Source organism: Amphiura filiformis, chromosome 1 (genome assembly GCF_039555335.1).
Source record: "Amphiura filiformis chromosome 1, Afil_fr2py, whole genome shotgun sequence".
Classification (NCBI taxonomy): Eukaryota; Metazoa; Echinodermata; class Ophiuroidea; order Amphilepidida; family Amphiuridae; genus Amphiura; species Amphiura filiformis.
This window is the reverse complement of record NC_092628.1, coordinates 39,226,735-39,283,892: the sequence shown is the minus strand read 5'-3', so window position 1 is coordinate 39,283,892 and position 57,158 is coordinate 39,226,735. Positions and strand designations below refer to the sequence as shown.

Here is a 57,158-nt window from a genome sequence, read left to right as displayed (position 1 = left end):
CAAAAAAAAAGTACAACTAAATACTTTATAGAATCAATACCATAATGGAATTAAAAATAATTGACATACAAGTGACACATTAATGTACAATTTTCAGCAATGTAACATAACGGCTGTTCTTGGGAACAAGGATTTGTTCACATGCTTTTTAAAAAACTATGGACTGTATGTGACCTTTTTGCAACTCTCTCTCTGTATTAAATCTGCCATCAGATTTCATCAGGCATCTGATTTGTCATAGTGTGCAAGGTGACAATGAAGTAATATCTTTTTATGCTAGGGCCCTTACAAACGAAAGTTAGAAACGGAGTACCCCTTTTGCTTTGTATACATAATCAGCTGTTCCACTCTCCCTCAGATGGTTTCCATAACTCCTCTCTCAAACACCTCTCTCCTTGCCCAGGATAATCACCTCACTTGTTAGGTGTTCAGTGTTCTTGCTTGTGTACACTTATACACAAGTTTCACCTTTGCTGGAGATTGGGCATTGATGTAGATGACATGTTTGAAGGACTGGTCAGTCCCACCAATACATGATTCACTAGTTGGAGGCATCGCAGGTGACACCACATAATATATTGCATCTTGAAGGTTAAAATGTTCGCAAAAAATAGGTTATTAATAAACACACAGTTTTCCGTATCTGATCACATTTGGGGAAGGGTGGGTCTGAGTATTCAAGCAGCCCGGCACCAAAATAATGAGGGGGGTGTTGATCCCCCATTAGCCTTCTGGTTCATAAGCCTATGTATATCCAACCTATATGTCACAGTGTTTTAGCTTGCAAATCTCGGAATCACAGAATAACAGACGAGCACGTGCAAAATCAAAATGCTGTTTCTCATATAGACATGTTTGGACTTCATTGCCGAATTTGAGGTGGGATCAAAGATATTTTACACCGACTACTGACTCAAAATGTCACTGTGTGTGCAACCCTATGGCAAATTCGCCATCACAAATTATGTGAAAGGAGACTGCACTCTCAGAAATGCATTAATTAAAAGTGCTGTAACTTCTTATTTATTCATGCATGATATGTAAAAGTATACATTATGGAAAGGAAATTGGTCTTAAGAATCTTAATATAAAAACAGAGTTGGTGTAAAAACAACATTCATTTTTTTGTAAACACAACATAGAAAAGTAAAAAGCTAAAATTGGACTCTTTTTTGTTTGTTTGTAATCAAGACGCCACATTCCAGGGATGTTTTATTTTCACTTTGGGGATATTGCTTCATTTCTCTTTTTTTTGTGATCTTCTCCAAAACATATTTTTACCCCAAAATATGTGTTTTTATTTAGATTCCTTGACCAATTTCTATTTTAAAAAGATATTCTTTTGTATATCAAGCACAAATTTACAGCTTTTTTAGTTAATGTCCTTCTGATTTTCAGCGCAACTGTGAGAGTAACAATAACACAGTTGTGTTGCATTCGCTTTGTTCCAATCTAAGCAAGATTGGTGTAAATAAAAGCAGTTTGACAGTCAAAATGACACTCAATTTTTTATTTATTTTTATCATTTTGACACACTAAAAGCAAACGGTTTTTATTCATTCATGCAGTGATGCTTTTCCAAAAGTTATAGTCTTACAGTTTTGAAGTTTTGAAACCCCAAAATATTTTGTACTCTTTTACAAAAGATTTTTTTTCAGTGTTCATTTCCCCCAACTTTGCATGATTTTTGTGACACAATTACTCAAGATATGCAAGCAAAAGATCTGATATTTTCACTAATGTTTAGAGCACACAAAGTCCAGTGACAATTTTCCTCACTTTTTCAAAATACCTTTATGAAAATATTTTGGCCAAATCAGTGACAAATTTGATTTTTTTGACATGTTTTGTCAATCCAAAAAAAAAAAAAAAAAGAGAAAAAATGTCCATAATTCTACACCTCTACTTTTATATGAAAGTAAAACTGTTCCAAAAAAATGTTCCAAAAGTTTATTTCTTCTTTGAGTAATAGTTTCTTCACCAAATTAATATTTTCAGTCCAAATGTTGTTTTTGTTTTGCTGTCACAAACCTACACCAGCCTGTCCAGTGCCAATTGTGACATCGCCATCTCAGTTTATGCTGCACAAGACTGTTATAAGAACTCATTTGTGCCGCCAAAACATCCATACCTGGAACTCATTACCTGGAAACTTAATCAGTGTGATAAGAGAACCAGCAACATTCAAAGCATCAGTAAACAGAATACATAAGCTGTCCTCCGATTATTTTGAGTACGCTATATCGACCAACACAAGAGTAAAACAAATATTATTTTGAGCAAGTCATGGATGCATACAAATTATTTTCAGTATGCTATACCGACCAACACCAAAGTAATCAAGTATTATTTTTGGATCCAATATGGATGCATACAAATTACCTTAAGTATGCTATATCGACCAACACCACAGTAATTAAGTATTTTTTTGTAAAGTAGGTAATGGGGATACACATCCTGCGCATGGGCAAGTCAATATATGGATGCATACAAATAATTTTGAGTACATTGTACACGTATGCTGTACTGATCAACACCAGAGTAATCAAGTATTATTTTTGGGCAAGTCAATAATGATGCATACAATTTGAGTATGCTTTCTTGACCAACACCAGAGTAAACAACTATTATAACAATGATCTCATAGTTCTAGTCTAATAAAACAGTACTCACTGTGGACGTTTCGAAGTCTAGAAGACTTCTTTATCAACACTGTTGATGTTGTGACGATCTTCTGTTTACCGCAAAGGATGCTGGTTGTTTAGCAACACGGTTGCCAGATGTATCTTTCTTGAGAAGATCATCAAACATGACTGAGATTGTATTGCCCCTCGTCTCTGTTCATGGTGGTCCCTTGCTTTCTGATTGCTACAGCCTCTTTGCAGTAAACAGAAGATTGTTGAAAAAGAAGTCTGCTAGACTTCGAAACATCCACAGTGAGTACTGTTTTATTGGACTAGAACTATGAAATCTTGTTATAATTTTCGATAACAGTCCTCATGTTCAGTAAACAAGTACTATTTTGGGCAAGTAAATATGGATGCGTGGAGGAGGGCAAGAAAAGTATTGGGGGGGGGGGGGCAAATGCCCCATCGTGTGCCTGTTTTCAAAAAAGGGGACAGAAACAAAGCAGGCATGGGAATACACATTCATGAAAAAGTCTGGAAAAGCGTGTAAAATTGGACAAAAACACCTGAAAATGGGCTGAAAATAAATAAAATTGTGGAAATTTTGACATAAAGACTGGTTCCAGAGTTTTGACTGGAAATTCTCATGCATGCAAAGGTGAAAACTACTCAATGTAAAGCATAATACACTCAACGATGCCCAAGCTCAAAGTCACAAGCAATACTACCAGTGTATCAGCCATGCATCACCAACTGCAATGGCCAACCTTACAGGTACAGCATGCCCAGGCTTAAGTGGAAATGATGTACTACATCGTTTACAGACTTGATGATATTCCTTAGTCCTATGTTGTGCCAACAGTGATGCTACATAGGCACTTAATGAAATATTATGTGTCATTTGCAAGGACAACTGTTTACAAACATTGGTTTTTCCCAGATGAATTCAGGCTCTGGAGTGCACTTCCCTCGCCTCTCTGGAATGTTTCAGAGGGCAGGTGCAGTCTGTCCAGCCAGTGAGTAGCGTAAACCAATCCATAGTTTGCCAAAGCTCGAATAATCTTCAGCGACTTGGAACCCCCATCAACAAGATCAGGTGAACAGGACTGAATCTATCCACAGACAAGCGGTGAGATTTGTCAATAACAACTATGAGAGAACAGCCAGCATCACTGATATGCTAAAAATCTTGAAGTGGGAATCCCTCGCCACATAGAGGCTGCTCAACCAATGCTTGATATTTTATAAGATTCATTTTAGCCTGGTGAACATACCATTTCCATCTTGTCTTACCAGCCACCCGCGAACGCCTACAGGTATTCGGTCTTTGTCTGAACCATACCCATCTGGAACCAACTACCAACCATAATGGTTCAACCATAATTGTCGGGTAGTTTCAAATGCTGGCCCTTCAAGTGCTGAGGAGGTGCTTTAGGCAGCCGTGTGTTTTTTTTACTTGCACCAATGTAATTTTTGAGCACCCGAGGCACTGTTGTACAGCACACACTCAGCTTATTTATGGAGTATCCATCTCAAGACTCAATTAGACATGTGGGAGGGGTGGGATTTGGATTTTTTTTTTACTGAAGTAGAGTGAATCCAGCATCTTTTGGTGACAAAATAAATTTATGGTACACATGCTTGTGAAGCATGCAAAAATTGTTGCCATATTGAAGCTGAACTGGTGAAATACACTACAAAAGTGGAATAAATTTGGTGAAGCATGCAATAATAGGCAATATTTAGGATAAAATGGCCAAATATGATGTTCATTTGGTCAGAAACCCACAGGCATCAACATAGGGGAGGGTGTATGACTGTCCAAGCCAGCAGGTGTTTTTGTGAATGGTTCATTTTGTCCACCCATCCACCTATCATTTTGGATGAGCAGGTTGCTCCTGTGACAGGCAAATTGATGCCTGTGGCATCATATGCTAAATTCTAATAATAAAGCTTGATTAAGCTCTGTGGACTCAAAACATGACCAGACTGATAAATCAAAGCTGCAGCAATAGATCGATGTGAACTGAGGGAACCCCCAGAAAGTGCAGAGGTCTGGTTTATCGTCACTGTTCTGGCAAACCTTGTAAACCGTATTGTACATATTTAACTCTTAGCAGCTATTGGAGTTACAAGGTTTTGCCAGAACAGCGACGATATGTTTTCAGGGTTCAATTTGGGACTATATGTATGTAATTTTGGTATAAACGACAGGCACTTGTCAAATCCTAGTTAAGATCCTGTCTCACATATCTTTAATGTGATGCCCCAGGAGCAATGTCCTAATTTGTCTTATGAACTAAGCACAGGAATGGTATTAACTAAGTTTTTCAGTACTATTATTAAAATTGCTCATTTAAGGGGGTACACCCATGTGGTAAATTTGTGACTATTTTTGCATTTTTCTCAAAAAAAATAACACACTGGTAAAAGGTTATGAGATATTAGTAAGGAATCCAATTATTATACTGAAATTTCAGTGACTCAAGACAAGTTGTTCAGTATATATGATTGGAAATGAGGTACAATCTAGCGGTACCTCTTTTCTTATCATAAATACCGAACCGTTTGTTATGGGTCACTGAAATTCCAGCGTAGTAATTGGATTCCTTGCCCCTATAATATACGGAACTTTTGTTACCACTGTAGTATTAGTTTTTGAGAAAATGCAAAAATAGAGAAAAAATTATCAAAGGGTGTAGTACCCCCTTAACTACATACAGTGCATCTGTTGAAACCTTTTGCCCATTCAATTGTCTGTATTACATTACAAAAACTAATGTGTATCTTGAGACATTTTGCTGTGTCCACAGAATGTTCACAACATTGAGGCCTCTATAACATACTAATGTAACTATGTGTAATACATCTAACTATCACATAATATTTTAACTATATAAGTGTATCTACATCTAGAGAAACTTTTGGCCAAATCAACTACTCAATCTTATATTATATTACAAGTGTACACATGTGTCTTGAAACATTGTGCTGTGTCCACATAATGTACACCACATTAAAGCCTCTATCACATAAATTTTTTACTACGTGTATAGTACATCTGATAACATTTTGGCCAATCAACTACCTGCATTATATTACAAGTGTACATGTGTGTCTTGAGACATTTGGCTGCGTCCACATAATGTACACCACATTAAAGCCTCTATCACATAAATTTTTTACTACGTGTATAGTACATCTGATAACATTTTGGCCAATCAACTACCTGCATTATATTACAAGTGTACATGTGTGTCTTGAGACATTTGGCTGCGTCCACATAATGTACACCACATTAAAGCCTCTATCACATAAATTTTTTACTACATGTATAGTACATCTGATAACATTTTGGCCAATCAACTACCTGCATTATATTACAAGTGTACATGTGTATCTTGAGACATTTTGCTGTGTCCACATAATGTACACCACATTAAAGCCTCAATCACATAGAATTTTAATTGCATGTAGTACATATTATTTTGCAGATAATGTCAATACACCTGCTGTGAAATATGAACTAATTGACATACAAAATGATGAGAAATGGATATTTGTGCACCTGGTTATGTGAATATTTGATGGATCCAATCTCTTCTTGATACACTTTCTTATTATTATCTGATTAGAATATGATAAGAAAATGCTGATAAATCATGCTACAAGGTGAAAGAAAATACTGTGAAACAAATAATTCTCACCACTTTCTATTAAATCGACCAAAGATAACAACTCAGAATTCTCACAATTTCATTTATCCAGATTATTTACTTAATATCCGGCAAATGCTCAATGTTGGTCCATCGTGGCGGTATATTCTAGGTTTGCAGTTGGCTGTACATGTATATGACAGTATTATATTCAAGCTCTAACCTACATACAGTGGCCAAATGTGATGATTTGAAGATGAAAATAATCAAAAAGGCATGATGTTTGGATTCTTATTAAAATATGTTATCTAGAACAATGTTCAAAACAATTTATTTTACAGGTAATGGCTCAAGATAGCCTATTTTGAATTTTAATCTCTACACTTAAAAGGAGTATTTTGTGATCATACCATCCTCTTTTTATGACATTTTTCAGTAGAATAAATTATGAGTTCTCACCAATGTTTAAAAAAAAAATATTATTAGATAGTTTTGGATTGAAATTTGAACTTCATGTAGCCAATATCCCTCCCTACATCAAGTTTGAATTTCAGTCCAAAAATGTCTAATAATAAAAAGGTTTTTTTCACACAATTTTGATGGACGTGTTGGCATTTTATGTCAAGTTGTAGCCTGTGCTAGTCCGATGGCAAACATTTCACAACAATAATTTTTCATGCTAGAGTCTTAAATTAATTTTCATTCATTTTAGCCACCAAATGTAAGTAGTCAGCTTGGACTGTCATAATGATGAAACTTTTGGCCAAATCTAATGCTTGAAGTTTTAAGACATTTTGCTGTGTCCACAGAATGTACATGTACACAGCATTTAAAAACTCTCTCACATAATATTTTAATTACATGAAGTATTTCCATGATGTGTGATCTGATAAAATTTTTGGTCAATCAACTACAGTTTATCTGAATTATATTACTAGTGTGCAGTGAGACATTTAGCTGTGTCAACAGAATATATACATACATGTATACAACATTTAAAGCCTCTCACATTATAACTATGTGATACATTTGATCATCACATAATATTTTTACTACGTGTATTGTAATCTAATAACATTTTGGCCATTATATTACAAGCGTACATGTGTATCTTGAGACATTTTGCTGTGTCCACATGTACACCACGTTAAAGCCTCCATCACATAAAATTTTTACTACGTGTACATCTGATAACATTTTGGCCAATCAACTACCTGCATTATATTACAAGTGTACATGTGTGTCTTGAGACATTTGGCTGCGTCCACATAATGTACACCACATTAAAGCCTCTATCACATAAAATTTTTACTACATGTATAGTACATCTGATAACATTTTACTACATGTATAGTACATCTGATAACATTTTGGCCAATCAACTACCTGCATTATAATACAAGTGTACATGTGTGTCTTGAGACATTTTGCTGTGTCGTGCACATAATGTACACCACATTAAAGCCTCTATCACATAAATTTTTTACTACGTGTATGGTACATCTGATAACATTTTGGCCAATCAACTACCTGAATTATATTACAAGTGTACATATGTGTCTTGAGACATTTTGTTGTGTCCACATAATGTACACCACATTAAAGCCTCTATCACATAAAATTTTTACTACATGTATAGTACATCTGATAACATTTTGGCCAATCAACTACCTGCATTATATTACAAGTGTACATGTGTGTCTTGAGACATTTTGCTGTGTCCACATAATGTACACCACATTAAAGCCTCTATCACATAAAATTTTTACTATGTGTATAGTACATCTGATAACATTTTGGCCAATCAACTACCTGCATTATATTACAAGTGTACATGTGTGTCTTGGGACATTTTGCTGTGTCCACATAATGTACACCACATTAAAGCCTCTATCACATAAAATATTTACTACGTGTATAGTACATCTGATAACATTTTGGCCAATCAACTACCTGCATTATATTACAAGTGTACATATGTGTCTTGAGACATTTTGTTGTGTCCACATAATGTACACCACATTAAAGCCTCTATCACATAAAATTTTTACTACATGTATAGTACATCTGATAACATTTTGGCCAATCAACTAGCTGCATTATATTACAAGTGTACATGTGTGTCTTGGGACATTTTGCTGTGTCCACATAATGTACACCACATTAAAGCCTCTATCACATAAAATATTTACTACGTGTATAGTACATCTGATAACATTTTGGCCAATCAACTACCTGCATTATATTACAAGTGTACATGTGTATCTTAAGACATTTTGCTGTGTCCACATAATGTACACCACATTAAAGCCTCAATCATAAGTATAACAATGGTCATTGTCATACTAATCATATACTCTTCTGTATTGTATACACATACATGTAAATGTAGGCTATAATTCTTCATGATCGTTTACTTCTTGCACACGTTACACAATACCCAATATAGATTCACCGGATAGTGCTAAATTTTCTGTCTGAAATTTGAAATGCATGAAACAAAACTTTACGCAAAAACAAAACAAAGTAACAGTAACAACTGTAGACATTTTCTTATTTCAGATTCCAAAATAAAACAACACTAAATTAAACAAAGGTGAAAAGCACATACAACTGAAATGTTAGTCCAACATAAAACATTATGTCCAACATTAAAAGACACCATGTGTTTCCCAAAGAAATTTTGCAGTACAGCCAATTTTTATATAACATGGATTTATATGTGGATTTCCTACAAAGCCTCACACTATGCGAACCATCAATCTTTTCTTCACAATTGTGATGCGATCAAGCAAAATCAGTTGGAACTCGAAATATTGATTTTGAGATATAGCCAAACAAAGCAAATATTTCCTTTTGTTTCCTCTTGTTTCGGAAACTATTTAATTACTCATATCTTTGGAAATAGTTGTTTAATTTTAATGCGGCTTTGTAAATGTTTTTTACTATCCTATCAAGTCAAGCAGTCAAGTTAGCTCAATCGATAAGGCGTTCGACTATGGTGCAACCTCTTGCGGGTTCGAACCTTGGTGGTGCCTAGTACGTTCTCGTGGAAAAATTGGGCTAGCTTGAAATTCCCCTGGACAAGGAACTTACTGCTAATTTGTCTCGTTCTAACCCATAGGAAACTCGGGGAGCTGATCCTGGTTGCGACGGTTGTTTGTGGAATGTTTAGGGTGTGCGCTCTTGAAGCAGCAAAGTCCCTGAATTGCTGTTTAATGGTTTGTGGAATGATGTGGGGCCGTAGTGGTCAGCGACAACCTGTAACGTGTGCTGAGGCTTGTGGATCAACGTCTAGGCATTGTGCCTGTGTGTAGCGCACTATAAATCATACCAGTCAGCTCAAAACCATTACAAAATCACTATGGTCATATTTTGGAAACAAAGCTAGGCAAGAATTTTAAGTTGTATTACAAGTTAGATCTAAAGGATTTATGAAAACTACACACCTCCTAATGTATTTTAGAATTCATAAATTAAACATATCACTGTATTCTAGTAGCATATGGTGTCATTCAAAAACATGAAAAGAAATACTATTTCTACTAACAATAACAAAAACTATAATTTGTTCTTTGTGGAAAATGGCACTGTCTTTGATATTTGCATTATCTATAGGTCTATGCACATGGTGGGTGTTGGTTTGTCTTTAAGATTACAATGCACTTCCAGAAATGTGTTTATTATAAATCTAAACTTCTTAATTCATTCATACAAGATACTTTTCAGTATATAAAATATACAATATTGGAAAGGAAATTAATCCAGAAATCTAAATATAAACACAGGTTTGGTGCAAAAATACACATTTTGGAGAAAGTCACAGAAAACACTGTTTTTGGCCTCAAATTTTTGTAAATACACAATTGAAAAAAGGAAAATCCAAAATTTGACTTTTTTTTTTTTTTTTTGCATGCTGGCTTTATTTGTTGAATTATTGACCAAATAAGGCCAATTTTGTTAGAAGTCAAAAACAGTAAAGAAGTGTTTTAATTTATGTATTTATGAGAATGCACAGTCCCCTTAAGGTGTCGGTCACCCACCTTTGCACAGTATTTTTGAGGGTCCTGAGAGGACAGCAGACACAGTAAATTACATTCTGCATATGAGGAATATCCTGAAATTAAATAATTTTGATTTTTTGAAATTCGCAATATCATGCAATTTTTATGGCAAATTTAAGGGCTGGGGTATGAGCGTTTGGACAGTATTTATTTTGGGACATTAGAGCACATCAGACATATCGATTGCATTCTGAATACGAAGAATGTCATTCTGATATCAAATAATTTTGATTTTTGAAATTCACAATTTAATACACATTTTATGGCAAATCATTAAAATTGATATTTTTGATATTTAACAGTACTTGAAGTAAACTTTATAAATCTGATGATTTATACTTAAAGTGTATGTAGGTGGGATGAAAAGCCGACGATCAATTGAAAATTGTGACCTTTCGTATTGAAGATATGGATTTTTGTTCCCAAAACACAAAAAAAAATTAGGTCTTTTTGGGAAAAAATCCATATCTTCAATATGAAAGGTCAAAATTTTCAATTGACCGTCGGCTTTTCCTCCCTGCTACATACACTTTAAGAATATATCATTAGATTTATATAATTTACTTCGAGGACTGTTATATATCAAAAATTTGAAAAATATCAAATTTTCATAATTTGTCATAAAATTTGTATTATATTGTGATTTTCAAAAATGAAAATTATTTGATATCAGAAAGACATGCTTCAGATTCAGAATGCAATTCGATAGGTCTGAGGTGCTCTCATGTCCCACAAAAAATACTGTCTAAATAATAAACGCTCATTTTAGATCCCTTAATGACCTAAAATTTTTAAGTGGTTTTGGGAAAAAATATTTCAAATGACGGACAGCTTTTCCTGTTAAATGTCAAAAATATCAAGTTTTAATACTTTGCCATAAAATTTGTATTACATTTTGTGCATTAAAAAAATTGAATATGAGAAGGACATTCCTCGTATTCAAAATGCTATTTGGTGTGCCTGATGTGCTCTCAGGTCCCACAAAATATATGAAAACGTTGCTATCCCGAGTTCTCAACATAATTTGCAAATCTGAGGCAGCCTGTCATACAAGTGTACATTTGGATGCAGTTAATAATACATATCATTTGAAGAATTCAAAATGAGCATAATAATAGAATGTGTTAGGGCAAAGCAAAATTATATGCTACCAAATCAATAATAATTATGATATCAATTAATAATACTAATAACAATAATAATAACAATAATAATAATAATAATAATAATAATAATATTAATAATAATAATAATAAATACTAATAATAAGGGGCTGTGCAATAAGAGCCCTGGGAAGGGGAGGATGGCAAGTATGTTTAAGCAAGTAAAACAAAAGGGGGAGGGAAAGTGATTGTTGGCGTACATTTATGACTTATGGATACCTTCTACATGTAAATCACTAAAAAAGTTTCATAGAAACAGTATAGAGAAATATTAATATATGCAAAATTTCCTTCTCACAAAGGGTGTATGCTGTTTGGAAATTATACCTGCCAGCCGCTCACAATTATTGCACTGCCCTTAAAATATTATAAACATATCTATATAGAAAACAATACAAAAATATCAATGCATTGCATATAGTGCTTAAACATGCAATATGTAAATTTATATATTTGTATGACGTTATATACTGTAACCACTTGGGTATAAGCACACCCCCTATATTGGCAATTTCACTTCAAAGATGGGTGTGGTCTTATAACCTGGGTGTGGGCTTATAACCCGTGTTAGGATAGCACTTGAATTTAAAAACAAACAATAATCTTCCTAAACTATCATGTACCAGTAACTTGCATCATCTATGTTGATGTTATAAATAGTGAATGTCAATTTTAACTGATATCTGTTTATGTTCTTAAATGCGAGAGCAGAGCATTGATCTGATTTAAGAACTATGCCAAAAGTACCAATGGGCTTATACCAGAGTGCAACCTTGTTTTGAAAAATAGGGGCTGGGCTTATAGCTGAAGGTGGGCTTATGCCTGCATGTTATGGTATTAAAATGTACATTATAAACCTTTCCTTCAATACCACTGCTATCAGCATTATTTTCATTTTAAAAGGTTTAAATAAAAAGCATTTTGTTTTCAACATTTATATAAAGCAACATACAAGGGGTATCCAAAAGTTTTTGACATCACCCAGAAGGAAAAGAGCTATATTGATGAAATTTTTTCAATGTAATCACTGGTCCTTATGTACATTATAGTCCAAAAATGGTCTCATAAGTATGTTTACTTTCTTTACATGGGGCACTAGATGGGCAGTAGGCGTATAACCTGCAATATGGTGAAAATTGAGGCACGATCATGATTAAGTTCCTGCATTTGAAGGGTTAGGCCTACAATGCTCAGAAAATCTATGATGAAATTAACGCAATCTACGGTAATGATTGCCCCTCATATGTCACTATTGCTTTTTGAAAAAGGAATTTCCAAACTGGCCACATGTCCCTCACAGATGAGCCAAGAAGTGGACGCCCATCACTTACGGATGATGCGCCACAGTGAAAAAACTCAAGAAAGTGGAGGATCTTATCACGAAAAGGTTATGCGCCTACTTCCCATCTAGCGCCACCTGTGAAGAAAGTAAACATACTTATGAGACCATTTTTGGACCATAATGTACATAAGGACCAGTGATTACACTGACAAAATTTCATCGGTATAGCACTTTCACTTCTGTGTGATGTCAAAAACTTTTGGATACCCCCTCGTATAGCCCGAATAGAACTGAAGAAAAAAGAAAGGCACTTCAATTTTACGTTCACACACAAATGTATTGTTTTGAATAATCACTGTAATCTGAAGATGGCAGCAGAATAACATGAGTTAAATTAATGAATCCTTGAAAACCTCATATGATTGAATAACAATTTTAAGTGCAATCTTAGTATGAAATGATGGCATATGTTGCATATTTGTAACCAGTTTCAATTTGTCATTATGGAAGGTGAATACAATCATATGTGACCCGTTCTGACAAAACCAGGAAAATGTAGGCACTAAACAATAAGCTTTAAAATGATACCAAAATTATATACATAGCATCAATCATTTTCAAGATATGGATAATTTTGTAAATGATACCTAGATATTTTTGCAAAATTGCCATTTTGAGTAATGGGCCAATTATATTAATATTGAACTATAATCTAGTCAACTGAACTTACTATTTTTGAGTGGGAAATTTTAACGTCCAATCCTGAACGCATCATCAGCCCTACTGATCATCTGGTGGTAATGGTTCAATTGACCTGTGAAACAGATGTAGTACACATGTAGTATCACAGGTCATCACCTTTAATGGGCCAATTAGTTTCCTGCCTTACACAGGATTTGAAAGTCCATTATAGTCCCACAGTGAAATACCATGAAATTAAGAATTCTAAAATTTGATTTATTTTTATGGGAATTTCATCTTTAAAGGCCTATAACTCAAAAACGTGCCTGGTGACTTGTTCCGGGTTTTGTTGGAGCTGGTCACATACATGTATATCTTTATCAGTAAACAAAAGCATGGACCAAACTTCCCATCCATATTAATATGAATGATCAGGCTGATGGCATTTTCAAGATGCTGCTAAAATGCCATCTGTTCCAACAAGCCAATCAGACTTTTTGTATATTTAGCACTTTATAAATTTTTGTTGGTGTTGCATTAATGTGTGAAAACATATTGTAGTGTCTTTCTTGAACTTATAGTACGATGAGTATGACCTGTTTTTTCTTCGTACCAGACCATCTACTCAGACTCCGATCATAAACACTATATGCATCGCTCAAGAGCGAGTAACCACAAAAGTCCATTAACCGTGTCGCCCCACCCAACAAAAAAGGGCCCACAATATTGGGCACATGTAGTTACTTGAGTGATCATAGTCTGAGTATACATGTACATGTAGATGTTGACTGAGAAAAAACAAGTCATATTCACCAAACTACTTGTTCAAACATGCTCAATGGAATTAAAATATATATTACTATCAGAAATTACACCATCTTTACCCACAAATAAGATTACTTACTATGATCACTAATGAGATGTTTTCATCATGGTACCAGACTACATGGCAAAATCACACAATTTCAGATTAATAATGATTGTCAAATAAGTTCAGTCATATTACATCTACCGTGGAATGGATATTTGCCTATAAGGTGCATATGGCATTTTGGAGCGATGGAAATAACCATCCAATGGAAATAACTGAGCATCATCTCCAGAAAACTGGAAGCAGGACAAGTGTAGTTGAAGAGCTAATATCACATGACGACAAACCTTAAAATATGCCATATGCTCCTTGAAGCAAATTTCTACATTTATATTCAAGTTCACAAACATTGAAATGAGTATAATGCATGATCCCTTCATAATCTTTGTTTAATTCCAATTTTTGAATTTTTATACCAGTATTCAAGGCTAGATCAATCTATGCATGCAGTAAGATACATGTATATCAATATTTAAGCAGGTGAGAACTTTGAACAAAAGGTAACTCCTGATACCATTAAAAGATCATGTCAAAAAGGCCTTGGTTTTGATTTTGTATACTCAGTAGCTACTATGAAAAAGTTTATATTGAGGTAATAGTCCAATAAATTTCCACAATATGTACACAACAATCATGCAAATCATGTTGTGATGTGATCAAGCAAAATCAGTCTGTTAACTCAAATCAAATTCCATATTTCTAATGAATCTTACCATGATTTCACTGAAAATCATGTGTTTCTATCAACTATTGTTATAGAATGTTATTCCGACTTCCGACCGATTTACTTGATCGAGTTCAGAATTCTAGTTTGCAGATATGACCAAGAAACAGTCGGAGGTTGGAAATTTTAGTTTGAAGATATGTGATGTGATCGAGCAAAATGAGTCGGATGTGGGGAAATGGATTTTGAGATAATAACCAATAATAGTATTCAACTTCCTTTGTATTTTGATTCCACAGTCTGGAATGATCAGCTCTACTGCCAAACACAGCAAATTTAACATGATTTGCACAAGAAAAGTAATTCATTGGATCATAACAACAAAGTAATGCTTCTCATAGATTTAATTAAAATGACTTGCAAAAACCATGGTAACTCATGCTACGGTATAAAGTAGTGTCATGAAAAACATCATAGAATGATAAAATGATTTTAAACAACAGAATGGTACAAATAGCTTTTTGAAGAAAGATCATGGTAAACATGCATCAGTTTATCTGTATGATGACTTTTGTCTGTATGAGTATACCAAATTTGTGACTGTAGCATGTGTAGTTTCAAAGTCCTTGGCATTTTTCATGTATTGGGTCATGTCCCCGTTGGTTTGAATTGCCATTAAGTCTTGTGTTGCAAAGATAAAAGCAAGTTACTATAAAACTTGCAGTTGTCTCATTAAAATATAATAATGCCGAATTATATTATATAATCCTTTCTTAATATTGCATCCAGTGCAAATTGTTTGGCTTGTGCACATTATGATGCTTGGTCTTGAGTGTCAGCAAATCTGAAATAAAAACAAAAATACAGAAATGTGTTAGCACTGCATGCCTGATTCATTTTGCAAAGAAGTGAACAGTATAGACCTCTTTTATACAGATCTCTCTCTTATCCAGATGTGTGATCATCACTGAAAAAAAAATGGTTTGGCAATTTAAATTTGCTACTGCAAACCATTTAAATGTCAAATATGTTGCATAACACTATTTTCAGTTTTGAGTGATCTTTTGTTTTGCCAAATGCATCACTTTATGTAGACAATAATTATGTCAGTATTACACATAATTAACTTTTTTAGATAGTTTCACATCTTGCTAATGTTGGGATCAATGTGTGTTCCATATGGCTGCATATACAAAAGTTTGACTGTATTTTCATTTAAATTATATACCCCAACACCAAGCAGAAATATTGATAACCCAAATGCCACATGCTTTTCTAAATATCAGATGCAAACTATGCACAAGCATCATGACTCTTCATGAGTAAACCAGTCAGATGTTGAGACTTAGTTATCATATCATATGTTAGGCCAAAAAAAAAAAAGGTTCCGTCTCAAAGCTTGCGCGCGCGTTTGTAAAATCCCACGCTTTGACAAAAAACAAATGCGGAAATTTATTTTTAGTTTTTTCCAGAAAAAATCGGCGAAAATCTGACTTTTTTCCAAAATACCATGAAAAAAAGTCGGGAATTAAAAAAAAAAAAAAAAAATCGCATTTCGTATTTGTTTTAAATTTCTCGTGAGCTTTGAGACAAACCTTTTTTTTTTTGGCCTTATAACATATTGCACTCACCTGGTTGTAAGTTTTGAAATTTAGATTTCAGGTCAAGCAGATGCGCTATTTGATCACCTGTCCACATTCCGATTGTACTTAATTGTTAGTTCAAACTAAAGCAGGTAAGCAGAGAAAACTTGTGTGATCGGAATGTGCAGATTGTAATACTAGGGTGAATTAGCGCATCTCCACCTGCTCGACCTGAAATGTTAACTTCAAAAGCTTACATCAACACACACATGTCAAATGAATCATTCAGAACCAGCACTGATCACTTTTCCCCAAAATTTTTGGAGACCATTTTTATGTGGTTGAAACAAATTACAGTGATCCCGGCGAAAGTGTAAAAAAATAAAACTGTGTATAAATTGCCCAAAGGTGAAGCATAATTCATTATTTATAGTCCGGTAATTTTGAAATGAACAATTTGGCAAAAATAGGCAAAAACAGCAGTTTTGACAAAGTTGAAACCCCATGAAACTAATAATTTTAGAGAAATTGCACATTAAAATGTAAAAAGTCTTCGTTTTGTCTTTGATACATATGGCTCTCAACTTAACCATTAGCAGGCTATGTCAGCACATCTATGACACTAACAAAGGTGCCTAAATCAGAATTTTGATGATTTTTGATGATCCTCCACAATAAGCAAATCTCTGAATAGGCCTTTAAATGACACTTTTCAGAATTCCAATCACTAATTTCTTTGCACACAAGTTAGGTATAATATTGCAACTTTGTATTTCATTTTACCAAATTTTAAAAATCAATAATATATGTAAACTGTCAATAACAATCTGCAAACTTTAATTTCATGAATTTGATCATGTTAAATCGCATAGTGTAAATATGTGACCGTCCACGGCGAATGAGCCGTAAATTCCTCCCCGGTCAATTTTGTTTTATTTCGTGTTTAAAAATAAACATCATAAACTTAAAAATGGTATATCATTTGACTTCAAACGATATCCAGAAGCGGGTTATGGTTTGTTAAACTTTGCTCCTTCAACAAAATTATAGCTTTTACGCTTTTTACATGTGTCTCTTTTTCCACATTGTTGGCAATAAATATCAAACAGTCATAATTGGCGGTCATTTCAAATCATCCCCAAGTCAACGAGGTTTAAGAAAGTTCTCTCATTGTTAATTGTTGGTTATGCATACCTGTACAAAATACAATGCCTGGTAACCCACCACTTGAACAGGATTTAGCAATATAAGCAAACAAAGACCAGAGCCATTAAAAGTTCTATAGCCATCTAAGGTAGAAGCTTATTATCCACTTCAACAATAGGATTGTTGATTAGTTTTTGACTATCGAAATGAGACGGATGTCGGGCCAGCTTAAGTTACCGATGAATATGAACCTTCGTACACATTTTACACCGTAACTCAGAATACAATTTAGGGAATTTACGGCTCATTTGTGCTGCCGGGTCACATATTATGAATTTGAATAATATAAATGATTTTGACAGTTATAGAATATTTGGAGTATTACAAACCATGCCAAACTAAGTTTAAGACTAACACAAGATGAAAATGTGGGTAATGCAAGCAATATAATGACATTATAAGGTGTTAAAATTCATCGGGATGGGTAGGCGTGAATTTAAAGTGGCATACATTATTAAATCAGCACATGTTAAATATATACAGCCAATCAACTACATGCCCCACACAACACACTGTTATGGAGCCTAAAATATGGTGTCCAGTGAGTAAAATCAAAATTATATACATCGTATGAATCAATATAAACATGATAAATGTACATTTACTCTCTCAATTGAAACATTGCCAGTGCAAATATGGAATTTTCAAAATGAAATCATATATGCACTCTGGTTAGTGTTTAAAGATATCACCAAGAGACATAAGAAAGCAAAGAGCTCTGCTACAGATCTGCCAGAAGACTAGCATGTGACAAAAAGAGAAGAACTAGCTATATTATGTTTTACATCCTCTGTAATAAACAGGATGATAGTAAACTATAAACTGTGAAGTTCTTGGCTTGCATGGATCTATATCACAGAATATTGGTGGGGTTAATTTAATTCACCCCCCTTTTAAACTGAAATATATCCACTCAACCAAGATACTCATATGCTATGATATAGTTTGAGCTATGAACTTACATTTGGTGGCTAAAATGTTTTTTAAATAAAGATTTTCAACAAAATGAACTTTAGTGTACATACTAACTGATTGTAGCATAACTGAAAAAAGCAAAACTATCAGTTTGAAATGTTTGGCATTAAGTACTTTTTATTATATGATATTTTGGACTGAAATTCAAAATAAATGTAGGGAGGGATATTGGCTACATCAACCTTGTGTTTCATTCCAAAATATTATTATAATAAAACCACTTAATTTGCAAGGACACATGCTTTTTCAACTCTTCCAAATAATAACGTATTGTTGGCAGGGGCGTAAATCCATTTTTGAAAGTGGGGGACACACTGACAGTGGGGAAATCAATAAATACAGTAAAAATGGGCATAAGCGGCCATCGCGTTCAGCTTATGCCGACGAGGGGGGTCTGAGGGGGATGTGCCCCCCTCAGAAATAAGAACCTTTTGCAAAATGAATACCTAATTGAAGCGATTTAGTGGCCCATTTTGGCACTATTAGTGTGTAAAATTTTACTTTAAAAAAGCCAAAAATTTGTGAAATGACAGTCCACAAAGCTTTTCATGGAAAAGTTTTCCCTAGGCCTATAAATGACATAAATTGGCTAATGTGGAAAGCAGAAGTGAAAATGGCTACTTGTTTAGCCACTACACAGGGGGTGTCTGAGGGGATGTACCCCTCAGAAGTAAGAAACTTTTGCAAAATGAATACCTAATTGAAGCGATTTGGTGGCCCATTTTGGCACTATTAGTGTGTAAAATTTTAGTTTAAAAAAGCCAAAAACTTGTAAAATGACGGTCCATGAAGCCTTTTGTGGAAAAGTTTTCCCTATTATTGTAGGCCTATTAAATTACATAAATTGGCAAATGTGGAAAGCAGAACCGAAAATGGCTACTTGTTTACCCACTATACGCAGGCAGGGCCGGATTTACCATAGGGCCAGATGGGCCTGGGCCCAGGGCCTCCAAATTTTTGGGGCCCCCAAAATTGCCCTGTCACGCCTGTGCAGTGTGCATCTTCCATTTTAGCTGAAAAACACTGTGTTTTGGGCCAAAATAGCCTCCAAAAATCGCAAAATTCAGCTTCAATTTGGGTTAAAATAGCCTTATATTAAATTTTTTTCGCACGCTTTGCGCACAAATGTCTTAGTAAAATCTAAAAACTTGGCCACATGCTTTCCTCACGGTGTGTTTGGGGCCTCCAAATTTTGGCCTGGCCCAGGGCCCCCCAAAAGGTAAATCCGGCCCTGTATACGCAGGGGTGTCTGAGGGGGGATGTTCCACCCTGAGAAGTTGAAGCCATTTGGTGCATCATATCATATTTACACTATTTAAATCATTGCATAAACAGAAAAAAGGGTCCGAACTCAATTAGCAAAATGTTACACAGGTCCTCTGATATGTTAGGCCTATAAGACCTGCCCCTGAATCCGCGCCTGCGGGTGTAGAAGTGAAAGCGACCACTTATTTATAGGCCTATAGGGCCTACACACAAGGGGTAGGGGGTGTCTGAGGGGGATGTTCCCCTTGAGATGTTGTAAAATTTTACAAAATGAAGGTCCAATTGAAGTTATTTTGTCAAAATTTTACTTGAGATTTGAGATTCACAATTACTAAAGCATGCATGGATTGATGTTGAAATCATTTTTTGGTTAAAATGTGACAGGCGGGCCCGCAGGAATTTTCACACGCTTATGGGCCGTGGACCCACCTTCACGCAACGCCTAAAATAACCACAGGCCTATATATAGCCGACTGTGCGGTTTTTGTAGGCATGGGCAGTGATGGGTATACTCAATTACATGCAATTTAATCTTTTTCCTCCCTTTTCTCTTCTCTTTTTCTCCCTTTCTCTTTTCTCTTTTCCTTTTTTTTAGGGTGGGGACCAAAAAGTGGGGGGGGACATTTGATATTGTGTCCCCCCCACTTTAAAAAGTGAGGGGGACGTGTCCCCCTGTCCCCCACCCGATTTACGCCCTTGATTGTTGGAAATGTTTTGTGAGTAATAGAAATAACCTATAAAATGCATACAATTCCAGATGGCACACATTGTATAATCTACATGTCATTTTATATATAGAAACCATGAAAATATAATAATGCCATCATCACCATACTTATATAATCATATTTTGGGGCCACCAAATCGTAAGCCACAGCTGTAATATTATGATATACTAGGGCCAGGATATCTGCTTAACTTGAATGAAACAATGGATATTCTCATGCAACATATACCATGTTCATTATTATTGTAATAGAGAACGACAGCATTTGTTGTTGTTGCTGCTGCAACTTCAACTTGAAGTTGATTAATAGCTATTTATAACAGCTTTAACTTCAATGGAGTTGGCACTCTTTGCGCAGTTCATTAGTATATGGTGCAATAAGATTCAGTTCGATTAGAGAAGTCTGTCTGATTTTAAACTACATTCCCCCAAGTTACAGCCCGATTGATCGGAACAACTTAAAATTTGACCAGACCTTTGACCTCAGATGACCTTTGTGGTTTCATATTCCTAAAGTGTGAGGAATCAATTTTCCCAAGTTACAGCTCAATTGGAGCAACTTTACATTTGATCTGACCTTTGACCTCAGATGACCTTTACGGTTTCATACTCCCCATGTGTCAGGGATCATTTTCTGCAAGTTACAGCCCGATTAGACCAACTTTAAATTTGACCTGCCCTTTGACCTTGGATGACCTTTGCAGTTTTTTACTCCCAAAGTGTCGGGGATCATTTTCCCTGAGTTACAGCCCGATCGAGCAACTTTGAATTTGACCTGACCGTTGACTCCAGATGAACTTTGCAGTTTCATACACCCCAAGTGCAGGGATCATTTCACCCAAGTTACAACCCAATCGGAGCAACTTTAAATTTGACCTGACCTTTGACCTCAGATGACCTTTGCGGTTTCATACTCCCCAAATGCTAGGGATCGTTGTACCCGAGTTATATACAGGCTGATCGGAGCAACTTCCAATTTGACCTGACCTTGGATGACCTAGCAAACGCAAACAAAGTTAAATAATTAACTCTCTAGCCACTTTTACTTTAGCCACTTGTTGCACTTGCTTGTAATACTGCAAGCCAAGTATTCAATGTATTCAATGTTATCAGAGCTATTTATAGATGGTCATCTCAGTGAACAGGTCCAAACTTGATTATTTCTTGGCCCTGCTGGTATACTTGGAAGCTTTGGTCTGCTGCCAACAGCTGCCACTATGCAGTAATTGATACACACACACACCCCCACACACATATCTGGCATTATTAGTAGTAGTATGATGTATCGGTACACAGTGTCATCGCCCCGATATCTTCATGGCAGAAATCGCCATGGTAGGTTGAATCCACCGCCACGCATGGCCATTTGGTTCCGACCTGTTTAATAGTTTTGAGATTCATAATGGGCCGAAGGACATCTAAGGCTACTGACAATAGCCCGGTGACTGACCTCGCTGTGTGTGAGTGAACATGGTATACGCCATAGTTCATCTGCTTTTAGACTACCTCCACGATTGGCCTACACTGCACTATAGTTCGGCACATATAAAATCAGAATTTTTGTCAAGTTTTTGAGTTCAATACGAACGCTTCTTTCTCAAGACGCAAGCTAACGACTATCATATCCGTTGAACATATATATTAAACTAGTGCAATGTACCAAATCTGGTTTTAGACGAAATCGTTTACAGGAGATATTCATTATTTTCTACCCCATTATCCAAAGATTTTCGTCTAAATATCAAATCGTGCATAGCACATTCAGGTGTATCGATCCCGGGTATTGATTTTAGTATCTCTGCTGTACCAAGTAATTATTATAGCCAGGCAATATTGGTGTGCGGTACTGCCATTATCACAGGTTTGGTACGTTGCAATTCAAGTGTAACGAGCTGAAAACCTGAAAGTAGCAACACATAATATTTTTTGCATTTTTTTTAGTGTGCTACGCATTGATCCACATGCAAGTCTCAGCACACTTTACCGGTTGGTCGCTGATCACTTTTTGTGATCCTTGGATCTACGATTAGATAATTTGCTATACAAATATGATGATGAAATTCAAGCAATTTTGATATTATGACCCCTGTATAATCTTAGGTCATATATTTATTTACTTAAGCTTATTTACTTTCACTTAAGCTTCATAAATTTTACTAAACCAAGGAGGTTCTCAAACCACCATTCTCGCTAGCTTTTGCATGCAACCACCCGGTTTTGCTTTTACTTTTGGTAACAGAAGTAAAAAAAACAAAACTACAGGGCATTATTGCAGTCCCAAATAGGTCCGAGGACATATATGAAGTGAACAACGCACTTATATAGTAAAACTTGACCACATACTCTGATAGTTTATAGACTCTGGATCATCTAGGGATCGAGTCTTTTTGTGTCTTTTTGGCTTAGAACTTGGGAGTTTTTACCTTAATTCTGGTGCTTTTTGGACATATACCAGTACACACACGGTCGGCAATTTTGTGTCACGCGTGAACTGAGGTGCATGAACTACAGTTGGATTTCTAACAACTGACCAGCCCAGTGCGGCATCCATGGAGTGCTAAGACTGCAGTAGGTCGGCCCAGTGTAGCTTCGCATTGGTTTTTATGCCGGGTGGCGTCCCCTGTTGCTAAGTATATGACCCAAGATGTCCCTCCAAGATACTGTGAGTGTTATATTATGTGTCTTAATCATCGCCCATGTTGGAACATTATTCTTCACCAACGACCATGACGACGATGTTTGTGGAAATAGCGATATCATCACTGATTACCAGAAATGCTTGTTTCCTTATACATGTTAACGCATACAGGTTTAATCTATCTTATATTTGTCATGATGGGAGTCCTTATAAAATCTCAGAGCCCGAGATGTGTTTGTATAAATATTGCTTTGTACAGGTAGGGCTAAGCGGTACCAGCATCCGGCAGCACGGAGTGTACTTCAGGCATGATAAATCGTGCACTTGATTATGAACCTAATTATGTCACTGGAGGTCTTGTGAGCTCCGTACCAGGGCATATTATGATGCTTTTTTCGCGCCCCAGGTTCATTTGAAGGGTACAGTGTGCGTTATCGGGGTGATGGGGCCGTTCTGTCTGCCTAGCTACTTGCCCAAACCATCTCCAAATTCTATCAAGTTAGATGCATACAAGTGTATAAAAAATATGTCAACATTTACCACATCAAACCATATGGACTCGTATGAGCCAAATTATTACTTGCAATGCACAATGTCTGATCTATCCTCAGATATTGGCTCAAGTCAAGTGCCCAGGATGAGTACACCATGTACTGATCCAGGGCATACTGATAAAGTGTCTGCAGCTGTCGACGCAATTTGTGCTCTTTGTGTGGAAATGCACGCTTATGAACCAAATTATACCTCTGGTGGTTATGCTAGTGATCTTGACCCAGAGTATTAGTATTTCCTTGCAATCTCCATTGGTTCATATGAAAAGTACAAGATGCCTGGACAATACTTCAGACCTGTCTTGGCATTCTACGTATTTGAGTTATCCCCAAATTATACTGTGATAGACTCATACAGGTGCAAATCTTTTCTTGATATGTTAAATCTTATATGGACTCGTATGAGCCAAATGTCACTTGCTATTTGTCACACCAAATAGCTGATTTGATCACATTTCCAGATGTTACTAGCCCTTGCCTGGAGCAAACAGTGAGTTATCTTGATATCTAGGCACGACATTCCGGTGACTGCGGTTGTTAGTGTTTATTGTACTCTCTGTGTAGAAATACATGCATGTGATCCAAATTATGCCACTGGTAGTTATGATCGTGTTCGCTCACCAGGGTATAATAATGTTTATGTAGCTTCCATTGGTTCATATGATGAGTCCAACATATCTGTGCAATGCGGTATGACCAGTTTGTCTCCCTGTGCGGCTGAAGTATCACCAATTTTTATTATGATAGACGCATACAGGTGTATAAAAAATTTGTCAAAACACGCATCATTAAACCACATGGACTCGTATGAGTCAATAAATATCACTTGCTATTTGTCACACCAAATAGCTGATTTGTTCACATTTCCAGATGTTAGCCCTTGCCTGGAGCTAACCAGAGTTTTTCAGGCATGACGTTCCGGTGACTGCGGTTGTTCGTGTTTGTTGTACTCTCAGTGTAGAAATACATGCATATGATCCAAATTATACCACTGGTAGTTATGATCGTGTTCGCATACCAGGGTGTAATAATGTTTATGTAGCTTCCATTGGTTCATATGATGAGTCCAACATACCTGTGCAATGCGGTATGACCGGTTTGTCTCCCTGTGCGGCTGAAGTATCACCAATTTTTATTATGTTAGACGCATACAGGTGTATGAAAAATTTGTCAAAACACGCATCACCAAACCACATGGACTCGTATGAGTCAATCAACATCATTTACTACTTGCCAAGCAAAACATCTGACTATTTCTCAGATGTTGACTTGCATCATGATTTAATGATATGTAACCCCAAACTGGAGATTCTCATATGTGACAGGATGGTGACTGCAGTTGTCAGTATTTCTGGGGCTCTTTGTGTGGAAACACATGTATATGATCCAAATTACACCGCTGTGGGTTTAAATCATGATCTCTTTCCAGGGTGTAATGAAGTTATTTTCACCACTAATGGTTCATATGAGGAGTTCAATTCATATAGACAGCGTAGTGCACTTATTTTGTCTCACCTGCCCAAATTATCTCCAACTCATATCATGATAGTTGCATACAGGAGTAAACAAACTTTGGCTATATATCAAACCACTATTTACATGGACTCGTATGAGCTAACTTACATTTTCCACTATTTGATACGCAGTACGGCCAAAATTTGCCTCAAACCATACATGCACGTCTCTTATGAGGCTATACAGGTGCCTGCCCATAAGCTTTGTGCTCTCAAAACAACGCAGAGTGCGTATTGAACACCCTAGTAAGCACGCCATGGTTTACTTGACATTGTTGCTCTTGATGCAATCTGGAGATTGCGAATTAAACCCTGGACCCTTAGCAGACCAATCCAGTTGTTCCAGATTCCCCTGTATCATTTGCAAGGATCCGTGCACATGGAATCAACGTGCCGTGCAATGTGATGAATGTGACGGGTGGTATCATGCTAGCTGCATGAACATGAATTCCATCATCTATCAAGGCCTAGGAGGGTCCAACATATCATGGATATGTAGTAATTGTGGGATTCCAAACTTCAGCACCTCCATGTTTTCTCAATGGTCCTTGGACCTTTCCAACTCATATGCTAGTCTTGAAACATTGATCAAGAAAGTCTCCCAAGCCAACCAGGAATGAAAACAAATTACCTGACAAAAAGCAAAACAATGTCAAACATACTAGACAGTTGAAGGTCATGGTTATCAACTTTGGCAGTTTAAAGAAGAAAGTTGCTGATCTAGCCGTTTGTATCGACACACACAAACCCGATATTATCATTGGTACAGAAATCTGGATCAATCCATCAATAAGGAATGAACAGTTTTCCCTGATGGTTTCTCAGTGGTCAGAAAAGATAAGGAGGACTCATATGGGGGAGTGTTGATTGCCCTTAAAGATGATTTTATTGGTATCCATAGGGTCGACCTCGACACAAATTGTGAAATTGTGTGGGTCCATATCAAACTTGTTGGATGCAAATCACTGACCATAGGGGCTTTCTACAGACCCCCTAATAAGAAAGATCACCAATACTTACAATGTACAAGAGTTGCATGACTCTATCTGCAAGATTAAAAACAAAGAGAAGGAAAACATCTGGATAGGTGGTGATTTCAACTTAGGTGACATACTGTGGGAGACACAAACAATCTGTCAAGGTTTGCCAGTTAGAGCGTGTTGTCAGCAATTAATTGATTTGACAAATGACTTTAACTTAGAACAACTTGTCAAAGAACCAACACGGAAAAACAACATACCGGTACTTGACTTATTTCTCACAAACAATCCCACCCTTGTGGAGAAATCTTGTGTGATTCCAGGCATGAGCGACCATGACGGAATACCAGTGATCACCATAAACACCTTCCCAAAAATCATCAAGCAAAAACCTCATAAAGTGTACCTTTACAGTAAGGCTGATATGCCTGGTTTGAGAGCTGAATTGAGTAAATTCAGCGATGAGTTCCGTGAAGAGTCAGCAAGTTCTGACACTATTGAAGACATGTGGATGTGCTTCAAGTGTAATCTGAAAGAGGTTATGGATATATTTATACCTTGTAAAACAATTTGCAAGTGCAATAGTACCCCATGGATCAATGGTAAGGTAAAAAGACTCCATCGTAAAAAACAGAGAGCCTACAATAAGGCCAAGAAAACTGGTAGTGAACAGGATTGGGCAAATTTTAGTAACTTGAGGAAAGAGACACATAAATTCACCAGATTTTCCTACAGAAAATACATCAGGGAATTCTGCCTAAAGGGTAAAAAGCAATTCTGGTCCTTTGTCAAAAAAATGAAAAAGGGCTCATCGGGCAGTGTTGGTATCCGAAAATATTCTCAAGGCTGAGATCCTAAAAACGACCAGTTTTCATCAGTATTCATACAGGAGAACTTGCAACACTTTCCAAATTTACCACAGTGTACTACACCCCCATTCAGAACATAGTCATACATACACCAGGGATTGAGAAGTTACTTAAGGGATTAAAGCCAAACAAAGGCGCTGGGGTTGATGAAATATCCCCCTGTATTCTGAAGGAGGCTTCTCATGAACTGGCACCCGTACTTACAAAAATCTTTCAGGCATCTTTGGATACTGGCTCTTTGCCAGAAGATTGGCGCAAAGCCAACATATCTCCCATACAAAAAAGGTGATCGAACATGTGCTGAAAACTACAGACCGGTCTCCTTAACATGTGTGTGCTGCAAACTTTTAGAACATGTCTTACATTCAGAAATCATGAAACATCTTGACTCAAACAACATACTCACCCAATACCAACACGGGTTTAGATGGGGTCACTCGTGTGAGTCTCAGCTTATTCAGACCATGCATGACCTTTTTACATCATTTGACAAACGCCTTCAATCTGATCTTTTAGTCCTTGACTTCTCAAAGGCGTTTGACACCGTCCCTCACCATAGACTCATGCTTTAACTTCAACATTATGGTATTACTGGATCAGTGTACAAGTGGATTTCTGCTTTTTTGTCACAACGCTTATATTTACAATGTGTTGTAGTAGCGGGCGAGCACTCCCAGTGGGCGAAAGTCCAGTCTGGGGTACCCCAGGGTACAGTGCTCAGCCCGCTGCTATTTTTAGTCTATATAAATGACCTGCCGGAGAACATTACGTCCTCCGTCAGGTTATTTGCGGATGATTGTGTGTTATATAGAACCATCAAAAATAACAATGATGCTAAATCACTTAGTGGTGGGGCTGGCACTCATCCAAGACAGTGAGGCATATTCCATCACACTGCGAACTTGCGCCTTGTAAACGGTTGCTCTGCCTCTGACATCAAGTTTATTTGCAATTCTCTTGGGGGCGCCCAACTTCTGTCCTGCTCTGGATGAGAATTTAGAAATGTGCTTTGTCCAAGTCAGCTTGCTGTGACAGTCACTTACTGTGACTCCCAGGATCTCCAGCTCATCCTTCTAAGCCAGTTTTGTTGATATCAAACAGGAGATCTAGCTTGGTTGGATTCATCTTGATATTATCTTTGGCTTGAAGGTCACCTTCCATCTGTCTGCCTAGATCCTCATTTTCTCCAGGTCTCTGTTCAGGGTAGCAGTACTTAACGAATTCAGTGGTGTCTATGTAATCTCAAAAAACAAGGTGGGATCATCTACGTTAAGGTAGAATTGGTTTTCACACTCATTACACAGGTCATTAATTTAGACAGATAACAAAAGTGGGCTCAATATGGGGAACAGATGTATTGATTGAAGTATTTGTTGAATGGCAATACAAGGCATCTTTGATAGAATGATCTGTCAGATAGTTACTAATCAAGTTGAGCAGTTTGCTGGATACTGCTTTTGCCATGAGTTTTATGCAAAGGCCATTCCATTGTATGCCAGACCTTGTCAAACGCTCCTTTGATATCCAGGGCAATCAGACACACTTTGGTGCCTCTGTCCAGGGAGTTGGACACTCTTGAGTCAGAATGGTATGGATGCCAGCTATGCTGTTGTTTGGCCTAAATCCAAACTGTCTGTCTGATATCAGTTGGTTTCCAAGGAGGTACTTCTGATGTTGGTTCTGTGCCACAGCCTCCTTGACCTTGCTGATGATGCAGAACAGAGAGATGGGGATGTACATAATGGAGTAGATTTCAAATTCATCTTGTGAATAGGGATGACAGATGCAGTCTTTTATTGGCTTGAGGAAACTCCCTTGAAGAAGCAAAGCTCAAACAGCAGGCTGAGTGGTTTTGCAAGTTCTGCACTGCACTCCTTCAAGAATCTTGCAGGGATTCATCATGACCGGTAACTCTTTCTAGTTGCAGAAATTTCCATTGTAGGTTGAATACACCGCCACGCATGGCCATTTTGTATCGACCTGTTTAATAGTTTTGAGTCGCATAATGGGCGAAGGACATCTGACTAAGGCTACTGACAATAGCCCGATTAGCCCGGTGACTAGCGTGTGAGTGACCATGGTACGCCATAGGTCATATTCTTATAGACTACCAACACAATTGACCTATTTACTGCGCTATATAATTCGGCACATATAAATCAGAATTATTGTCAGTTTTTGACTCAAGACATACAGTTCTTTCTCAAGACGCAAGGTAACGACTATCATATCTGTTCAAAATAAATATTCAAGTGCAAGGAACCACATCTGGTTTCTTTATACGAAATCATTTACGGGAGATATTCATCATTTTCTACCCCGGTATCCAAAGATTTTCGTCTCATATCAAACACGTGCATAGGACATTCACGTGTATCGATCCCGGGTATTGATTTTAGTATCTCTGCAGAGAAAGTAATTATTAGCCAGGCGATGTCGGTGTGCAACACTGGCCAAGTTCCAGATGAATGGAGGAAAGCGGTCATAACACCAATCTTTATGAAGGGCACCAAGTCAGACCCAGCGAATTACAGGCCTATTTCGCTTACCTGCTTGTGTTGTAAGGTCCTTGAACACATCGTCTTGAGTCATATGGCAAAGCACCTTAGTCACTATGAAATTTTGCTAGATTCTCAAAATGGATTTAGGGAACGACTCTCAACAGTCACCCAACTCATCACATCTGTAAATGATTGGGCCTCCACCCTTCAACACCGGGGGAGACTGATGTCGTTTGACAATGTTTCCCACCAACATTTGTCCGCTAAGCCCCATTATGGCATCAGAGGGTCTACTCTGCTTTTGGATCAACACTTTTCTTGCAAACCGCTCCCAAGCTGTCTCTGTCAACGGCCAACATTCTTCCTGGGTTACTGTTACATCAGGCTCTTGCAGAATGGTCGAGTACATGGCTCATGGAATTTAACATCAAGAAATATGTCATCCTGAGCATCACCCGCAAGAGGAAGCCAAGCAACTACCAGTATACCATCTTTGGAGACGTTCTTGGCAGAGTCAACCAACATGATTATCTAGGTGTTACCATATCCCATGACCTTAACTGGGAACAGTCATTCTCACCAAATCATCAACAAAGCCAACCAAACACTTCTCAGGTCTTCTCAGAAGAACACTCGCACCATGCCACAAAGATGTGAAGGTTAGAGCCTACGAGTCTTTGGTACACCCTCACTTAGAATATGCTGCCGAAGTCTGGAATCCTCATACAACATCTCTAGTGGACCGACTAGAGCAAGTTTAGCGAGCAGCTGCAAGGTTTGTGTGACTACCGTAGAACAAATTCTGTCACACCACTCCTAAACAACAAGGCAAGGCAAGATCATGTGTTCAAATTCAACATCCTGGCTGCTACAGTTGATTAGTACAAATTCTCCTTCTATCCAAGAAGCATCCGGATATGGACCAACTACCATCTACCACCGTCACTGCTCAAACTACTGCTGCCTTCAGGGACTCAGCTCTGCCTACCATCAGGATGCTACGCCCCCCAGCAGGGTCCAAGCTTCTGTAATTTCTGCAAGTTCCTGATCTTTGTTTTGTTCGGATTTGTTTGTTTCTTCACTCTTCACTTTCTGCACCAGCACCGGCTATGAAGTCACTTCACAGTCATCCTAGTATAGCTTCCAGTTAGCTTTTGAGGATTAAGCTACCAAGTACCAAGGAACAACAAGAGTGCAGGGGTACAGTAATAAAGCATCATACACATGAAATAAGATGTGAATGTACTCTTCTTTTACATGATGGTGTGCCATTGTCAGATATGTCTCTGACCACTCCATCTGGTAGGCTATTCCAAACGTGAGCTGCGGTGTGGATGAAGATCCTGTCATATTAGACATGGTTCTAGAATGGTACTGTGAGAACATGGCAAGGCATGGACAAGCAGGAGCGAGTAGTTCTTCCGACTGCCTTCAGATCTGGTGGGCACAAACTGACCTGCATTTTGTAGAGTACTGTTACTGCAGCCACTTGACGTCTTTGACGGAGAGAGTGCATGTGGAGGCACTGGCACTCATGTCCAAGACAGTGAGGCATATTCCATCAAACTTCATACAATTTGAGTATGCTTTATTGACCAACACCAGAGTAAATATACTATTTTTGGGCGAGTTAATATGGATGCGTACAAATTATTTTGAGTACGCTAGATATCAACCAACACCAGAGCAAACACTAATACTTGGGGATCCAAACCCCATATTTTGCTAGCAAGTGACATGTTGAATTATAAAAAGTTGGCCTATTTAGGAGTTTTCTATGGGTCATGGGAAATAATTTCTGGGTGGCCAACTAAATCAATCCTCTACACTTGGGGTAAAATTTCAAAATTGCTTGAATCTTGTTTTAAAGCTCACCAAAGTATTCATCTGGTCATAAGGATTCAGAAAAAGTATAAATAACCCACATGTGACTTATGGTTCTTGAGTTGTAAGCAAAAAGGTCAAAGGTGAAATTTTGACCTCCACAGGGTTCAACATCTTAAAAATTCTCAGATTTAAACCAAAGATGTCTCAAATTGTTCCCCTTGAAAAACCATTTTGAAATAAAGAAATGTTTGCCATCTTAAATGTTTTGTTACCTAGGTAACGGGGGTGAGAGGTCAATCCCCTGATAAGCTCTATTGACCCTGCATATTTTGCTACGTAACCTATAGGTAACAAAACATCTTGGATAGTGCAAACATCTTTAAATTTACCTCGTTTTGCAAGAGGAACAATTTTAGACATTTTTGGTTAAAATCGGAGCATTTGTTAAAATATTGGCCCCGGTTGAGGTCAGAATTTGACCTTTGTACTGGGTCAAACTATACTTTTTCTGAATCCTTATGACCGTACAGGAATAGTTTGGCTAGATTTAAAACAAGATTCAAGCAATTTTGAAATTTGACCCATGTAGCCTTTGACCCATACTGTAGGGGATTGATTTAGTTTGCCAACCAGAAGTTATTGCCTTTGACCCATAGAAAACACCTATATAGGCCAACATTTTATAACACGCCATGTCGTTTCAAATGGCTTGGCTCCTTGACTTATGTTTATCACCTCCTGGAAAATACTGAAGGGATGCTGCAGCCAAACAAAACTGCTTCACTAGCCCAAGATCGCAGCAGTTGGAGAAAGCTTGTAGTTGCCTGCTCCGCAGCCGACTGCATGATGATGACGAGAGTACATTTATGACTACGCTTTATAAACCACCACCAGAGTAAAACAGGTATTATTTTTGGGCAAGTCAATGGACATGTATGGATGCATACAAATTACTTTGTGTATGCTATATGATAATATCGACCAACACCTAGCTAGAGCTAGGGGGTAATATTAAGAATGGGAAATTTGAACCAAGATTTCATCAAGAGCCGAGTGATGATCCACATATATGTAACATACAGCATGTAAAATAAATTCACACACTTAAGTACCACATTATGCCAGTCTCATTAAAATTGGAGTGGTGGTTTCAGTACTCTAGCTCATTTTCAATTTAAAGATGATGCTGCTGATGGCAACATAGCATCTTAATAATATTCCAATTTGGCTAACGAATCGGATAGCAACGTTTGCATAGTATTTTTTGTGGGACATGAGAGCACACCAGACAAACCAAATTGCATTCTGAATATGAGTAATGTCCTTCTGATATAAATTAAGCGATTGACAGCAAATTATTAAAAATGTATATTTTTTATATAAACAGTCCTCTAAGTAAACCTACAATTTTTTGAGGTCTTTTTTGGAAAAAATGTATATATCTTCAATACAAGAGCTTTCAAAATTTTCAAATGATAGTCAGCGTTTCCTCCCAACTGCGAGTTGGTGCAGCGGTAGTTCTCTCGCCTTGCACCACTGAGGATCCGCGTTCAGGCCACAGCGTAGCCCAAGGACTCATGTGCACTTGGTTTGTCCCGATTCCATGCTTGCTCTCGCAGGTTTTCTCCGGGATCTCCGATTTCCTCCTGTATCGCAAAAATCAGTGATTAGTTCTTTATTTGGTTATCAACAACTTCCTTCACCCAATGGAATTTGGGGAGCTGCACAGATATTGGTGGATGTTACAATCTAAATGCGGATAGGTGTGCGCCGTTCGGCAGCAACTGGCCTAGTTGATACAATCTGATTGTGATGATTCACCATTGCAGCGAAATTACAGCACTTTGAGTCCTCTAAGATCTGGAGAAAGGCGCTTTATAAATCCAAATTTTACTTTTTTTAAATTTATTTAGCTACATGTATAAAAATATCAATTTTTACTAATTAACCATAAATAATAAAAGTTTGTAATACAAATATGCAAATAAGCTCATTATTATTCAGAAATATGCAAATAACATTCACACAAACTATGCAGCACATCAGGCCACCATATACTATCACCATACTAAGTTAGTTTGAAGTTGATCAGTTATTGCGTTTAAGCTGCAGTGTAGATTAATGAAAATGTAGCTAAAATATGCAAATCAGCTCATTAATATTCAGAAATATGCCAATAACATGACACAAAACTATATAGCACATCAGGCCACCATATCCAATCACTGCACCAAGTTTGCGTTCAAGCTGCAGCGTGGATTAACGAAAATATCAAATATACAAATAAGCTCATTAATATTCATAAATATGCAAATAACCTGATAAAAAACTATACAGCACATCAGGCTATCATATCCTATTACCATACCAAGTTTGAAGGTGATTGGTTATTGCGTCAACGGTTGCACAGTATATTAATGAATTTGCTTCCGCCTGGACAGGCAGCCAAACAAACAACCAGGCAGGCAGACATGCAACTCTCTGGATGATATTACATAAGCCCATATGTGTGGGGCCAATATCAGGACATTCCTCGTATTCAGAACGCTATTTGGTTTGTGTGTGGTGTGCTCTCATTGCCTACAAAACTACTGTGGAAACGTTGCCATCCGATTAAAAGTGATTTTTACGATTACATATGTGACCGTTCACGGCGAATGAGCCGTAAATTCCTCCCCCGGTCAATTTTGTTTTATTTCATGTTTAAAAAATAAACATCATAAACTTAAAAATGGTATATCATTTGACTTCAAACGATGTCCAGAAGCGGGGTTATGGTTTGTTAAACTTTGCTCCTTCAACAAAATTATAGCTTTTACGTTTTTACATGTGTCTCTTTTTCCACATTGCTGGCAATAAATATCAAACAATCATAATTGGCGGTCATTTCAAATCATCCCCAAGTCAACGAGGTTTAAGAAAGTTGGTTATGCATACCTGTACAAAATACAATGCCTGGTAACCCACCACTTGAACAGGATTTAGCAAAAGCAAACAAAGATCAGAGCTATTAAAAGTTCTATAGCCATCTAAGGTAGAAGCTTATTATCCACTTCAACAATAGGATTATTGATTAGTTTTTGACTATCAAAATGAGACTGATGTCGCGTCAGCTTAAGTTACCGATGAATACGACCTTCGTACACATTTACACCGTAACTCAGAATACAATTTAGGGAATTTACGGCTCATTTGTGCTGCCGGGTCACATATTACAAAGGGCCATTAAAAAAGTTCTGCATCGACTCTCTGTTTTTGCAAATATTATACACTACCCATGAAAATTACTCCAAGATATAGAAGAACTTAAGAAATAAAGCCATATTATGTGTGATTTGCTTCACAACGATGCCCTTTATTTTGTTGAATTTCTACTTTTTGCATGATTGAAATGCCCAATGGTGTACTAAAATACCTTGTGAAAGACTAAGCCTGAAGTACTTTGATTACTTACAATTCAAATTTTTTATAATAAAACCGGAGATCTACGCTTTTATTCAGAGTTCCAAGATCCAATGGTGGCTAAACACATTGTGTGCATGTAGTATTGAATCATTGAATCAGTGACTTACAAACTGTGTACATATCACTATTCCTCTTACGTCTTGTTTGTTTCATCCTAGCTGTGTGAAGCTACGTCAATATTCAAGATAATAATACAATCGGTGAGCTAATACGCTCATAGTAGGCACTGGAATGAAATAGCAATTTTCTTTGTTTTACCATTTGTTTGGCTCAAAATTAAAAAGGGACAATGTATACGTCCTGAGATAATGAAGTTCTATACACCAACACCGGCCCCTGCAAGGTTGGCACATTAGATATGCATCATCATTTCAGGGCCCATTCACTGATTACGTCCAATTAAACTTTTCAATAAGTAAAAGAGTCAGAAAGTTACAAGTTTCATTTTTAAACCTCGTCCTGGAATACTAATCAAGTTTGTGAATATTAAATGACAAGTAGCATGCTCTCTTCAAACTTTGACTAAACTATAAAACTCTTTTACTTGATGAGAGGCAAAATTTGTACATAATCAGTGTATACGTCCTGAGATAATGAAGTTCTATACACCAACACCGGCCCCTGCAAGGTTGGCACATTAGATATGCATCATCATTTCAGGGCCCATGCACTGATTACATCCAATTAAACTTTTCAATAAGTAAAAGAGTCAGAAAGTTACAAGTTTCATTTTTAAACCTCGTCCTGGAATACTAATCAAGTTTGTGAATATTAAATGACAAGTAGCATGCTCTCTTCAAACTTTGACTAAACTATAAAACTCTTTTACTTGATGAGAGGCAAAATTTGTACATAATCAGTGTATACGTCCTGAGATAATGAAGTTCAAATGCACCAACACCGGCCCCTGCAAGGTTGGCACATTAGATGCATCATCATTTCAGGGCCCATGCACTGATTACGTCCAATTAAACTTTTCAATAAGTAAAGGAGTCAGAAAGTTACAAGTTTCATTTTTAAACCTCGTGCTGGAATACTAATCAAGTTTGTGAATATTAAATGACAAATAGCATGCTCTCTTCAAATGACCAAAACTATAAAACTCTTTTACTTGATGAGAGGCAAAATTTGTACATAATCAGTGTATACGTCCTGAGATAATGAAGTTCTATACACCAACACCGGCACCTGCAGGGTTGGCACATTAGATGCATCATCATTTCAGGGCCCATTCACTGATTACATCCAATTAAACTTTTCAATAAGTAAAAGAGTCAGAAAGTTACAAGTTTCATTTTTAAACCTCGTCCTGGAATACTAATCAAGTTTGTGAATATTAAATGACAAGTAGCATGCTCTCTTCAAACTTTGACTAAACTATAAAACTCTTTTACTTGATGAGAGGCAAAATTTGTACATAATCAGTGTATACGTCCTGAGATAATGAAGTTCAAATACACCAACACCGGCCCCTGCAAGGTTGGCACATTAGATGCATCATCATTTCAGGGCCCATGCACTGATTACGCCCAATTAAACTTTTCAATAAGTAAAGGAGTCAGAAAGTTACAAGTTTCATTTTTAAACCTCGTGCTGGAATACTAATCAAGTTTGTGAATATTAAATGACAAATAGCATGCTCTCTTCAAATGACCAAAACTATAAAACTCTTTTACTTGATGAGAGGCAAAATTTGTACATAATCAGTGTATACGTCCTGAGATAATGAAGTTCTATACACCAACACCGGCCCCTGCAAGGTTGGCACATTAGATGCATCATCATCATTTCAGGGCCCATGCACTGATTACGTCCAATTAAACTTTTCAATAAGTAAAAGAGTCAGAAAGTTACAAGTTTCATTTTTAAACCTCGTCCTGGAATACTAATCAAGTTTGTGAATATTAAATGACAAGTAGCATGCTCTCTTCAAATGACCAAAACTATAAAACTCTTTTACTTGATGAGAGGCAAAATTTGTACATAATCAGTGTATACGTCCTGAGATAATGAAGTTCAAATACACCAACACCGGCCCCTGCAAGGTTGGCACATTAGATGCATCATCATTTCAGGGCCCATGCACTGATTACGTCCAATTAAACTTTTCAATAAAGTTACAAGTTTCATTTTTAAACCTTGTGCTGGAATACTAATCAAGTTTGTGAATATTAAATGACAAATAGCATGCTCTCTTCAAATGACCAAAACTATAAAACTCTTTTACTTGGTGAGATGCAAAATTTGTACATAATCAGTGTATACGTCCTGAGATAATGAAGTTCTATACACCAACACTGGCCCCTGCAAGGTTGGCACATTAGATGCATCATCATTTCAGGGCCCATGCACTGATTACGTCCAATTAAACTTTTCAATAAGTAAAGGAGTCAGAAAGTTACAAGTTTCATTTTTAAACCTCGTCCTGGAATACCAATCAAGTTTGTGAATATTAAATGACAAGTAGCATGCTCTCTTCAAACTTTGACCAAAACTATAAAACTCTTTTACTTGATGAGAGGCAAAATTTGTAATAATCAGTGTATACGTCCTGAGATAATGAAGTTCAAATGCACCAACACCGGCCCCTGCAAGGTTGGCACATTAGATGCATCATCATTTCAGGGTCCATGCACTGATTAAGTCCAATTAAACTTGTCAATAAATAAAAGAGTAGTCCTTTTGGTTAACATACATTTTTCCATATTTGTAGGTGACATTCTAAGTCTTTATACTCTTGAAGAAAAAAAAACAGAAGTTACAAAAGTTGAGGCAGAACTTACTGGGTTGACCATCTTTATGTACATGTATCAAGAATGTTATCAATATTCCCATGGAGAAGAATCAAGTTTGGTTAGGGTAGGGATGTACATCTGGAGTTTGTAAGGTAGCACCTATATATATATTTTTTATACATTCTTATATAACAATGGGATCCAATTTATACCCAGAGATAGCTGCTACATGGATCATGGAGTATCTGATACAGTGTGCCGAGATGCCGGCGAGTGCGCATTTGGCAATCCACAGACAACAATTACAAGAGAAATGCATGTGCTGCTTTCTGTTCCTTTTCCAGCTGCTTCTGCTTCTTTTCATTCCATAGATGAATGAAAAACTGGAGGTAAAACACAAAATGCTCTTGGCTCATAGATCTGGCACTATATTTAATTTTTTGAAGAAATGAATTAAACTGCTCACATATCTCAGTGTTGACCCCAGAGTTAAGTGTTGGAACTCTTTTTGAAGAGTATACATTGGGACATTTGTGTGAAAACCCATGAAAAATATCATGAAAAAATCGACATTCACGCCAGAAAGAAGGCTCTCGATTCAAACAATATTCCTCTAATTGGCAGCTGAAGTCATAAAATACTTCAGCTGGAGGGTTTTCCATAAACAAAAATGCAGATGAAAAAGGATCTTTGCGTCCTTCACTTGAAGGAACAATGTGAAAACCATAACAGTGTCCATGAAGTGGACAAAACCAAAGAAAAAGAAATGTTGTTCCTCCTTTTGACGAATCATAGTAGACCTTTTTACAAGTTTTCTGCTTATTGTCTTTGTCATTGCATGAGTATATTGGCATTTCTCTTACCCTCCCCCCATGGTCGGTGAAATAATAAGCACGTCCCTGCTCTGCTGGATTGTAATGCTCAATGATGGTAGTTGCATCACATGGTTGCTTATCAGATCGGTGGATGGTCAAAATGGAATCCATCAGGTATTTCAAAATTCAATAATCTCACCTGCATGTAATTCTGATTGTTTGGTAGCTACCTGGAGTAATTTGAATATTTCTGGGAGGTGCATACTTAAAGAAAGGATATTCTGGTCATTTGGATTGTTGAGAGCAGTAGATAAATGATCCAGAAAACGATAATTTATAAGAGACGATAGGGGATAACTTGTTGCAAGAAATTTCATAATAGGGTGTAGAGCGTGTAACACATCAATATCATAATCTTGATTGATGTATGATTTCATCAGTGGTTGACACTTCTCTGGAGTTTGAGACATAATATGTGCTTTTCTGTCATCTTCACTTCTTTCTGAATTTTTGTTTTCTGACTGACCCAGGCATCTTGAAACAAGATAGAGTAAATCCTGCTGAGCAAGAGTATTTGCTTGCTTAATATGAGAATTAGCATTTTTAGAATAAGAAAAAAACTGCCGACCTGTCCGGCTATGTTGCTGCTGGATCACTTCCTCACATGTAGGTGTTTCAATTGAAGAAACAGAAGAATACCTTGCAAACATTCCAATCTTAGTTCCATCACAGGCTAGAACTTTGGGATTGGTGCCACACACTGAGCAGCTTTTGCGGAAATCAATTTTGAAATTGGCTAACCACGAAAAAATAAAATCGGTAAAAGTTTGACGACTCATAAATTCAGTGTCTTTCGGATATCGTGATGACATGATTGAACAGTATCCGGTAAGTGACATAGAAGAGTTTGTTACATGATTAACAAAATCCCACCCTACTTCATCTCCCCCCGCTGTATGGCTTGACAAAATATGAAGAGCATCCTGCTCACCTGAGTACATTATACGACATTCAGTTTTTCCATTGAGACACTCACGGTCATATATACACACTTTAATGACACCTACATCTGTAAAAAGAGATGTAGCATGGTTGTATCTTTTTCTTATAACTCCATCAGGATGTTCATCATCAAAGTATTTACTGCCACATTTACATATCAAGTTTATGTCAAGATGTGGTGACAGTGAATGAAATTGATCATCAGTTTGGTCTAACTGTTGTGTAACACTTAATTGGCCTAACTGTTGAGTGACACATAACTGGAGTCTGCCCAATCTTGATTTCAGCAGGACAGGGTCATTTTCTGATGTTGGTTGATGCGTACTAATGCAATCATATGACCACAGACCTGTATTAGTATCAAAGTGCCCTGGAGCTGAGGCTTCTACAGGGTCATCTTCTACATTCTCCTCATCAGTATCATGAGAAGGAGTAACAGTAACATCATCATCATCATCATCATCATCATTATCAACAGTAAACAACTTCCACTGTTCCCTGTGATTACTCAATGATTTCAGGTGCTCACAATTGAGAGGGTTGCTTATATCCTTGGGCTTCCTTGTGTGGCCAGCTGAAGCAAGGCATTTCCCATTCAAGCACGAAAACCTCTGTCCTTGAAGGGTCACAATGGCACAGGATCTCATGTTAGGAGATAACACAGAGAACCTATGAAAAGTACTATCACTGTCGACCCTAAGAACTGGGATATTTAGCCCCTGTTTAGACTTCATCAGTTTACATAAAATATGGGTTTGCGGTATCCTAGCAGAATCGTTAAATAACAAATCATACATCGGATCCACAAACTCTGTCATAAAACGGACATGGCAACACTTGTTGCTGATATTAATGGCACTCATGACCATCTGCATGTGACAATTACATGTATACGAAACATTACCTTGTCCACATTTCCATCGCCATATGTGAACGAATTTATTCTTATGGAATGTACCTGCCTCGAGATTGACATCATTCATTACGACGATGTCTAAATCAAGAGCATGTACACGCCATTGGAACATACCACAATCAGATATAATGTGTTGTACAAATCTCATGAATGGGGTGGCATCATTACACGATTTGACAGGATCAGAATTTTGTTGAAAATTATCACCTATGTGAGGAGGCATGTTGCTTTCAGGGACATCATCAGACCTGATCTTTTTGGTTCTTGATAGCCCCTGTGCAACAGCTCTTTTGCTGGTGCTTGTACTTGCAACATCGGCTACTCCTACTAATTTCAAAACATCATCATATCTGCCTAACCTGAAGAAATATAAAACCCTATTTCTAGCTGATGTAGGTATGTATTTTGAGTTGACAACATCTTTGTCACCCAAAACACGGTCCCCTGTGGAAAGATAAGAATGAACACCTAACCCATCCCGACGACCTGGGGCAGAATCATTTGATAAAGAATTAATGATAAGTGCTTGACGAGACAATGAAATATCCTCATCTTTGAATTCATGTACATAATCAAGAAAATACTTACGTGTGGCTTGCGATGGAATGCCATGAATCAAATACTCATTAATTGTGGTAAGTGCGTCACTGAATATGCCATGGGCAAATTGAAAGTCATGGGAATTTGACAAAGTCAGACTCACCTGTTTCTTCTTGAGGAAGATCAACAGGCCCAGGTGCTTTATGCACTGGCCACTAGGGAGGGACGTCAGCTGAGTCGCAGTATTATTGACAGAATACTTGTTGGACTGTGTGATTCTGTCCCACTTTCTCCCTAATGGCGTTGATGAATCTGCACCTACAGAGTTAACAAAAAAGTAAATTTGGTCAATACAAATGTACGTAATAGTCTCTGTCTTGACAGAAAATATGGGTATCAAGCATGTTAACATTGGAGCAAACTTGGAAATAAAAAATATGAGAATCAACAGTCCTGGGTATCACCCATATTATTTATCTTCCATACATCATACTTATATATGCCAGTATGTATGGTTTCAAATTCACGTACATTTGGCAGACAAAGGTACAAACAAAATAATTGAGGGTAACGTAAGATGAAGTCAACATGGCCCAGAACTATTGATATTAACTATGACTTGGTAATGGTAGACCAATGACTAATGTTGATGTATCCTCAAGAGACAACTATCAAGTCTATTTACATGTAATTTTAATTCATCTCTTTATCCGCAACCATGGAGTAACAACTTCATGGGCATTACCTCCTTCTCTTTATCTGTAGGATCCGATACTATTTCACTTCTGTGGAATAGTATTTTAACTCCACTTAATTTGTAATCCAGAGGGTGATGCAATTCAAAACTCAGTGTTAATCAGTGTGAGTAGGTTTTCTGAAGACTTTTATCTTCACATGCCAATGCCATTGCTAACCCGCATGATAAAGATATCAAGGGCACAGAGTTGCCAGTTTTCCACTTCCTCCCTGGTTAATTGAATGTTGCCTCGTTGATGTGACTTGTGAATCTGCTTTTATAACAAAATAAAAATAAACCTAAAAATAGGCATATTCTGCATAAGCGTTCAACTTGATAAGGGCTCTCAGACAAACTATTAAACTAAGATAGTGATACATTTAAAAGGCAGACCTGTTGGGTTTACTTTCACATAATTTAGATAATCAATGCATATAAACTACAAAGTGATTACATTTACAACAGGTATTCCTGGGTATATTCTGGTACATGTATTCCTGGGTATGTTGTGGCCGACTTAAGGAAAGGACTGAATTATATAATATAGATGTAAAGTTTGGAGTATAAAAAAGGATGAAGACCTAAAAAATATTTTCCAACTTCAGGGCATCTTTTACATTTTGTACATTATTTAGTAGATTACAGTGACAAAGAAAATGGTTTAGCAGTTTTACTTTTCAAGGTTGAAAACTTTTTTATATGTACATTCGCTGTTCTTATTGAGTAATATAAAATTATTTACATTATATGTGATACACCTTCACTGTCACATGTTGATGCAAGTTCATTTTCTGAATGAAAGTTACTGAGCTTTTACAGACATGTGTATCTCCAATAGTCAATATGATCGCCAACTGACTATTTGGTGCAGAATATATCAACTAGATGAGGAAAAAAATTTGTGAAACAAACACATAGAATCTATTACCTGAGCTGCGCTGCCTCCTGTGTTGGAGATCTGTAGAAGTCATGACCTCATACATCAGATTTTCTGAGAGGTCCTTAGAGATGGCTTTAGTGACTCCTACCAAATCTCCAAATTCCAAGTAGCGGGTGTACATCCTGAAATTGAAAATAATATATAGTGGTCCTGAAATAACTGCTAGCTATTGTGTTTTGTGAATTGCAACTTACAACATGTATAACCAATGCCCATTATACCAATACCATCTGGTATAAATTTATGTCCACTTTGATCAGGTTGTCTTTCTTGAATTTGGTAAAGTACAATGTAGCAGCATAAATTGTCCAGGATGAAGCAGATCACAGAGAAAATGTTAGACTGCTAATTATAGGTTAATACATGAGTATCACTTGTTGAGAGTGAAATTGTACACAATAATGCACACATACTGAGATGTTGATTTAGGGATTCAATCATGTTTCACCGTTGTTCATCACCGTTTAATAACGATGCTTGTCGCGTCGTCTGCGTGGTTTATTTCGCGAGGGCAGCTTTAGCTGCCCGAGAAATAAGTAAACCACGCAGACGCGCCGGACGCGAAGTTGTTAAACGGTGATGAACAACGGTGAAACATGATTGAATCCTTTCAACAACGAAAAGAAGCAAAAGATCGTATAATTCACATGATTATTTCATGAGGAATGTTAGTCAATCATTGCCCCTCAGCCTTACAAAATCTTCGATGATTTCTCTGTTGATATCGGCAATAAAACTACAGAATAAAACTGCATGTTTAGCCGCTGCCAGAAAAAATATTGAATTCAACTTGTAAAGCTTGAATACGCACACATGTTCCAGGCATGACGAATTTTACGCGCTCTAGCGTAACGCGTAGTCTCGCTTCGCGTTCACGTATACGCTTACAGTAAAAGTGTGGATTCATCATGGATTAACAACGGTTGGCTCCTGTACAAAGGTATAGGAAGAGTTGTTGAAATGCGTTTAATGCATGAGCCCCGAAGGGGGGAGTGCATTAGACGCATCAATTTCTCAGTACAAGTGCATTATTTTGTACAATTTCTCGAGCAATAAGTGATACGCATTTATTTAACCTATTTCATACATGAGAAAAAAATGCCGTGATTTTTGCTATTTTTATAACAAAATCGACACTAAAAATGTTGAAAAATACCCGCAAGAAAAATGAATCAATCTTACGCGGCGCGCGAAAGCACTGCACGTAGTACGCAGAGTGAGTGCCCGTGCAATTATACAATGCATTAAGCGTATTTTCCTAACGGCTTTTCAGGGTGGATCAGAGTGGATCTATGGGTACGGGTGATCATAGCCACTCTACCATTTATGAGAGCAAAATCATGCAAATCCAATATTTTTGGGTTATTTTTGCTACATTGTATATGGCCTCCCTCTTGTAGATGTGAAAATTCTTGACATTTTTACAAGTTGAGAATCCCTGATCTATGTACTACATACCTCTGTCCCACTTGAAAAGTGGAGAGGTATGCCCCAGACTCTGTCAGGCCAGAAGCATATGCATCGATGATGGAATTCTCCACAGCTATGGTCGCCTTAAGCATATGCTGCTGGCCTGATAGAGTCATGGCGCATTCCTCTTCTGCCTTAATGTACGGCCAGCAACGCTTCAACATGCAGATGACTGCTGCATTTTGATCTGAAAGTAATAAAACATAATATTTGAGTATAATTTATGAAAAGTAAGCAAGCCTTTATATGATTAAAGTTTTTTTAATTTACAGTGGATACAAAACTAATCTTTCTGAAACACAAATGAACAAATGAACCAAAGATTATAATCACAGAATTGTTTTACTAAAAACATTTTGTGAGAAAATCAAAAAGAATACATTTTTCAGTAGTTTCGGAGTCATACATTTAGATCGGTATTCAAAAAATGACTTGGAATTGTGACATGACAATTGCTGCCATCCAGCATGTATTAGTTTGCACAAGGTCCAATGCACACACTTGAGGTCATGCACATAAACACTGAAAAGGAACTTGGCTTTATGCAAAAAATTATAGTGCAGCCCAGGTGTTTGGGAAGTGTGTATCTTCTCCCCAGTCAGATTTTTATACCGAATGTCCAAATTCGGAGAATATCAGTCTGAGCAACCACCAGGGGGGCCACTGTAATGGCAAGGGAGGGGTATAAAGATTCACATATTTTCACAGTACCTAACATGAATAGAGTATCAATTTCATGTAAAATTTGTGTAAAACTGGGTTACATATGTTTTTGGAGCTCTTACATACTTGGGGTAGTTTTTCTTCTTGTGTGCGATTCCTTTGCAAATTCCTTTGGACTGGTTCATGTTTTTAAACCCTGGTTTTACGCCTATGACACCGACCCTGGAGACCCGGCAGGTGGCATTTGCGCACATCAACAGGGCCAACGATTCACAGAGTTTGGATTAGGTCACAAGGTGCTCTATTTGGGCATATTTACGATCAACACCTGCGTATAGGATCAATCCTTCCGTTCTTGTTCATAGACTTGAAACATGCACTTTGCTATGAAGTTGAATCTAAGACTGGAAAGGATTGTGGGAAAAGCGCCACCATAACTGAGGGGTTTAGTTTAGAGTGTGATCGGAATCCGTCCCTCACGTGAGGGACAGACATCAATAGATTAATTGCTGTGTTTAATTAACCCTTGTTAAAACTTATTCCTTTAAGTTAGGTTAATATATAACCCTTCAACCAATAGTTATTTCATGCATGAAAATGTTGCCACATGTGCATCAATTATTTCACTATACAAAATTTTCATGTGTGAGGGAAGGAAATCAATAGAATAAGCAATCACCACCATTAGTTACATCTTCAAGTTTTCTATTGAAACTTATACACATGTTTAATCAATATATACTTTTCATGAAAGAGTAATGTTCCATCTCTCCAAAAATTTGACTCAGTTTGTTTTCAAGGCGTCTATGAAACTGGTCCAAAGTTTATGTGAGGGACAGACATTTTCTATGTGAGGGACGGACAAAATGTTACAAAATTTCAAATTTGGCAAGATTTCTCCAAATCCACCACTAATGCTATCCTTGACATCTAAATGAAATGCAGTTGTCAAAATACTTCAAGTTCAGTGGAAATATCATATGATTATACCCCCTAAATATAGTGTGAGGGACGGACAGCTTGTCTGTGAGGGACGGACATATGATGGCCTAAATATCTTATTCAGTGTGTATTTCACTTTTAATTTCAAATTACACAGAAGTTTTACTTCATGATGTTTGTTTTCAATACCCAATTATAGTTTTACTGATAAAGAAGCAGTAATTTACAATAATATCAATTTTAATAAGTTGGTGTGAGGGACGGACAGACCCTCTTTTTTAGCAACAGGACCGTCAATTCCAAATATTTGGGAGCATGACCTTCTGGGATTGGCCTGAATTTGTTTTAGACAGACTCTCTGACTGGGCAGAAGAATTGGGTTTAATATTTAGTGGCCAAATTTTTTCACTCAACATACATTGGTACCTGTACATCCAAAATAAGTTGGTGTGAGGGACGGACATGTCGGTCCCTTAATTAATTAAGGACTAATAACTCTTAGATTTAAAGATTGGTAATTTTAGTTTCTTTATCTCTAGTAAGGTGAACACTAATATTGATAGATAGGATGTATGCTATTTTAATTCCTTAGAATATTTCTCAGAGAAACAACTTTTTTGGATTTTTATCCGTGAGGGACAGACACAATTTCTAGCATTCACTGACCTCCAACTCTCTTCTGAAAGACATCTAATTAAAAATCTCATTGATATTTCATGCGGCAGGGGTTGCACTATTGATATGTAAACAAAAATATTTTCACTCAACATACATTGGTACCTGTACATCCAAAATAAGTTAGTGTGAGGGACGGACATGTCCGTCCCTCACATTAATTAAGGACTAATAACTCTTAGATTTAAAGATTTGGAATTTTAGTTTCTTTATCTCTAGTAAGGTGAGCACTAATATTGATAGATAGGGTATATGCTAATTTAATTCCTTGAAATGTTTCTCAGAGAAAAAACTTTTTTTTATTTTTATCCGTGAGGGACGGACAAAATTTCTAGGGTTCACCTTCCATGACCCCTCCTATCTTCTGGAAGACATCCAATTAAAAATCTCATTGATATTTCCTGTAGCAAGGGTTGTACTAATAATCTGTAAACAAAAATTGACAATAGCATATAATCTCTTCCTAAGAGAAGTAAACACAGCCAAAAACTAGAAACGTCGCGGTTTTCGACGCAAGGCGTCGATTGGGATGCCTCCACCATGGGGCGATTTAAATGTGTACAAATCCATTGTTAGTAATTTGACCTCAGATGACCCCTGGGTGACCCCGAATGATTCCAAAATGACATGCCAAAAATTTGGCTCTAAATGTTGACTGTACCCACCAAGTTTCATGCCCATACCACCAATTTTATTAATTTAACCTTAGATGACCCATGGGTGACCCCGGATGACCCCAAAATTGACTTTCCAAAAATTGACTCTAAATGTTGACTGTACCCACCAAGTTTCATGCCCATAAGACAATATTTAGTAATTTGACCTTAGATGACCCCTGGGTGACCCCAGATGACCCCAAAATGACCTTCCAAAAATTTGGCTCTAAATGTTGACTGCACTCACCAAGTTTCATGCCCATACGACCAATTTTATTAATTTGACCTTAGATGACCCCTGGGTGACCCCGGATGACCCCAAAATGACCTTCCAAAAATTGACTCTAAAAGTTGACTGTACCCACCAAGTTTCATGCCCATACGACAGTTTTTAGTAATTTGACCTCAAATGACCTTTGACCTCAGTATATGACCTTGAACCCCACCCAAAAAAAAGTAGCCAGAGTTTTTGACGATGACCCACCTATCCTGAAAATTTGAAGTCAATCCGCCCATCCATGCCCGAGATACAGCATCCGGACGGACGGAAGCACGGAAGCTCGGACATTGCAAAAACAGTATGCCTCGCGGTGGAGGCATAAAGAAAGTCTCCAGTAGTTCCATCCCCATTTAATCAGATTCTGATGAGTTTATGGCAAAATAATTTATATAATAATTTTCTATGTATCACTCTACTTCGAAGATTGATACCAAATTTGATATGAAAAGTTTAATCATCGTGAGCATGGGAACCTTTCTTTGGAAATTCTTGCAATTTTAAAAATGACATAGGCAGTTGTATCACGCGGCGGAGCTAGCGTGTGTGCCAAGAATTACGTCGCCTGAATAGGCCGGCAGGTTAATCGACAAAGCGTGACTGTTTGTGACTGCGGGAATTTCAAATGGGGTATAACATGTCGGGTTGTATCATGTGTAGCTGTTACACACATTTCGGCGTTGTTGTAAAGTTCTTTACCAGGAGATTGATTGAGTTCAAGTTCTAAACAGTTTGCGCAGACTTCAAAATAAGTAATGAGACAAATTATTTTCAATACGTTTTCAGCATTCACACAACATTATCTGCAATGGCTTCTTTTACGACATTATAAAAAAGTATTTTACATCTACACATCTACATGCATCTGAGAGGTCTAAATTCATTGTCATTAAAGGTTTGCCCATGCATGTCAAAATGCAAATCAAATACCCCGCTCTTTTAATTGTGCGCAGGCAAGCATGGCAAGTGTATAATGATTCCTGTACGGGTTGCTTCGGGCCACATAATACGCTGATACCATGCATTTACTTTTGCGTGGTCAATTCGTAATTTGTCATTTTTAAAATTGCACAAATTTCCAAACAACGGTTCCTTTGCTCATGAATGATGATTAAACTTTTGATATCAAATTTGGTATCAATCTTCGAAGGAAAGTGTATTGAAAATTATTATATAAATTATGTTTCCATAAACACATCAGAATCTGATTAAATGGGGATGGAACTACTGGAGACTTTCTTTTTTGGCTGTGTTTATTTTCATAATAATGCAACATAGTGTCCGTCCCTCACGATACAAATAATGCACGCAACTTTAGCGGCACGGAAAACACAAAATTTGCGACAAATTTTTCTTTTTTCTTTTAGATTATTAAAATATAATCCTTTCCACCAAATTAAAACCATTTTTTATGGAAACTTGAATAAATCCTATTTTTTCACCAAATGTTACCCAATTTCCGATCACACTCTTTAAATAGTAGGTCAGCTTCTAGCCTCAGCATCAGACTCTATGGTGCCTGAAGACTATTTTTTTGCTCTTTGAACTCACCAATTTTTTATTGTACATGTCCAGCAAGCTCAGGCTCTCGGGTTAGAATTTATAAAGCTCCTGAAGGCATGCGCAGCAGCTTCTAATTTTCCGGGGTGGGTCGTCTTAAAAAAAAACATTTACGGGGATGTGCCGCACAGACTTTCGGTTGCTGACTTTCTCTATACCTACTTTTTGTTGTTTTTGCCACCCATCAGTATACCAATTTTTGACGCTCATCTGAAAAGCACCCAAATTTGCCGCGGTTTTAGGGTCACTTTTGCCCAAATGTGCCCAATTGGGCGCATTGGTCTCCACTGAAAACCCAACCATCGATATACCAAAATTGCTGAAAAGGTACCCCCAAACCATGGCACATCCCATACCTTCAACCAGACCCAGAAAAAAATGTTAATTTCTGACATGATCGTGTTCTGGGTCTGAACTGTTTCCATAATTTGAAATCCTGATGCCAAATTGGACAAAAGAAGCACATGGTCCTACTTCACAGTTTTTTTAATCCCCTATTCATGTTTATTTATTTATTTACATAACTGGCTAAAAATACATCAAAAATACACATACACAAAGCATATCATAAAATAAAAATTATAAAAGATTGTCCCGGTGGGCTAGCCAGGAGGAGCCAGGAGCGCGAACACTATCACCCAGTGGGGCGTGACCCCTCCAACCCACCGAGACAAGTGAAATCAAAACATAAATATTGCACATTTATAATATTAATAAATAACACATTACACATATTTCAGCTACAATATCAGAAAAATTTAGGAGTCCAGCTCCAGCTCTTGCATAGTCATTTCAATAAAATGTGTTTTAGGTGGCTTTTGAATGGCCTCATACTTTTATGTAAAACAAACTGATCCCTGATGGACACTGGAAGTGCATTCCAAAGACGAGGAAAATTAACACTAATGGTAGGCCCTATATTTAAAACATGTTGCGTGAATCACTCTATTGTGGACCATCCTTTTGATACTTGAGTATTTGGACAAGCGGAACAGTTTTGAATTGACAGGCCCTTTGTCTACCTCTCTGTTTGTAAACAAACGAGGTTGATATTGTCCTCCTCTGCGAATACGAAAGGCAGCGTATAAATAGTACGGCACTACATGCTCATGATATTTGCTGGCAGGACTATATTAATTTAAATGTTACTAGTTCCAGTAACTGTAACTCGGTATCTTTAACATTTATATTATAAATGTCAGTACCGAAGGCGAAGGCATGCAGGCAGGTCTATATTGAAATGTATGTGTATACGACTCACGTCATGTCGTCGAGTCTACACCCATCGAATGTGTGTCATCGGCCCTCAGACACACACACACAGGCATAGAGTTCTGTAGTACCTAGCATGTTTTGTTGACATTTCTTTCAATGTTTACCTTCATGACAGTTCTAATACCATCAACTGAGAACTCAAATACAAAGGATATCAATAGAGGTTATCCACTTTACTCATGTGTGACTTCTAACAAAAGGCGCCGATTCCCGTAGTATTCCTTATTCAAAACAATTCAATGCATGACCTCGGAGTTACCTGCATGACTCTTGGCGGGCTATTTTGAAACAATCATGGTTGCACATGCAGGTACTTCTTTTGAAAGTCCTAAACAAGGTATAGCAGTCGTTGGTAGGATATGCAGCTTATAGAACACGGATAACCTCTATTGGCATCTTAGTCTTATTCAATCAAGTTTATAACATTATCAATGAGCAGAAAGTCACTGAGTCATGCCATTCCATGATATTTTGCAATAACAAGACCATGTTTTCCTTGATTTTGGTATGAAATTGAGCAAATAAAATTCAATGTCATGTCAATTTTGAGTTATTAACTTTAAGGTCCATAGCGTTGGCCTGGTCAACTGGCAAATTTGTGTAGGAACTAAATACCAACAATTACTAAATGTTTATGTACTAGGATTTGGGCAGGTAACCTTGTCTTTGCATATCACCATGTTCTTTTAGATGGTCAGGACCTTACTTGGCTTGGCGAGTTGGATACTTTTATTATCATGGATTATGTTATGCCATAAAATGCTGAGCTTGTGTAACATGAACACTTAATAAATCCAGAATGACCAGATGTGCTGTTACTGTATAACCCTTCAACTAAAACTGATTTGAGGTAAGTTTTATCTGTTTGGAATCTGTATTGATTATTCTGAGGGAATTACCAGGGCGGATTTAGGGGGCGCAGCCGCGCGCCCTCTATTTTTTGACTAGCAAAGGCGCGGTAACTTAAAAATACAAAAATTGTAAGAAATTAAAAAAAAGGAACAAATTCGGCCATGAACAGCAAACAATGGGCCAAAACCGTTGAGTTTTCGAGGGGGTAACCCCCTTTAACACATTTTTTTCTTCGTCGACCAAAAGGCGCCCCCTTTATCAAAAATTCCTGGATCCGACCCTGATTACTGCAATGTAAACAAACTAACTCATGGCCCATATTAACCCCGGATATTAACATGCTGTACTGGTTTTCAGTACCCTGTTTTCCATGGGTGACTGTAGGAACCCATGATTCGATCCATGTACGTCGAGTCCGCGATCCCGCCCGGACCCGGTCATTCACTCATTGATTGCTTATATTTTAATTTTTAATAGACAGTAAGACTCGTAAATTTTGAGTCTATAAATTCACCAACCATGCGACTGTGTTTAAAACGAAGCAAAGAAAGTTTGGCATTACCTGTGCGTGCTGCGCGCTGGGCATAATCGTGGAAATACTCCACTTTCTGCCCCAATTCTGGACGCGTACCCATACTTAGAAAATGGCTGCTGACACTAGTTTTTTAAACTTTATTAAATGCAGCACGTCTTCCAGATGACGTCATTAGTAAGTAGATTCTGATTGGTTGAATTTGGTTCCAATGATTTGTCACTCGCCCGTGGTGTAAACATTGGAAATCGTGAAATAATTTGTGCATGAACTGTTTTGTTATTGTATCAATCATTCGTGTATTTCATAATTCTGGATACAGTTCTCGTGTGCATTTAACGCAATTCAACTGAGGCGATTGTTAACCAGGAAGTTAACGTAAGCACTAATTAACTCTCGTTCTTCATGATTTTTTTATACTGTTGTCTTATTTTTTTTTTTGGTAAGCTTAAAAATATCTGAATGCCAATGCAATGTAATTTACAATGAACCAGGAGATGAATGTAGATTTGCTATCCAGTGACATTATAATGTTGGATGTCGAAATAGTCCTGATTCCTGAGATGAGATTGGATGATGGTGGATTCCTTTGCTCAGGAATGTCATTACTGGTAATTGTGATGTAGGACTTGGTTTTGTATAATGTGACAGTAGATCTATTGTCTGATAACTGGTGTCTATTTTATTATGTATATATCTTTTCAATATTACCTCGTATTTTGAGGACAAAATGTTTTCTTAGAAGGGGGTAATGTAACGGAACCCCCAGTAGGCACCTCAGTAGGCCTACTAATATTGAAAACCATCATTTAAACTTCGGCAGCGCTAATCATAATTTTATCATATTTTATAATCTTTTCATTTCAATCTTTATTTCATTTGCTTAGGTATCGCGTGCTTGCTTTGCAGGCTTAGCGCCGCATACATAAATTGCGCGACCTAATTACTTGCGCGATATAGAAATGAAATGCCGATCGTGTATCTTGGAGCGGCTGAGTTGCGGCCCAGGCTTTGTACCGGGTGGACGTGTTTTCATGTCTTGCAACTTCGCACTTCGGCACTCGGACATTCTGATACTAGATTCGCTGATCCTTTTTAGGGTCAGCTACGTGAGTGTTGTAATAATTCGTTATGATTCGTATTTAGTATAATGTCTGACTAGAAATGTGCTTTTAATTTACTTATAATTTTTGTATACTTTTGGATCACGGAGACTCAGTAAGCGCGGATTAATTCGAGTGAGTTCTCGCTTATGGCGTGATCAGGTTTTTGGCTTTTCTATTTTTAACTTCAGTCAGTTGTCAGATAAGCGAAATACGCATCATCGATAAAAACATAAATCATTAATTTCTTTAGTTAATTTATCTCATTAATTGTCACGATTTTCTAATCAATACTTGACCTTTTAATAAATAAGTAATATAATAAATGTATTTGAGAGATCGGCGATAGAGTCCGATACTCTAATTTTAAATCATCAATTTGAGCGTGGGAAATTACAGCAATCAGCTGTTCATTTGTAAACAAACCCACGATGATTTTATAAGTGAAGCTTTTATGCCGATGCACTCGTGACTTTTACAGGATGAAGTGACTGATTTTAGTGATTTAATAATGTCGTTATTTTACTGATAATTTCAGTGATGAGATTGGAGTTGTAAACTTGATACGTGAATATTGAATATATTGTTGTGCATTGTGAAGCTGATAGTTTACACTGGGAAACCAGTACAATATAATATTGATAATTTTATATGTTGTCATGAGTCACTTTTATTGATCTCATTTCTTTAATTAAGTTACTTAAATTAATTAATTCACCATCCGTGGCAAATCACAATCAATCTTACAACCATTTCATAATCAACAACGACCAGGTATTTATGCTATTCATGATCCTGACATTTAGGCCTATATTTCACATCGATCCTTTGGGGACTTTCACGCTACCATATTTAGTCCATATCTAATTTGTAGGCCAAGGCACATCCGTTTCAATACTACTGCACAGCTTGCATCATTTAGCATGTACAACACACAACTGTGTGTTCATATAATACTCTATCACATCAAACAATATTTACACCAAACCCCTGAATGTATCAATTAGGTCTGGCATTTCCCACTTTTGGAGCAAGTCAATCACATAGTCATCCGCCATGATGATGAATCTGACCCTGATTTCAAGGAAGGAAACCCCTCTTTTGCAAAATTCGATCTTTTTTAAACAACGTTGTTTAAAAGTTCCTTTTTTGGTATTACTAGCGATCACCCGTCTTGCGCGGTCAGAGTCTTTCGCGGTTTGTAATTTTATTTTTATTTTGTGAACATGTAAATGTTTTATTTAATGTGATTAATGGTATGATAGGAGACTATATTATATATCATTTAGAAATATAATTTGTAGTATCCTTTCCATATAAATCAATGGCTTGAAATTGCAATTACATCGTGATCGAAGCAAGTCTTCTTGCCACCATATCATATCCACCGTGAGAAGTCTTGCCACTGTTTGATGCTGGCCGTCCTGATATTTAAGATTTTTATGCATTTACAGTACTTTTAGCCCATTTTGGACGAATTTGTTGTACCTTTTGGCCATTTTGTACCATTTTCGTCCAAGTTTGTCCCCCACCTTGAAATGTACCTTGCTGCCCCCTGCAAAAGTCCTGGCTACATCACTGAGCAGATTAACACAATTTTATTCAATTCCCTCTTGGCCCCCTGTGGTATGCTGGCTGACAGATATTTAAGATTTGTATGCACATACTTGTTGTAATTTTTATTTGTTAGCCCATTTTGGATAAATTTGTTGTACCTCTTACTTTTTAGCCCATTTGTGACAATTTGCCCCCCCGCATGAAATTTGGCTTGTCACTCCCCTCTCTCTCTCTCTCTCTCTCTGAAAAAGTCCTGGCTACACCACTGTGCAGATGAAACAATTTCATTCACATTTCCTTACACTCTGTTTCATATTATTAAGTTATGCTGATAACATAGCATTACCACAAAAGAGCAGAGTAGGCCTATTCATGGTAAATACAATTCAGTGGTTTGAGAGGCAAATAGGCAATTGCACCATATTATAATTAACACAATTAAACTATAATACCCTCCTCACTTTGCTACACCAACAGCCCTTAGGGACGCATCATTAGATTCTCAGGGTGGGGGTAAGAAGTTTTTGAAAAAAAAAACTTCACCCACTACATGAGCACAAAAAAACTTTCCAGGTGACAAAAAAAAAATTCGCCACCAAAAACAATTCGCAGACAAAAATTTCATTCCCCGACCCTAACTTCCTACCCCCCCACCGAGTATCAAATGGTGCGTCCCTTATAGGTATGAGATGTTCATGATGGCAATCTTGACCTACAAAAAGGACATTATGAGATGACAATCTTCCAAAAAGGACATTTCATCCTTTTGAGTAAATGTTGACTTTATTGATGTGTGACTAATTAGGTGTTCGTACACAGTCCCTGGTATTACATAATACTGTGTGATTGTATAATAGGTAATTCAATGACCATCCAGACTACAGGCATAGTATCTTGACACCAATGCCAAAACAGAAGGCCAATTTCAGGCTATTTCAGGCTATGTCAACATTAGTGTATTGTGTTGGTGTTAAAATTTTTAGCATGCAGTTCGCTGCCACTGCCTTAGCCCTGCCTTTGAAACTAATTAACATAATTTGACACCCTTAACGTAAACAAAAACAAAATTGGACGTTTTATTGGGGTGCGGACAACTTTACTCTACATACGCAAAAATCCGTTTTCGAAATAATGTAAAATGTAGAAGTTTTAGCCTTACCAATTGAAAAACTCAGTAATTTATTATAGATTCATGAATTAAACACACACTTTTTAAAATTCAAGGACTGTCTTTTTGAACAATGTTGTTCAAAGTTTGAACAACTTCAATATATGAAAGGTCAAAATTTTCAATTGACCGTCGGCTTTTCCTCCCTGCTACATACACTTTAAGAATATATCATTAGATTTATATAATTTACTTGAGGACTGTTATATATCAAAAATTTGAAAAATATCAAATTTTTATAATTTGTCATAAAATTTGTATTATATTGTGATTTTCAAAAAATGAAAATTATTTGATATCAGAAAGACATGCTTCATTATTCAGAATGCAATTCGATAGGTCTGAGGTGCTCTCATGTCCCACAAAAATACTGTCGAAATGTAATAAGCGCTCATTTTAGATCCCTTAATAACACCAAAATAATTTTTAAAAAACACAAGATGGAGGAGATACAACAAAATTGCAAATGCCTGCAACGGTGTTGCACTACCTTACAAAAAATAAAACACACCCCCCCCACACACACACCCCACACATAACAACAAAACAAGACAAGTGCGGAAGCCTAACGCCAGCAAGGATCTTGGATGATCTTCATGGGCGCTGTTGAATATCAAGGACTTCATCACCAACATCAATGAAACATTGTTAAATTTCATTTGAGTTTTCACCATCGGAAGACATTTCCCTGATGACCCTGTGTTCACATCTGGTAGTACCTATGAATTCAAGGAGGTAAACTTCCTCTGCATAGTGTCCTGCTCATATACAGTGATGCAAAAATCGAGTAAATTTGCAGTAATGTTTTGAAGGACAAGCTTTCAAATGAAACCAAATTCATAACCATGTGACAAAGTAAACAAGGTTCCACGAACTTTTTAACAGCCCCTTGTATTCATGGCCAATATACTATTTTATTCAATTCTAAATGAATTTCCACAGAAATAATTATTTTTTTCCAACATCATTTTTTAACAAAAAAGTATAGTTTCATGTTAGCATCATACATTAGCCCATTAGTACTGTAAAATAAACAGCACTTGAAGTTTTCGCAAATACAAATATCCATGTTTTATAAGAAAGGGATACTGTTTTCTTTTTTCAAATAGGTCTATAATTAATTATTTAAGAAACAAAGAACATAATTAATTTTACAAGAAGAAGAAATAACTGATAAATTTGACACGGCGGCACCTCCACCCGCCCCACATTATGTGACCCGACATTTAAATTATAGTTGGGAAATAGATCAACCCCATTCAAGGTTTTCCATTTACTGAAAAATGCTAGTAAATTCATAACCTGGCTTGGGCGTGAAATACCATTAAAGCCATAATGTACGATGTCTATCACATTTTAATTTTGTTATTCTTTATTCAAAATGTTGAAATAATATTAGTAATAACTGCCGGGAATGGTTGCTGTCCAGTTTAAGCTAAAATAACAAGGTAAAGTGAAAAAAAATCCCACTGGTTATTTTGGCCATTTAACATGCAGTTCTAAGGGAGGACATAAAGTCATAATAAATATTATGACTTTATGTCGAGCTTTGCTGTGTTGAGCTACAAAGACAACAATTTTGGCCAATTCCATTTAGGCGCAAGTTGGGACATGTGTAAATGTTACAAATATGC

General features: G+C 37.0%; 1 protein-coding gene across 1 annotated transcript; it reads right to left on the bottom strand.

Annotated features, from left to right (window-relative positions):
• Positions 1-15,307: 15,307 nt before the first annotated feature.
• On the bottom strand, positions 15,308-51,812 carry LOC140166176 (uncharacterized). The gene is made up of 5 exons (XM_072189579.1): positions 51,727-51,812; positions 44,253-44,451; positions 42,783-42,916; positions 41,282-41,436; positions 15,308-15,852 (listed from the first exon to the last, which is right to left on the bottom strand). Exons 1-5 carry the CDS (start codon positions 51,797-51,799, stop codon positions 15,844-15,846), a joined length of 570 nt encoding a protein of 189 aa, XP_072045680.1. The 5' UTR covers positions 51,800-51,812; the 3' UTR covers positions 15,308-15,843.
• Positions 51,813-57,158: the final 5,346 nt, after the last annotated feature.

Coding starts and splice junctions, on each gene's coding strand:
- LOC140166176 (XM_072189579.1), bottom strand. CDS start 51,799: ATGGGTACGCGTCCAGAATTGGGGCAGAAAGTGGAGTATTTCCACGAT. Junction 42,917..44,252: donor ACTTTTCAAGTGGGACAGAG/GTATGTAGTACA, acceptor TTTCAATTTCAG/GATGTACACCCGCTACTTGG. Junction 41,437..42,782: donor CAGGAGGCAGCGCAGCTCAG/GTAATAGATTCT, acceptor TTAACTCTGTAG/GTGCAGATTCATCAACGCCA.